This window comes from Mesocricetus auratus, unplaced genomic scaffold (assembly GCF_017639785.1).
Source record: "Mesocricetus auratus isolate SY011 unplaced genomic scaffold, BCM_Maur_2.0 Super-Scaffold_100008, whole genome shotgun sequence".
NCBI classification, from domain to species: Eukaryota; Metazoa; Chordata; class Mammalia; order Rodentia; family Cricetidae; genus Mesocricetus; species Mesocricetus auratus.
Genome location: NW_024429192.1, coordinates 28,390,581 through 28,462,669, shown reverse-complemented (window position 1 = coordinate 28,462,669; position 72,089 = coordinate 28,390,581). Strand labels below are relative to the sequence as shown.

General features: G+C 38.4%; 1 protein-coding gene across 3 annotated transcripts; it reads left to right on the top strand.

The window, feature by feature from the left end:
• Window positions 1-12,813: 12,813 nt before the first annotated feature.
• Vgll3 (vestigial like family member 3) lies at window positions 12,814-62,802 on the top strand. Of its 3 annotated transcripts, none has more exons than XM_021223818.2 (4): window positions 12,814-13,552; window positions 25,337-25,619; window positions 34,199-34,726; window positions 57,189-62,802. In XM_021223818.2, the coding sequence occupies exons 1-4, from the start codon at window positions 13,427-13,429 to the stop codon at window positions 57,230-57,232; spliced, it is 981 nt and encodes a 326-aa protein (XP_021079477.1). In that variant the 5' UTR covers window positions 12,814-13,426; the 3' UTR covers window positions 57,233-62,802. The 3 variants fall into 3 exon arrangements, with proteins under 3 accessions (XP_021079477.1, XP_012981785.1, XP_012981786.1); XM_013126331.3 differs by having other exon boundaries at window positions 25,334-25,619; XM_013126332.3 differs by having other exon boundaries at window positions 12,818-13,552; window positions 25,502-25,619.
• Window positions 62,803-72,089: the final 9,287 nt, after the last annotated feature.

Below are 72,089 nucleotides of genomic sequence, written 5' to 3'. Positions count from 1 at the left end.
CTCCCGTACATAGTAGAGCAACTAACTTATAACTTATACTCGATTAATATATATATCCATGCCTACATAGATTTGAACAAACATATTCAGAAGTTTTTGAATACATCTAGTGAATATGTTCTGTTGCTTGACATTTTCCATAGAAAGTTAAATCGTTTTACATGAGAAACCCAGTCATTGACTGAGCTCTGGTTTTAGGAAAGTTCTGTTTAATATGTAACTAAAGGTGAGAGAATGCTCTGAGAAAAATAAAACCCATAAAATGTCAGTGAACATTTGATATCTTATGAATCTCATCTCTCATATCTTCCTTTCCTTCAAGAGATGGCTCAGCAATCTGGGTACGTTTAAGTGTTGCACTCTAGAGAAGTCAAATGGAAACAGCAGTACCATGTTCACCCTACTGAAACCTAAGATTGGTTCCTTAATACTATTTCTTTCATCCCCACCCTTCCACTGGGACAAAGGACAACACCAACACTAGCATTTCTACATGTTTGATAAGTGTTTAGAATAGAAAAATGTCTTATTAGTTCTTTGAGGATTATGTAGTGTATCTTAATAATAATTACCCATCCTCCCCAACACTATCTAGATCACTCCTGCTTCCTTACCTACCCAACTTTGTTTCTTCTTTTTGTTTTGTAAACCCATTAAGTCCAATATGTGCTATCTATATGCTCTAGATGAATGGATTTCCATTGGAGCAGGGTTGACCGACCAGGGGCCATATCCATGAAGAAAACTGACACTCCCTTTCTGAATGCTTATGTATTTACCTCCTGTATTTTCTTTCTTTTTTTTTTTTTTTTGGTTTTACGAGACAGGGTTTCTCTGTATTGTTTCGGAGGCTGTAGGTCCAGCCTGGCCTTGAACTCACAGAGATCCGCCTGCCTCTGCCTCCCGAGTGCTGGGATTAAAGGCGTGCACCACCACCGCCCGACTACCTCCTGTATTTTCTAAGCTGAATAACCACACATCAATCCTGAAGACCCGATTAAACCATCACAGTGGCCATGTCACTTTGCTTCTCTTCTTCTGAGCACTCTGCTAGTTTCTAAGGGCATGGAAAAGACAGGAATTTGCGTGAAAGTTGGTACCACACATTAGGTCAGATGAAGAAACTAATGTGGCCTTAATTTCTCATGATCGAAACTCTAGAGAATCCAATTCCCCTGGGCTTTGTTATCTAATGAGAACTGTAAGTCACCAGGAAGGAACGTTGCTGTAGTCACCTACACTAACCTCCCATCAGTCCATCTCACCCTGTTACTTCTCCTCCACTTAAGCCTTCCAGGATTCAAACAGGCCTCCCCCCCCAGGGCAAAGTGGCAGCTGGAAGCTGGAGAATCAAAACACCACATTCCTGGTTTCTACACTTTTAAAAAAAATGTAAAAGGTTACTGGAAGATCAGATTTGCTTTGCCTTAAAGAGATAAGAATTCTCTGGGGCCTGAAGATCCGTATCTCCTATGAGAGAGTTGGAGGGGAAGCAGAGCCTTGGTGCTAAACAGGGATTCTCCTTGGAGGAGTCAGCTCCTCGGAGGTGAATAGGCCTGTAAGAAGCTCTTTCTAGAAGAGAACAGATAGGATACAATATCTATACTTTGTACCCTGGCTCCTGAGTGGTAGTCGCCTAAGAAGACCCAGGAGCAAGTAAAACCTATAACGTCTAAGTTAACGTTAAATCCTTTTAGTTTATTCAAATAAGTTGAGAAAACTTTGAGTTGACCGAGTTAAATAGCACTTTGCTAAAATTGCCTTTCGTGCTTTCAGGAAGTACAGATTTTATAATAGAGAATACTTAAATAAATGTCAATTTCTTTTTCTTTTGAGGACACAGATTAACAATATTCTACTTGTCATTTTCCCATGGGTATAAAAGACATTGATTTAAGTATCTCCATTTAAACTACCATACTATTTAACCCTAGGGTAGTTTATCAAATGGCATGGCCAAAAACTTTAGACTAAATGATTTGATACTGAATTATGAATCCAGATGAAAATAACAGACACTGGAGTCCACTGATTCTCAATTTTTAATGTGCATAAGGAACACCTAGAAAACTTTCTCAAATGCAGACGCATATTTGTCGTTTGGTCTGAGATTATCTTCTTTTTTTAAAGATTAATTTATTTTTATTTTATGTGAGTTAGTATTTTTCCTGAATGTATGTCTGTGTGAGGATGTTAGATCTCCTGGAGCTTGAGTTACACACAGCTGTGAGCTGTCATTTGGGAGCTGGGAATTATGTCCTCTGGAGTAACAGCCAGTGCTCTTAACCACTGAGCCATCAGCCCTAAGATGATCTGCTTCTAATGTCCAGGATAACTGTCCTGTAGAACCACAGACCATGCTTTGAGCAGAAATGCTTTGGTTAACGATTAGGTTTTGCATATTTATGGAGCTTGAAGTAACAATTAATATTTAATATAACATCTCACATTGCCCAAGAATAGCTCCCCAGTTTTTGTCTCCCATCTGTTCCCATCAAGTTTCTCATATTTTCAGTCTATCTTCAGTGCTATGACCTGACTATCAAATATCTGAAATTAGTTTTAGATTTTAAAACATACGTTGGTTACTATCCATACAGAACATGCTGTGCTTCTAGGAAAAAAATATAAACAAACAGTTCAGTCTGTAAGACTTTATCAGACCTTATTTCTGTAGAGTTGGCAGCAATGTGCCATTATTTCAGGTATCCATTTTTAAAAAAGAGTGAAATTTATATTTGATAGTATCAGTGAAAGAACTAGCAAATGTTGAAGCAGGAGAAGTTCTGTGCTTTCGTGCTTTATGAGTAGTTACTGTGCGTCTCTTTGGGACTTCAAGATGCGATATTGCAGGGTGCTGCCTTGCCCTCTGGTAAATTTCGTTGTCGTCTAGAGTGTGGAACACCCCTGCAGACTTTAGAGGTGACTTTGCCTGTTGAGAGGGAAAAGCAATGTTGTAGAGAAGAACTTTCAAGTTCTTGTTGTACAATAGGCAAAATGAGAGGCATCAGCCTCGGTCATACGTCAGCTTTCCTTTCTTCCTTAGGGGTAGAATGCACAGAGGACTGGAGTTGTGCTGTGGAAACAGGTTTCCTGAGTGGATAATGGTGAACAAATCACTTTCTGAGTGGATAATGATAAAAAATTATATAGTGCCTCTATTTTCTAATCTGTATAATGGCATAATTATTGCTTTCATTTAATGAGATGCTGCGAAGAGGAAATGAAATCATCTGTACAAAGCATATAAGACCTGGATTATTGTAGGCACTTTAAGGGGGTTAATTATGATTCATTTTAAGCATCATTATTAATGCTTTCACTTTGTTCCCTCGTCGTATTCAAGTTAAGATGTCAGTTGGATTAATCTCAATGAGTTTGTCCTTCATTGCACCATCAGCATTAACCTGAGTTTGCAATCAAGATGTTCCCCTTTGAATGATGAACTTTCTATCATTCATGTATTCTCTGTATAACTTTAGTAAGTGTTCTGTCTTTATGTTTTCCTCTGAAGTGTAGTAAAGAAATTACTGTCACAGCTGCTGAGGGGAATAACAAAATTCAGAATAATTACCCAAAATCCCTACTGTTGGCATTATTCTAGAGAAAAGAAATGCATCTATTTAATGTTCTCTAAAATTTCCTTACCAGAGACTGAAACTAGTCTCAACCTAATATTACATAAAGTTGACATATAAAGTGCCTGGGATCCATGCTCTTATTTGGCTCAAAGAGACTGAGGCAAGAACATTATATAACCATTTATGGACTAACAATTCCACAGATTAGACATCATAGCAAACTCAAATTAAACTTGGCAGGTTTACACTCTTTACCTACCTTTAGTGCTGTGTGAGTCACTAACAAAGTATCTAACTCTGCATTTCCCCTCATAGAATTTATCTTTTCATAAGAGAGCAATTATCATAATTGAAATGATCAAAGCAACATAAAGAACAGTAACACTAATTTTACACAATTAAATGTCTAAAAATAGGTACAGGCAATACATCATATGATGATATAGAGGAAATCTATTTTCCAACCATAAAATTCACTGCCACAGAAGGTGAAACTTTAAATGGGCCACTGGAGGTAGGCAGTGTTCTGAACATCTACCAAGGACCTAAAGGCAATGGGAGTTAAAACCTCTCTATTCCTGTGTCCTATTTGCATAGTGAGAATGAATTGAGTAACTGGGATGAAATAAGTTTTAGGATTTGAAGTGCACACACACTTCATTTTATAAAACAAACATAAAACAAGAAAATCTGGAAATAGCCAGAAAAGTTATTCTAGTTCCAGAAAAGTCACTGGATTTAGAGTAGACTTAAGAAGTATTCTCTAAATACAAAGCTCTTTTGTGCTTTTTAATGATTATGTTTTTTCTCTCTGTTCTTTGCTGACATCTTTTGCAGTTAGAGCACAAGGAGTATCTGCCAGTAACCCCTTGCCCATTGGCCTGGTGAGAATCCGCGTGGGTAGTTTTTCTCTCTGCTTTCTCTCCTCTGAGTGACAGCAGCATAGACCTTTGGCTTCATTTACTCTAAAATATTTAAATCAAATTATAAAACTAATGTAGTAAAAATGAGAAATAAATCCAAACCAGATCCTTCTGGCTGCTGCGATTTATTAGTTCAATTGGTCTTTGTCTGTGGATAGTTATCCTGGTGGGTTAGAACACAGTGTTAATGATGCCAAGATCAAGGACCTAATCCTCCTTGGCCTACTTAGCCTTGTTACATTCCACAGGCAGGATAAGGCTCATACCCAGTCCAGGCTTCATGTGAATACATCCACTTGTCAGAGGGAGACATTAAGAATGTCACTGAATTAGCCCAGATTTGTCATTACTACCAAAGTGACAAGCAACAATCTTAAGGTGGGCTTGGAACTAAAGATTTGTTGCAGAGCTAAGGAGTACTTGTTTTCACTAATTTTCATTCACATGTAAGTGAAAACTTACATGTGAATGAAAATATGGAAAAATGAGGACACTAAATATTCGTTAGTTGGATTTGGAATTTTAACCGTGTTTTAATTGTGGAATCATTTAACCAGGTTAATCAATATATTCATTCTCTTACTCTTTGCTTGTCTTTTCATATACAGGCTTAGTAGTATCTTGATAGTCATTCATCTCAGATAATATTTTCCATCTTGGAATCTTCTGTTTTAAATATCTGTAAAGCATGTCAGACCAAAAGGGCTATGGAATCATTCAACTCTCTAATCATATACATACATATATATACATATATGTAATTTGTGTTTTATTAGATGCTTCAGAAATAAATAGAGTTACAAAGGAAGGATGGGCACAAGCCTTGGCCACCCACCCAATGGGTCAGTGATAGGGTGGAGTGTTTTTAATTGCTCTGAGCTTCTGCTGGGCAACCAGAAATATTTAAACTTTTTAGTAAACAAATTAAACAATAAGGATTAAAAGCATCTTTATTAATTAATGAGGATGAAATTCAACCTTATCATGGGACTTCAAGTAGGAACTGTTACCACTGCTGTACTGATATTATATCATTTCATAAAGAGTGAATAAGAAAAAGGAATTTCAATGTGTTAAAGTCATCAGGGAAAACATAGCAGCCCAACTCAGAATACAAATAGAATCTTTTCAAGAAACACGTTCTCAGAAACACTAACATGAATGACCTAAAATATTACAGGCTGAAATATTAAGTTTTACTGGAAGGGAGAGGCCAGAATAATGCAGACCATAGCAGGTGTGGGCCAGAGTGTCTCTTACATATTCTACACTTTGGAATGTCCTTGAGATCACTGGTCTGTAGGGTTGGATAACGGATTTTCAACTCAGAACTTTTTGAAAGCCTTGAAAATTGTCTTTAAAAATAGGTTTTAAGAGTCTTAGGGTAGATTCTAATTTAGGCTTTGTGTATTACAAAATTTTCTAAGAAAGACTTGTGTCAGGGAAATACCTTAATATTTTGATGTTCAATCTGGGTTGGATTCCACTCTATGAGTTTTGTTAACATTGAGTGTTAATCAACATGGATGCTCTTGTAATATTACTGTGACCACTGCGGTATGAGAGGGTATTGGAAATGACAAGAAATGCTATACTTAATAGCATTAAAATCTATAGTTTGGTAACTATCAAAGAATTAGATAAAGGACTTGGATTCCCCTTTGACTCTTTTGCACTGTGCCTTGATCTTGCAAATCTGGTGTGATTCTGTAATTTGCATATTTAATAAACATATGCTTCCTTAACATGAATATATACCTCATCTGGTAATCAACCCAGCAAGTCATTCTTTTCAGTATTAGATGTTGAACAATGTGGTGTACTTGTGGAAATATGGTAAATGTGTAGCAGTTCATTTTCATAAAGTGAGGAAGGTTTCTATGTGAATTTCAAAGCAAATACAGAATAACCATCCAAAATAAAATAGCAATCTGCAAAGAAATTGAAATAGTAATTTAGAATACACATGCTTCACTTGCTTAGTTATTAATTCATGAAAGCATGTAAAAATGTATCCTTACAAGTTATCAGCTATGAGAAACATTGTGGACTTGAGCATTTTTTAAGTTATTTGAATGGAATAGTGGTTTTATAAGACTAAATTTTTTAAAGAATATAAAATAAAATGGGAATGGATGAAACACTGAGAAACTCAATGTTTAAAACTTAAATACTTAAAAAGTTAACAGGAAACTGAGGAAGACTAGCTAACATGTAAAAACATAGTAAGACATGACAATGTCATGGAAGCCCCTGGGGGGAGCAAGCTTAAGGTTAGATTACTTTTTGATATCAGTATTTATGAAGCATCAACTTAGATGGGGTTCACACAGTGCTTGCCAATGTGTCCAGTACTGATAACATTACAGGTTTGATAGTGAGATGTTATAGAAGAGTAAATGGAAATAGGCAAAGGAAAGAAACCGAACTTGAAGGATAAGAGAATGGTGAAGAAGACTGAGGCAATCCTTGAAAAAGGGCAGGAAGCAGTGGAGAATTGTCTTGGTTTCTGGATGATAAAGAGATCAGTTAAGTCATGTGGTATGGAGGAAGATGGAATAAGTAGTCTTATTACTTTACATGTGAGTTTTTATCTCTTGGCCATTGTTGTGATTTCTGCAATCTTAGACTGGGCAAAGGCAGTGCTGCCCTGTCCTCTAAACGTTAGAGTTCCCCTTAGCAGTCCTTTCGTTATTGTGCCCATCCATGGCCATCCATTCAAGCATCTCCTGCCTCCTGAAATTGTTGTATTATTTTCCTCTTGCTGATACAACCAATCACTCTGAACACAGTAACCTCAAACACTGCATGTGCATTATTTCCTATTTCAGAGGTTAGAGGTCCAGAGTTTCTGCTTGCCATTGATATCAGCATGGCTTCATTCCTTTTAGAGATTTTTTTTGGTTTTTCTAGACAGAGTGTCTCCGTATTGCTTTGGAGCCTGTCTTGGAACTTGCATGGTAGACCAGGTTGGCCTGCCTCTGCCTCCAGAGTGCTGAGATTAAAGACATGCACCACCAATGACCGGTTTCGTCTAGAGCTTTTAGAGTCGTCCATTTCTTTGCCTTTGCTTCTGCAGGACTCCTATAATCTTTGGTTCTTGAGTCCCTTCTATCTTCAAATTAGTGAGTAGATGTAGAGTGTTTTTTTTTCTTACTTTTAGTGGCTGTGACATAACTCCTATCTCCTGCCTCCCTCTTTTGAGGCCCTTGGTAATTATATTAGTTCTACCCAGATATTCAGGGTTATCATCTGATTTTAGGATCTGCTCATCAGCAGACTAATATCCCTACAATCTTAACTTCTCTTTACTATGTAAAATAACATACTCTAGTTAGGCATGGCATTGACAATCCTGGATACCAAGGCAGCAGTAGGCCACATTCCAAACCTATGTGATCTATCAAGCAGGGCAGGCCCAGTTGTCATTACTCAGACAAAATGTTCCCCTACTCTTTATGCTAATTTAACCCAAGAGATATTGGGAAAATTCACTATCATTTACCTCTCCTCCTCAAATTTGTTTGGGGATTTGCCTCACTGAGATCCAGCTAAAAATATTCATAGAAATTCGATAAAGCTTAAAAGTACATGGACCCTAAAGCAGAAAAATTAGAAACATTTACAGTCATCTATCTTTCTGAGAACTGCAGTGGCTGGGACATAGAAAGGCTGGGAAGATTTACATAGCCAGGATGGGATTCTACATCAGTACTCAAGGAGAATAGTCATGCTCATAGAAGGTGAAAAAGCAGAAATGGAAACTATGGAGAACATGATTAGCTGGCAGTCTATATGGTCTCATTCTGTCCAGTGATTTTGTTTAATCTGATTATGACACCTTTATAGGATAGTGATGAAAATCTGTGTCCCAGCGACCACACTAAATTCTCTTTTCGAATGACTCATGAATACTATTTATGGTAGATGACCTGCATATATCATAAGCCTGATTTATGTGTTTGCATAGATTATCACATCTGGATATGTGGGGCATCTTTAAAGTACACAGGCATGTAAATTGCACACATTTTATTTATTTTGGTACCTCATTGCATGATGCTGGGAAGCAGTTGAATCAAGAATTCAAAGTTCTAGGCCTCTTCCAACCCAGCAGGAGTCCTTCATCAGACCACAGACTTGTCTACCTATGAAACAAACTCTTATAAACTGATGGCTCTTAGTACTCTTTAACAGGAATCACCCTATTTTTCATTCTATTAACAAGCCAGTGCAAACTATAGTTTTGCCTAAGTTATTTGTCTTTCTCCCTTCTTGGTCCATTCTTTGGCTACATCTTAATTCCAGATGTAATTTACTTTTATACTAATTTTCTCTGCTATCACTAGAAAACAGAAAAAAATCACTGAAAAGTCAATTCCTTGTAAGATTATTTGGCAAATATATCCAGCACATGGCCTTTTTAAATAGCAAAACATATCCTTTTCTATGGTGAATATTTATAGCTCACTGTCTTGAGTCAGTGTTCTATTGTTGTGAAGGGACACCACAACCATGATAATTCTTAAAAACGGAAGTGTTTAACTGGGAGCTCACTTACAGTTTCTGAGGTGTAGTCCTTTATCATCGTGATGGGGAACATGGGAGCATGCTGCTAGGCATGATGTTGGAGCAGTAGCTGAGAGATACATCCTGATCCATAGGCCAATAGAGAAACTGGATCTGGCATGGACTTTGAAATTTCAAAGTCCAATCCCAGTGACATATTTTGCCCTGAAAGTTCAGTTTTCGTAATCCTTCTAATTCTTTAAAAGAGTTCTACTCTCTGGTGACTAAACATTCAAACATGGTGGCCATTTTTATTCTAACCACCACACATTAAAGCACATGGAAGACATAGCAGTTTGTAATGTGTGCTGGTTTCATATTATTAGGGAGCATACACACTGACCACCTTTAAATCTTAATTTTGCGGTAAAGGAGTCGATCAGTTTGTTCAGTTGCCCTGTGGAAGAGACAGATATTTAACATATAATTTTGCAAAAACTAATCAGCTAAGATACACCATGGTATTAGAGTAAAATTTGGAGCTGTTAAGATTGTTGGACAGGATGTCTGACCTTGAAGTAAAGATATCCTTCAATGAAGCTTTTTGCTATATTTCAGTTACTTTGTCCTCTGGCTCTTAAAATTTCTTAGAATATAGGGAATTTCTCATTTTCCACATAATAGAAAATCCAATCAATATGAAACCATGCTCCACACTATAGTCTTCACTGATCCCATATGCCTTCTGATCTCTCACTAATTTAGAAATTATTCTGAGTTTTTTTCTTTTTTACATACCTCAGACAATAGATACTTACTAAGCCAACCATTATATGTTGGATAGTCAGAGGTAAAAGCCACATGTTCCTGCACTGAAACAGCCGTGGTTGGGATGCGGAGATGTTAAAACTTGTCAGCATTGACTATTCTAAGACAAGAACCCGGGAAGAGTTAGTCAGTGTGGAAGATGGAGGTCAGATGGCTGTTGACTTCCAAAGAAAAATGGTAGTAGGAGACACCAAGCTCTTTCTTCACCCCACCCCCTTTTAAAGATTAAAATATAACTACATTTTCCCTTCCCTTCCCCCCTAGATATCTCCCATATGCCCTTCCCAGTTCTCTTTCAAATCCATGACCTCTTTCTTCCATTAACTATTATTTTATGCATGTATGCATATGCATATATATTCATAAATATAACCTGTTTGGTCCACTGAATGTGTATGTATGTTTTCAGGGCTGACCATTTGGTACTGGACAGCCAATCTGTATGCCCTTCCCTGGAGAAGACCACCTCTCAGCTCCCCATTCTCTTCAGTTACCTATGGTTCTCTGTGTAAGGCTGAAGCCTCATGGACTTTTCCCTGCCCACATTGGTGTCACCCATGTTCAGCTCCCACTTAGACAGTCATGTTGGTGAGACTTTATTGTTGAAAGCTGTCTTGTCTTCACACTCTAATAATTTTTCTAGTTGTGGGGACTGTTTTGTAGATGTATCTGTTATTATTGGAGTAGTGTGATGATACATTAGTTATGCTTTATTAAAGCTTGCCTGAGGATTCAGAAAGCAAAGGCAGCCACAAGCTTATAGAGGTCAGGCTGTGGTAATACACACACATTTAATCCCAGCAGTCGTACTAGCTAACTAGACAGTGATGCCACACACCTTTAATCCCAGGACCCAGGAGACAAAGGCAGATGGATCTCTGTTAGTTCAAGACCACCCAGGGCTACACAAGAGTGAATCAGTTGAAAAGATAATTACAGCTCATGCCTTTAATCACAACCCTAGAGAGGCATGTATAAGACAAGAGTCCAGTGTCTCAGGCTGCATTCTGAGAATCAGTCTCTAGCCACACTGATGAGAGCATAGCAGTCTGAGTGAATCTGAGGAGCAGTGACGTTGGAGCAGTCTAAGAATCGCCCCTTTGGTCTGAGCTGAGGTAGAGGTAAGAGCTAGTGGCTGACTGCTTTACTTTTCTGATTTTTCAGCCTGAAGCTTGAACCCCAATATCTGTCTCTAGGTTTTTGTTATTCGTGCTACAGAGAAGAATCTACAAAACCAGAATAATCCCTAATAACAATCTACAAATTTTTTCCTTATTCACACAGTGCAGTCTTTATCCTTCACAAGGAAATTTCTTTTTGTGACACATGGAGACCACTACAGAAACTCACAACCAATCTACATCCCAAGTAGTAGGGACATGTTCTTTCTTAAAGAGTTCCATCCATTCAGAGATCTGTATGAATGCAGGAGAGGGCAGCATAAGTAGGAGTCAGAGTTGGAGGGATATAGAATTGGGATTACGGATGTGAGAAACTTCTTTTAAAATGTGAGAAAAAGCATCAAGACTCCATTGGCTTTACTGTGAGTAGATCGTTCTGGAAGTATGGGTCCTGAGAATGAGTTAGAAGATGTTTGACCATGAGTCTGGGAAAATGGTAATGAGCCTCACCCAAGAGCCAGAATGAGAGGGAGGGAGTGAACTAGGGATTATGGTAACAGATACACAAGCAGAAGAGAAAAGGCATTAGGAGAAATGGAAAACTTAGGATGTACTAAAGGGTAAGATCTTGTAATGCGGCACTGTGAGAGTAGGGAATGTTGTGAGATTCCCAGGTATTCCACTCCAACTGGGAGGCAGGAGTTTCATTATGTATGGTAGACATGAGAAACATAAGGTCACATTATGGGTAGATGGGTGCTCTTATGGCCCTGTACCAGGTGGAGCTGCCTGGAAAGATGCTGAACCAATGATGGTGTCTCACAGGAAGAATGTCTAACCAGAGTAAATCAACTTGGACAAAGTAGTTATAAGTATATAAAGCAAGTTCTTCTATATCTCCTAGATAGGAATAGTCTCCCACCAGAAAGATCACAGTTTAAAGTCCGAACTGCATAAACTCTTAATAGTTGTACTTGAAGATTCACTCAATAATGTTTGGATGAAGAAAACCCGTTATGGCATAGTAAAAGCACCCAAGACAATCGTTATAGTATGTATGAATGTATGTGTGGTACAGCTACGACTTAAAGAGCTGTTTCCAGATACAGAGGTAGTAGTTGGAGGATGCAATGGCTTCAGAGTGTAAGCTTGGTGTGTGTGTGTGTGTGTGTGTGTGTGTGTGATTTACTCTATGGCAACATTAATACATTTGACATCCAAAGTGACATTTCCTTTGAAAAAGAATATGCCGTTTGGTCTCTGTTACAAAATTTTCCTTTAGTCAAAAGAAGGAAAGGTTGAGTTTTAGATTTTATGATTATACTGGAGTATAAAATATTCTTAAAAATAGAGTTTTATTTCATTCTGTATGTTTTTATCCATTTACACACAAGCAACACCTTTAAATCACAGCCAATTATTTTCTCTTGCTGCATTCGAACAAGTCGGTAAATGCTAGTAAAGGACATGCATCCTTCCAGGATGACAAGTCACCAAGATGTGTCTTTCCAGTGAAGATGCTGCAAGGGAACTGTGGGCACTCAAGGCAACTTTCACTTTGGTTTCTTTTTAATGTTGGAAGTAATTCTGTATTTTAACCATGACCTGTTTCATAACTCTCTTGGACTTCCTTTGATCTTGTTCAACCTTTGTCGGAGTTGATGCTCTGAGAAAAAACTCCTAGGACTTGGGCAACCCTGGCCCAGAGGCCAGGTGACCGAGACTGGGTGGGGACCCGCGGGGTTCTGTGGGCGCGGAGCCTCTCGCATTCCAATCTCCTCCCACCATCATCCCTAGCCCGGAGGCGGAGAGGGCTGCAAACTTCGCTCCAATCCGCAGCCGCCCTCCCCAGGGTCCCCCTGCTGGGCGACGCGCCCGCTGAGTCCTGGAGTTGGTGGAACTTTGCAGATAAACTGCTCGGGAGAGCTAGGGAGGGAAGCTCCCCGCCTCCCCACATTCCGGGCTCCCCTGCCCCCGCCTCTCGGTCCTCGCCCAGTCGCCGGCGCTGGTGATAGGACGAGCCCCGGGCGTGCATTGTGTGTATGCAAAGCATCGCCCCGCTGCTGGGGCAGCTGGATCGGGGACTCCGCTGCTGCCGCGGCTGCAACTGGCGCTGCGGTATATGCTGCTGCCACGGGTGCCGCCGCCCCAGACTGAGCCCAACGCTGTCATGCTCCTGCGGCAGGGCGGGGGGCAGCGTCGTCCCGTCGCTATATAAGCGCGAGCGGAGGGGGCACCCGGAGGGGCTGAAAATGAAGGTGCCCGCGCATGGGCCGCCGCTGATTGCCAACCCCTCCCGAGCTCGCTCCCGGCGTGGAGCCCGAGGCCGCCGAGGACCCGCCTTCGCCGCAGTAGCAGCAGGAGCAGCGACGCGGACAGCAGCTGCGGCGGCGGTGGCGGTGGCGCCCCTCGCGCCAGCGCGTAGAACGGCGGCGACTCCGGGGCCGCCGCTGGCCCCGCTGCCATGAGTTGTGCGGAGGTGATGTATCACCCCCAGCCGTATGGAGCGCCCCAGTATCTGCCCAACCCCGTGGCTGCTGCAACCTGCCCCACAGCCTGCTATCATCCGGCGCCCCAACCTGGCCAGCAGGTGAGTCACCGGCCGGGCAGCCTTCCGGGGGCGGGGACGAGGGGCACCCGGTATCGGTTGTGGGGCTCCAGCCCTGTCCCGCCGGGACCCGAGTCACGGAGGATGCTCTGGGAACTGCGGGGAGCCAAGAAAGAAAAAGATAGAGGGACAGAACGGCGGGTGGCAGGGCTGCGATCCCCGGAGAGGCTTTACCTGGCCGGGGGCTTCTTTGAGCTGTGTCACCTGGTCTCAGAGGCTGCTGCTCCTAGCTGCGCCGGTCCTTAGGACTCAGTTCTCTGAAGCTCACCAAAGGCATCTGTCTTAGGACTGTGTGAGTAAACTTTTTACCCGAATACTTTGTTTCCTTGGGCAAGTGGAGTATTCCGGCGTTTTCTGGATTTAGACCAGAAGGTGTGCCTCTCACTGAGGTAGCAGAGGTTACCTGAACAGCGAGTTCACGAAATTATCGTTCTGGGACTTTTAGGGTGAGAACTCTGGTCTGATAGAAGACGCAGTCAGTGTTTCTAGAACTTCTCCGTTGTCTTTCTCCCCGGGGCTGTGATACAGATGACGGGTAGCCCAAGAGGCTCTTCATTCATTTTCTGTTTCTAAGGAAGCCCAGAGCTTGTCGGTGGTGTCCATCAGCAGGTCTGTGTTTCTCAGCCCAGAGGTAGCCTTGAGTATCGGCATGTCCGGGCCCCACCCAGCCAAGACATTGAAAATGTCAGTAATAAGGACCTGGCATCTAGAGGATGACAAGGAGGAGTAGACACTGGAAAACTTGACACTAGGGATCCTTGAGTATTACTCTGTAGCCACATAGCAAGTGCACCAAAATTTAGTTAGCACTACATTAAAAACCGTAAAACGCACATGTGGCAAGGGACTGTCCTGGAACAGAGTCTTTGGACTATGGCGAATAGAGTAGGCTGACTTCATTGAAACTTAAAAAGACAGCTAGATACAGTTAGAAAATAACGATTTATGCAATTTATTGCCTTGTTTTCATTTCTTAGGAACTGTACGTTTTATTCTGACCTTCATGGTTTGGCCCTTGGAAGAATCTGACCCTTGAATTCCTATTTTTCCTTTGCCTCTGTCTCTTTTCTAGAAGTACAGGGCTACTCACTGGGAAAGAGAGGATTGCTCTCTGTTTGGAATGTAGTGGCTGTCAAATTCAGCTAACTCTGAAAGGGTACAAATCCAGGATTCACTGTTAAACAGCCCATCTTAATGAAGACCAACGGGACATATGACAGAAGAACCCAATTTCTTGCTAGTATTAATTTATTTACTTTAATATTTGACAACTTTACCATTTCAAAGCAAAGTGACTTTTGATGAGAGAGATGGGCAAACATTCTTTTCTATTTTGTAGTCAAGGGTGACAATTGAAAAAAATTTGGCCACTCCTATTTTCTTTGTCATATCCAAAATAGTAGTATTGTAGGTTCAAGCAGTGCAAAGAGATCTTGGTTATTTCTAACACCCAGTTCTTCATGAAGCATCCTTTGCTCCATCTCTGATACTGTAGAGGCCTTTAGTTATCAGTTGGAATGTGGATGAGCAACAGACTGAGATGTTTCTAAATATTCAGAGAGATAACTTTCTCTTCTGAAAAAGCAAGGAATAGTAGAAGTTGTGATTAATGTCTCTTATATAATTATAGAATTAATTCCATTAAAATAGGAGTCGATAGTAGAGGTCAGCATTATACTCTTTCAGCTTAAAAAATCAAACTCTTTATTAGACAGCTTAAACATCACTAAAGTACTTTATCTTATTTTGTGATATCCCTAAATTTCAACCCCAAATTCCATTCTTTTGTTAAAACTATCAACAAAATGAATTAAAAATGAGACACAAAGTTAGTACAAACTGTCTGTGTTGAGAAGTTACACAATGCCCAGCTTCTGTTATAATCTGAACTTGTATAGATATCCTTTAAGTAGATGGTTGGCTGAGTTTGGAAGAATTTAGTTTGAAGGGTGTACCTGGAAACTTTCATACTTCTCTGGCTAAGTAGCTTATTTGATATTCATATTTTTTCTCTGGTAAATAAACTATTTGACTATTATTGGCTGATAGACTAAAGGAAGTCAGCGGTGTCACCCCTGTTCTTTTACTGTCACAGTTTATTTTGGTGACCTATCTTTTCTATTGGAAGAAAGAGTAAGTCAGGACATTCTTATCAGCCTGACAACATTTTTAGGCTATGCAGTGCGTGGGTGAAGTGGGACTAATATTGGCTTGGCCCTAATGCAGTCATCTGAGAATACATATTTTGGTTGTTTTTTTGCATTCCATAAGGTTTTATCACTATTCTCCATGAAGGTTGTTTTCGCCGTACATGGGGTTTGACCCCTAATAGCATCTTGCTTGAGAGACAATAATGAGGGCTACAACTATTCCCAAATTAAAACAAAACAAATACAAAATCAAACCAAACATTTGATTTGTTGAGGAGGAAAAAAATGAAAGGAAACATAAAATACGACAGTATAATCTAAAAGTCTTAATATTTATCTATGCAGTAAGTGCTGGATGGCAGGCTATAGAAATGTTCTGTTTCTGCATGCAGTTGTAGTAATGTATCCCTTAGATGTTATCTCTCCTCAAAACTGGAGATCTAAAGTTCTTGTGTCTTCACTTTTTGCTTTTTTTTGGAAGAAAAGGGTATCAAATGTGGATTCTCACATGTTCTAGGCAAGCAGTATACCATTAACACACACACACACACACACACACTTTCTTCTGAAGTTCTTATAAATCAGTATATCAAAATAGTTCATTATGATTGATCTTAAGCATGGGTGCACTTTCCCTCACTGAAAATTACAAATGAAAGAACTTTGTTTTCCAACTGTATGTACCACCAGCTTTCCCTCTACACCGGAAAGTTTTAAGTTTAGGTTTTGATTGAACGTTTGGTAGGTGTAGGTAGGTAGCAGATGAGAGTTTTAAAAGCCTAGTAATCTGTGCACAGTGACTACACCACAGTGTATTCCTCCAGTTAAACTAATCAAATTAATCTGCAAATGTCTACAGAGTAAATTTATGATCCATGGAGTTAACTCCTAGAGACTGTGTGCTGGGCTCCAGTCTTCCAGTGAACTTCGTAGAGACGGAATTTGGGTGAGAGATTCAGGGCAGCCTAGTCCCCAGCCTCATCATCTCCCATAGCCTCCAGACAGCCCTCCTCCATCTCTCCCTGGGAGAAGCCTTGACTCAGTCTCTGCACATGGTCTGAGGCTGATGACACTGCAGAACGTGAACAGAAAGGAATGTGCTTGTATTCTACCAGTGACAGTAGGAAACAGCACAAAGTTTCGAAAGACGTGTCAGGAAAAATTGAAGGCAACAATATGAAATCATAGATTCCCTACATACCCAGTGGACTTCTCATCTTAAAGGCAGGCAGTCTGTTGTCTAACTCCCCTCCCATATTAAGAATGGCAAATTAGGAATACACTAAAGGTCAGGCTTTCACATGAAATGACAGAGAGCAGTAGGTGAATCTCTACATCTATATAGATTTTTAGTGGCCATTTTCAGCTTCCTGTAAATTAGAACATGTTCACTCTCTCTTCTTCAAGGATAACAGCTGGGTTATAATACACACAGGCCATCTCTTTTAAAAAAAGAGAAGAAAAAAGGTTTGTTTGGGGGGTGTGGAAGAGGCAAAACTCCAGTAACGTTTATAAGGAGCTTTTCACACTCATTGTCTGTCTTCTGCTACCTTGATTAAGTAACAAAATGACTCTGAGATTCTGTTTCTCACATGGGAAAACCCTAAAGGGTGGGGAACATATTATAGATGGGAAAACTCAGGCCCATGGGGCTGGAATTCCTGGCTAAAATGTCTGTCCTCATTGGTAGCAGAATCAGGACAGCAGACCTCTTTTCCTGGAGTAACAACCATCTACCACATCATGTGCTTTGCCAAGCATTTCCCCCTTGTTACACAGCAGGTTAATTTTTGTCTTTAGTACCCCATCAACTGGTTTTTTCGGGGAGTGGGGTAAAGAAGATTAATATGTAGTAGATTCTTTGGCCTTGGAGCTTGATATTTTTTCCAAGTCCTTGGTAGTGTACTTTTTAAAGTTTAGAAATGCCAAATCTCTTTTGCAAACCATTGTATTGTGCTAATGACTCTTGCTCTCTGTGTTACACACTTTTTTGGAAGTTGTGTACTTACCTAGCAAATGAACATTTGTTAATTTGAAATAAAATGCACCCAGTGCCATTAAGTACCATGTGTAGGTGCCTCAGTTTTATTGGTAATCAAAAATAGAGTTAGATTCATTCACAGGGAAGAACTCAGTTTTAACATAAATAGCTTCACTGCAAAGTCAAATTATTTAAGGCTGAGGATTTAGTTTTCTTGTAACTGCAAGCAAGGACTTAAGTATATTTGTAAAGATTAATATAGGGCTCCTTTGAAAAAGAGCAGCCTCTGTAATTCCATGATACACAGGTTAACTGGACAGCAAAGCCTTAGGAGCTTAAGTTGTCCAGAGTTTCATGTTCCTGGTAGCTTCCCAGCAAAAAGAAGTCAGAGACAGAAACAGTTAAGCGTTAAAGTAACCAAAGTGTGGACAGACCAGTGATTCAGAATGGAGATGATGACAGTGATACCAGAGAGGGTGGGACTGAGATCTAGAGTCTCACAGAGTGAGGATTCAGCTAGAAATCAACCACTAGGAAATGGTACCACTAGAAATATAATAGAAAATCATGTATCCAATGTGCAAGAAGCACCGCTTCCCCCAGCGTTTGGTAAACTCTCCAAAAAGCTTGGTGTGGTTCAGGAAGGACTCCCATCAAGGGGGATGGTGTTCAGAGAGGAAGCCCTGCCCCTTTGCTGCAGGTCTCTTTCCAGCATGGCAGGTGAGACACTTAACTAACCCCTTTGGACCATCTGTGCAGAGAGAATTTCCCAAGAGACAAAAGCAATTATGCACGTGATGCCTAGGGCAGGTCCTGAAGTCAAATTGTCAGGTAGAAGGCTGTTCATTCCAAAACATGTTGCTGAGCTGGATCTCAGCCCCATCCCCACAGACCCTGTTTCAGTGGATTTCTTTGTTTTTAAACTTCAGAATGTATGAATGTATGCAACCAGCAACAGAGGGTTTTTTTTTGTATTGTCTCTGGAAGGAGGTTCTAAAGATTTTCATTTGAAAAACTAGCACTCTGTAGTAGATGAGACCAAGCAAAGAGTCATTTTGGGCAAGGCTCCGAGTATTTCAAAATGAACCTCTTTAAACAGCTGGTTTTGTGCTCTAACGACTCATTTAGGCAGACCCAGAAAGTGCCTTGAACTGCTAGACCCACACAGCTGTTGTTATATCAACTCATAAATGCCATATTTGTAGATAGTTCAGTAGATTCTAAATTTATGTCGGTAATTTACAAGTGTAGTCTGAACTGAGGAAAGTCGACTGTTTTCCACTCGTTCCACAAAATTAGCAGAAAGAGAAGTTAACCCAAACTCAACAGGTGTCTTTTCTTCTTCAATCTACATCATTGTTTATGCCAAATCACTTTTCCTTGAGAGTTGGAGAAGGGCTGCAAAGATGAATTCATCCTTTCTTGTTTATGTCGCTACAGATAAAAGAAGCACCATAGCTAATTCCTAGATGTTGAGCTAGGTGACCCTCAGCTGGAAATAAATAAGGCTTCCAATTTTGAAGATTTTGTGTTTTGGCTAGCATCCAGTAAAATCAGAAGAGGTGGCCAAAACAAGGGTGAATGTGTCTAGAGTTCCAACATGTTGCTGATTAGAATATATATTCTAATTATATATATATATGTGTGTGTGTGTAATATATATTATGAGACCTGTGGACTAATCAAGTCTAATTCTCCATCTTCAGAAGTGGCAGCCAAGGGCTACCAGGTTCAGTTACTTGTTCAGACTTGTGGAATTACTTTTGGTCAAGTCATCTTTGTCATTTTTGGTTTCTAGTGTTGTTTTTCCAAATGAACCTCCATAGAAAGTTGAAAACAATTCCTAGTTAGCCTAATGTTATTGCCTTGCTTGTATTACTTTCAAAGTTTACAATACTACAGATTACCACAGGAATAAACTACAGAGACAGTCTCTACTTAGCAAGGCTTTTTCAACTATGAGAGCAGATTCAGTCCTGGCCCTGCCTGAACCTTTCATTCTGCATATCCAAGTATTTGTAAAGTTACTGAAACAACGTAGGAAGGAAAGAATGAATGAATGAATGCTAGGTAATTGTAATAGAGATTGTATCCTAAACCTAGTTAAAAGTTTATACAAATATAGCAGAAATTTCACATTGGAAACTGGTTTCATTCAAAGTAGTTGCCTTCAGAAAGAATACATTCCCTAATGATGTGATCATAGTTTAAAACATTTTGGGAATGCAAATTTTGAAATTGCTTCTAAGCCTGTGGCACGTTTTTTTAACATCATAAAAACCAGAAAATTTTCATTCTTAGAGGGGGTAGGTTAGATTTTTGATAATGACTAGATTTATTTGAGGGTTATGCATTCCAGCTCTTATCTGGTTGAGTAATGATGCTTTTGGATTGCACTTTTCTGCTATCAAGAAAATAATTGAAAAAGGAAATAAGCAAATACAACATAGAATCCTGAAGTATGACTGAGTGTTCCTTACAGGCTGATTCTGTTCACATTTCCAAAATAGGACTTCCAGAAAACTTGGAAACAAGTATAGTATAAATATGTCTAAAAAGACGGTCTGTATAGACACTAACATTAATTGTCATTGTATTACTTACTAGTTATATCTCTGATATGTTTTCATTTTTAAGCTAAAACTATTTCTCTTTTGTGGTATCAGGGATCAAACCTAGGGCTTCATGCCTTCTAGGCAAGTGCCCAAGCTTGTTGATGTTTCTAATTTTAGTTTCTAAATGTTGTAGACTATGCTAGTCAACATGTGATACCATGTTGTTAGCTTCTATTTCATCAGTCAAAATAAATATCTTATTTAGACTCATGCACTTTGCCATGTTTTCTCAGCACAAGCTTTATAGACACATAGAAAGTGGTTCTAATCCCATGACCGTTACTAGTCAGGTGATCCTAGCTATGGAAAGAAGTTTTGCATTTGTAAATGATGAGTAATCACTGTGGGAAATATTTGCATATGTAAGAAGCAAAAGATAGATGGAACATGAGATGGCTTGGCATCTAAAGGCACTTACCTCCAAGCCTCATGACCTAAATTCCATTCATGTTGTACATCCACCAACTCCTACAAGACGTCCTCTGATCTCCACATACAAACTATAGCACACATTCATGAGAATACACACACACACACACACACACACACACACACACACACACACACACACTTAGATGAACACAAATGAATAAACATTGGTTGAAAATTTTGATAAACATAGAGAAGTTCTGTGTTATATTTTCCTTAAGCACATATTTCCTGATATACCCACAAATCTCTGAGATATTTTTAAATTTGTTTTACAAGTAAACTAAAAAAGGATAAAAGATCAATGGGTTGACTCTCTGGACTTAATTCTTTCAAAGTAGACCAGTAATTTTTTCTACAGATTCTCACCTTTATCTTTCTTTCTCTTTTCCTTCCTTCCTTCCTTCCTTTCCTACCTACACAGTCACTTCATTTAAAGAATATAGTCAGTAGAGTTTTTGTTTTCTTTACAGAACCTTTTTCTAAATATCCAGTGATTTTGGTGATTCATTAAAATAGTTTTGTTTCCTTAGGAAGAAACTTTCCACACATGCACAATAAGCATTTGGCATTTTGTGGCTTAAGCCTTGGGGAGTTAGTGGTATTTGGCTCCTGACCTGGAAGTCTTTCTCCTGTCAGACAAAATCCTTCCCCGGCACATTCCCGTTGAAGTTTGTTTCTGTTGTGCCTGATGGCAGGCTCTGAGGTGATCACTAGGGTTTGCACTGACTAAGTCAACTTTCATTCCCCTTTCTATCTTCCTCTTTTGTGAGCTGGCCTCTATTCTGGCTATTAACCCCTTCATTGTTTCACCAAACTGGAATCTTATTATCTGGAGGTAACAGCCTCTACTGTGCAGTGACACTGAAACATGTACTCGTGTATTATCTAAACCAACCTGGTGTTTGTGTGTGTGTGTGTGTGTGTGTGTGTGATAAAAATGTGTATGTGTGTTCAAATGATTGATGATATGCATGTGTGTAAGTGGGGACTTGTATGTATGCACAAGTGTGTGTGGAGGTTAGAGGCTGAATTTGAGTGTCTTCCTCCATTATTTCTCACCTTAAATATTGAGACAGAGTCTATTGCATGAACCAGGGCTCACGTGTTTGATGTCTGGCTGTTCTAGTCCAATCAACTTGCTCCAAAGATCTATAACTGCTTCCCTGGTGCTGGGATTATAGGCTCTGTTACTAAGCCTGTCCAGCTTTTACATGGGTACTGGGTACTGGGGATCCAAACTCAGTTCTTCGTGCTTGTTTGGCAAGTGTTTACTTACCAAGCCAACTCTCCAGCCATAATTCATCTCAACTATTCTTCACAATCTTGTAGAAGAAGAGTGCAGCTACTTATCAGATATTTGGATATATTATAGAAAGTTGTATTTTTAAAAATATACAAATTAGATGACATTTTGATCTTGATTCTGTAAATCTTTGTTCTGATACTTTAAGATTTCATGGCAACCTTAAGATTTATATTTTCCCAACAAAATCATGTATCACTAGGAGAAATAGCATGCAAAAATAAAGGCTGTGAGTGCAAGTAGAATAGAGATGGAGTGAATGCGAGGAATGTATTCTAAGAAAAAGTACAGACCGTGGGTGTTGGAAAGTGGTTGGTGCTCAAGCATGAGAAATTAGATGGCACGAGGCTAGCATACAAGCTATATAATGTTTAAATGATATGCTTCTGTTTCCTTCCTGCTGTTAGTTCAGTTACAACAGTTATGCAAATTCAAACTTAACAGTTTTCCCAGTTATCAGACCATATATACATTTTGAAATTCTTACTTTAGTCAGGAATATCTGGAGGCTAAATATATGTTGGAAATGTAAATATTCAAATAGTTTCACTGCAAAGTATGAAAGTGTGAGCAAAATATGGGGGGAAAAGTACCAGTAGAATCATAAACATTTGTATGTCCTGCTGTTGGTAGATCGTAGACTCACTTTTGATTGAACTACAAGTATCCGCGATGTCAAAAAGGGATATTTTGTCATGCATAGTTATACAAGCAGAGATATGTTGTTTATGTATGAAATATAAAAATGCAGAGAATTGATTAATGAGCACAGTGACAAAAGAATGAACTTTACAAATTAGACCTAATGATGGTGATTATGCCATATAAGATTTAGCTTACTTCTGATCTCATTGCCCATGGATAAGTATGGGATTTTAAATATTAATTTATTTGTAGGTAACCATTCCATAGTTGGTAGGAAAAAACTGGAATTACTCAGCATTTACAAGGCTGTGCAACATTAGATTGAAAATCTATAGTTTAAATCCAGCTGCCAGCCGCTGATCTCGAGATACTTTATGATTGCTATCACAGGCTGGAGAGATGGCTCAGCCGTTAAAGGCTGGGCTCACAACCAAAAATATGATTGCTGTCTCTTATTACAAAGGATTTTTTTCATTTATGTTTCTCGTTTTTTAAAATATTTTGCTTGTATTGAATTTATTTCATGGAAGAGCTAATTCCGTGTAGCAATTCCTTTCTTTTGTTTGGCTAATTGACATCATTTTAAGAATAAAGAAATGAGAGAGGTATGTGCAGGGCACACACTCACAAACTAAGCCTGTGAAGGTCAGTAACAGGAAAGGTAAATCAGCTTCACGTGGCAGTGAGCACTCTGAACAGAGAAACTGCTCTGTGGATCAGTTTGAATTTCCTTTCAGTAGAAAGGTGGTATTTCACACAAACCAGAATAGCCAGGACAGAGTTACGCACAGCTATAACCATGCTGGCTAGTAAGTAAATATGCATGCACCCAGAAAAAATAACATTGTGATTTGACCAGAAACTTATAGCTTTTGTTTACTTTTACAATTAAATTTAAAATGAGAAGTCATTGAATTAAATTCCTGCATTCTGCATAACCTATCATAACATAGTTTTACTTTTGAAGTCAAATTTGAACACAACCAGATCATAAGTAATATAAGCAGATGGAATTATAACTATCTATTCATCAATAAGACACATGTATTCACATGGAATAAATTATGTATTCATAAGAAAATACTAACCACACTGATGTAGATTTTACATTAAAATGCCACATATATTTGTAATTAATACTTCCCAGATAATGATCAACCCCTCATCTTATGCCCATTTCAGAAAACACCTGGAAAATGATCAATATATTTGTTGCTAGAAGAAAATGATTAATTGAAGATGCAATTGGTGGTTATTAGCTTCCAAACCAGTAATTAATTAGAAGCATAAAATCTGAGTTATATGTTGCTAACACATGCAAAACTACTGAGGATTCTGGAATTATCTGTTCTTGCTATTCATGCTCATTTTGCCAGCATGCATAATTTCTTCTGAAATAAGAAAAATGATTTGAAAAGAAATTGAATTTTGCTGTTATGGTATTCATATGGAATGTTTATGTGGCCGCCAGGAATGTACTCTTGCGTGTCATCCACAGTGAAGTTGTTGGTAATCCTTAAGTCATACACGTTCACTGAAAATGTTTAGAAAGGTTGAAAAGCAGGTCAGAGAAAAACAACACTTAGCTACCAAATTTCCATTCGGTCAAACAACATTGATCATAATTACTTGGTGACTTTTTTCCCTAGAGTAGACATTGCTTCTTACCTCCCAATATAGCTGTACATGTACGTCTACACTTGCCTGTTTCCTGTGCACTGCTTCGCTGGTCTTATACTTTGTGACAGTGGCAGCTCACTTAACTTCTCTGTTCCTCATTTTAAGATACACCCAGCAACACTACTCTTGTTATAGGGGTGTAAAAATCAACTCAGGTCAGATAGGTGAGGCTTTAGGGAAGATTCTTGGAGAACACATATTATTGATTACTGTAGGTATGACCGTATGTTGAAATATTTTAAGATAGCAAGCTCTGCTCATTTTTATGTGAAGAGCTAACCTTTGCTAGTATTTTGTTTTATTTGTAGTAAGCCACGGTATACTCCTTCTCCCCCTCCATGATAATAGTGGTGAGTGGAACATAAGAAAAACATGGTCCGTGTAAAATGGATCTTCACACAGACTTACTTTGTCATTTCAGTTTGATTTTTGAGAAATGAGCTCAGCACATCTGCCAAATCCTTTTATAAGATGGTGCATTCCTGTTTTGATTTTAGTTTATTTCATTTATGAAAAGCGTTTTTTCTTCTCCACCCTCCCCTGGACAGTTAGTTCTCACATCTCCACTGTCTTAAAGTAGAATGTCACTGTACATTAGATTTTTAAATGTAAATAAAAATTGAGCATTAAAAAATCCGGATTTAAAAAATCATTCATTTAGTATAGCTGGGTTTAAAACAAAAGCAAAAGCAAAAAAAAAATCTGTCTGACATGCTGAAAATTGTACAATTTGATAATGGTCCCCTTTGCCAAATTTGGAATAACAGACTTTTTCCTTAGTGTGGGAGGAGGCAACTGGTCTGGGGAGGGAAAAGATGGAGTACAGCAGATGATGGACACTCAGTTTGCAAACATATGTTAATATTTACATTCTTTTCTTTTTAAAGTGAAAAGTTAACTAGTTAACGCTTTTCCACAAACTGTCTTTGATACTATGTTTTGTTTATTCTATCCCAGAAGAAGTTAGCGGTATACAGCAAGATGCAGGACTCTCTGGAAGTCACGCTTCCCAGCAAACAAGAGGAGGAGGAGGAGGAGGAGGATGAGGAGGAGGAGGAGGAGAAAGACCAGCCTGCCGAGATGGAGTACCTTAACTCTCGCTGTGTCCTTTTCACTTATTTCCAGGGAGACATTGGGTCAGTAGTGGATGAACACTTCTCAAGAGCTTTGGGCCAAGCCAGCACCTTGCATCCAGAATCTGCCATTTCAAAAAGCAAGATGGGGCTAACCCCCCTATGGCGAGGTAAGAATTCAAGAGCAGATGCCCTTCGGAGCACGCCGTTTCGCAACTGCCTCTGCCAGGCTCCAGCTGGAGGCTTGCCCCTGGAGAACGGATATTCACTTGCTTTTTAATTTTTAAGGACAGCAAGGAATTTCTTTCAGACAAACAGCTGGATCAGTTTTGTCACATGTGGAATGCAGGGTTGGAAAGGATGCACTCACACCCCTTAAATTCCTCATGGAAAAAGCCGTGATACAAGTGGCCCCAGTTTAGAGTGGCCAGACTGAGCTTGGATCTCCATTCGTAAAGGCCCTGTGGCCCAGTGTGGGTCTCTAAACAATAGGCGTGCCCGAATCGGCTTCTAAAAAATGTATTCTTGCTCACTCCACTAGGTATGACGTGGTGACACAGCTGAGTTCTAATTCTTACCCTGGAACACGGACTTGGAAAGCTGCCTGTGTTCTCTGTGTCTTTCTTCCAACTGACTTGCTGTGAAGCATTTATAGGGTACTGTCCTCACTCAGGTAGTATCTGGATGTATTACCTCAGTAAACAAAAAGCTTCGGATTGAAAGAGCTCTCCTTTATTTCCTTCTTTGTGGCTAGCATAGGGATTTGCTTGCATCTGTGTTCTAGTTTTAAAAAGGCAGTTGGTGAGTGACGGATTAGAAATGGTGGTCGATGAGAGAAAAAGTAGTGCTCGCTCTAAAGACAGCTTCAGAGAAATGTGTCATGCGCGGATATTTTGTTTCAAAGTCACCCCCAAGAAGTGTCTAATAAAATTGTAAACTGTAGGCCTCAGGAGAGATCCTTTTAGAAAACAATGTTGATCCTTCATCCAAGCCCCTAGACGAGAAACTGTTGTGGGTTAATTAGGTTTGGGAATCAGTGACCTGGTGTCCCTGTTTGTGAGGACTCCATAGAGTGAAAAGTTCTGCAGGAAGGTGGAGACAATCATCAGTAGCAACTGTCCTGAGCAGTACCTGTGACAAGCAATGATATCTACCTGAGGTAGGGTCTTGTTATCATGATCCTGACTAATGGCTCATACCATTGTCACAGCCATGGCTCTGTTGTTCGAGAGGACCTGTGTTGTCACCACTGGCCTTTATCTACAGATGCGCTGTTCGTCCTACCCGTGTTTTATTTTGTCACTCTCTCTTGCTTTCCTTCCCACTACCTGTCCTTTCTTCTATTTTTCTCTTCCTCTTCCTTTCCTTCCTTTTTTCTTCCTTATTTCTTTTCCGTTCTAGCAAATGTATTCAGTATAAATCAGGCACTGAAAGGGGGCAACAGAATATAAACTCAAAGAATAGAGGCTTGATAGAGGTCACCCACATGACTACTGCTGAACTGGCAATTATGTGCTGTGAGCTTTGTGGAGGAACAGAGAGATCTTGAGAGTTTTCTGTGCTTGCAGAAGGAGCAAGTATCCTATTTGATCGCTCATGAGAAATTGTGTGAATAATTTGAAGATATCTTCGGTGATTCAGTTGGTTTCATGTAAACAATTTGATACATCAATAATTTATCACATCAACATAATTCGTTCTAGGAGAGTAATGATGCAATGGTCCTTATTTCAGCATACTGGAATATGTAATCCTGTGATGATTTTGTCTGGAAAGGAGAAAGTAGACTACCAAATTACCTGGCGCATAAGGCCATGTATAGTACCAAAGTCAGAAGACTTTTAGTGTGTGTGCAATGACTCTTAAACAATTCGTCTGTTCTGTGTAGAAATTAGGACCAGAGGAAAGCTTTGGTTAGCTAGCTGATTTTTGTACAGAATGGGAGAATGCAGCCATGTTTTAATAGTTATTGCTAGCCTTGTCTTGACATCATCTTAAATTTGGCCTTTCCACATGTATGCTAACTTACTTGTTGACATTACCATAAATGTTTATTAAGTTTCTACTATGTGCTATGTAATTTTCAAGTTACTGGGCTTCATATTCATGGAGTTGCTATTTTAATAATAGAGATAAGTAATAAACAAGAATATAATGAGTGACATGCAAGGCGTTACTTTACTGAAAGTGATGATAGAAGCCTATGCAAAGATAGTTACATCTGAACATAGACCTGAAGGAAATGAGGGCATTCCTCCCATGAAGATTTCTGTAAAAGATGATCTACACAGAAGGAATATACAGTGCAAGGTCCCTGAAGATGAGTGGAGCTTAGAATGCTCAATAAGAAGCAAGCATGCTTATGTATGTAGGGTAGTGTCCCTACCCAGTGTCTCATCTCTTTTTGTCTCTTCTCCCACCAAGTCTACAAATACTGTATTTAGTTATCTTACATCAATTCCCTCAATACTCAAGGTAACACTTTTCTACATGAATACATTAAGCTAAATATAATCCAGTGATCAAGGGATGAAATTATGTGAGCAAAGTTCATGCCATGTATCCAATATTAAAAAAAAAAAGTCTTCACAGAGCAGTTTTTAAATCAAATATGTGAAACCTTTAGGTATAGTTTCCTTGTTTCCTTCATTCCCTTTTTCATCCATCCTTCTCTCCCTCCTTCCCAATCCCCCCCCCCCCCAGTCCCTTTCTCAATCTGTATGTGTCTGCTGGTTCAAAACCCTATGCACCTACAAGTGGAGGTCAGAGGTAGACCTTGGGTCCCCTGATTTATCAAGTTTTGTCTTATTCCATAATGGTACAGCTACTGTCTAAATCTGGATCTGGGCTGGCAGCCAGCAGGTCCCAGCAATCTTTCTGTCTGCACTACAATGCTCGGGTTATAGGTATGCATATTGATTGCTGTTTTAAAATTAAGGCACAGGATCCAGTAATTATTGATTGGGCAAAAATGCATTGTTTACTTTCCATTTGTGAACTAAGTAGTGCCATTGTTGCTTCTAGTTGCAAAATTCTTTCAAATCAACACACAAAACTTGAGTAGGATTCATGGGAAAGCCACAACATGTTACTAAAGATAGAGAAACCTTCTTAAAGATGAGGTATAATGAATGAGAGTCACATATGCTAGGAAGAGACATGGTCATCACTAATCTTAATTAACATAATACTAATTAATTCAATCATTGGATCCTATTCATTACGGATTCTGGTTGTCCCCTTATTCCTTGATGTTTGCAAAGTGGTGTTGGTGCAACAACTTAAAATCTACTGTGAGCTCAGCTTCTCTAACAATGTCATGTGCTTGCAACTACCCATATTTAAGGGTTATTACAAAAATATGTCACACAATATACGAATGATTTTCTTGTGGAGCTTGAGGTGACCTAGCCCCTGAACTATTGCCACTTACTTGTGGATGAAAAAACAATATTGAGTCGTTATCTAGGAACGTTGTTTTCTGGATGCTCATATTTTTAGCATGAAGCAATGTCTTCAATATAATAGGGATTCAAGATTAATGATAATGTCAATGGAATCATTAGGGATAGTTTTGAAAGAAACTGCTGGTCAACCCACCTATATCAAACACTCTGCCTTGTAGCATGGAGTTATTATAATCCTAATGGTGTGCTACATATGAACTTCCAACTGAATTATGTTTGAGCAATGAATTTCCATAGTAAATTTTTAGACAAAGAGAATAGTGATTATAGTTGAATTCATGTGTTCTTGATAGGATTAGGAAAAGTGTTTTGACATGTAGAAAACAGTTAAGGGGAAGAAAGTTTTTGTACCTTGTTTTGGTGCACATCACTATGCACTTCAGTTAAGAAAACAAAATAAATCTGATTACCCCCTTTATTCCCATCTATCATCTAGACTGAAACATCACTTTCAGATGCAATTAATGCTTTTTTTTTCCACAGAAAGTGTGAGTCAGTGTGTGTGTGACTGTCAGTGTGTGTGTATGTCTTTCTTCCCCCCTTCTCTCTGTCTCTCTCGTGTGTGTGTGTGTGTGTGTGTGTGTGTGTGTGTGTGTGTGTATGTGTGCATAGTGTGAAGAAGGGCAGTGGTAAAATAATATGTAGCAGAGTAGGTCTCTGAATTAAAAATGGTGCTCTACCACAGTTACTGCCATTGGTTTTTCTTGCACCCTTAAAATAAATGTATCTGTCACTTAGCTTATGCAGCTTGGGTCTGCTTGGAAATTCAGCTATGTGGGAACAACCACTCAGAATGAGCAGTGTAGGTTAAGCAGAGCCAAGAAAGAAGGGCTATGTCCTAAGGGAATGAAGATTCTGTGCAGACTCTCAAGGAGGCCCTGGAGGCTGTGGCTTCCAGGAAGTTAGAAAAGCAAGAGGGAGGAAAGTGAGGCCTGACTCACCTCATGGTAGTGCCTTCAAGGCTTAGCTCTCATTGCAGTCATGAGGCCAACAAAGTAGCTGGAGGACAAACTTTGGATCCTATGTCAGTGCATAATTTCTGAATGACCAAAAAGATCTAATAGTGGGTTTTCATAGTAATCAGAAGAACCAGGAAGTGGACCTTCAAAGGTATCAAGAACCCTTTAGGTTAAGCATTGAGCTGAAATAGTATTCTTGCTTTGTTTTCTTGTTCTTCTCTTTCTTCCTCTTCCTCTCTGAGGCAGGGTCTTGCTCCTAGGTCTGTCATACCTTGTAGACACTCTCAACCCAGGTTGTTGGCAAATTTTCAGACTCCTCTGGCCTCTTTAGTCCCATTGACCACTGAGATTGCAGGCATGAGCCCCAGATGCTCTAAATATTTTTTCTTTATTGTGAATTTTATAAGAAAATGCTATGTTGGATGCTAATATTTACTCTAAGAATGTGTCAGCATGATATTATTAAAGATGATATATGATAATATTTCTCTGTCTTATTTTACATTTAATATTGTTTTTATTATCTGGAAAAAATTAAAATTTTAATCCTACCTAAACTGTTCGACGGTTTTTATTCTTACTTTTTTTCTTTCCTCTCCTTTATTTCTGTTTTTTCTTTCTCTTTCTTTCTTTCCTTTTTTCTCTTTCTTTCCTTCTTTTTCTTTCTTTCCTTTCTTCTTTCTTTCATTCATTTTATTTTTGATGTGTAGAGTTGCTATAAAAAGCACCACAGTATTATGAAATTCTAAAAAGAGTACTTGGCCTCTGTGATATGCTCAACTCCTCTGCTTCTCTATGAAACAAGTTTTTTCCTTGAAAGTCAGATGGTGAGATTACTGTCATGCTTTGGAATGATGATATTGGACAACACATCAATTTTGCCTTGTCTTTCGTTTTTTAGAAATAAAAATGTGTATGTCTTCCTAAAAGTGAACTCAACAAAAATCATATTTAGGTTTATTTTTTTACTATTTTTATGTAGGAGACTATCAGTGCTAGCACCATGTGAATGTTAATATTGCATGAATGTTGAATAATGGTGACCCCAGAAGCCCAGTTGAGTCTTAATGTTATACAGTTCGGAATTGTTTCCACTAACCTTAAAGGTAACATTTCATGGAAACAGCTCCTGCAGATTTTCATCTGCTGTCTTATCCAACCAATGTGGCTGTGATTAAGCACTTGTAAGCAAAAAGTCACATAATGAAAAAAATTTACACACATATGAAGTAAGCATGCTGGTCCCCCAGCACAAAGCACAGTGTAGCATCTGTTTCTTTGTGTCACTTTTTTTTAAACAAGAAGTTACCAGATAGTGATCGTGAAGCATAGATTTCATTTTGAACATATTTTCCGTTCAATATTGTTTCACTTGCTTGTAAAATGCAGCAGTGTTTGTTGAAAAGGACTGCATAGATCCCTACAAACTTTATATTAATCTCAGGAGACACTATACAGATTGGGAAAATATGAAATGATTTTAATTTTATTTTTCCATGGGGATTACTAAAGAGTGATTCAATTTTTATGGAGTGCCTTAAAAAATTAGATTTCTTCTTTCAGTGATAGTATGTTCACTCAGCACAATATAGTGCTTCATAAGTAGGACATACAATACTTTGGTAAGGAGTGTGTCCACTATGAGAATAAGTGTGTGCATATATGCAATATTTATACAGCTATAAAAAATAGGAGTGATTCTATTTTGATAGGAATCAAGAGGAAGGTAGATATCCAGATAAGTAGAGTATTATCTCTGTACTTTGGACATTTTCCTCAGGAGGTTCAATAAGAGGAACTTTTGTCCTTGGAACATCTTTGTGGATCAGAGATTGTCAGTTTTCAGATCTAGGTTCTGGTTGTACCAGGAGATACAGATTATGAGCAGAATGGTTCCATAGATGGGAAATGTGTCAATAAAGTGGAAGATTGATGGTTGGCAAGCTGCCCTACAATGCCTGTAAGGCTGGTTTGTAAGTGCTGAGTGCTGTCTTTTAATCAGTGGTGATTGTCACGAAACCTTCATTCATAGAAGAGCTTACTGGGAGTGAATGAAAGCTTCCCTAACAGTTTCTATCCTTTCCCCCTTGAAGAGCATCATTTCAAAGGTTTCTTCATGGGGTGAGATCCACAGTAATGAGAGAGAAAGTTGACTATGAAAGTGTAGGTGCCTGTTCCAGGGTGAGAGGTTGAATCACGGTAACACTGGTGCAGATCTGAAGGGGAGAGAATGGATTTTCATGCTCTGATAATATCAAACTCATTAGGGAACTTAGAGAATATATCGGAGTTTAACAGAAATGGACTGATTTTATGAACCTCATGTGACATGTGGTAGTTTACTCAAATCATTTATATTGAGGCAAGAAAAATATGTTCATGTCCTGGAAGTGTAAGAATTAACAAATGTTTCATTAAATATTTCTAACAATAAGCACCTCTTAGGCTATCCTTTGCTCAGTGTGAAAAATCTAGATTTTTTTTATGTTGAACCTGGCGTAAAAACATCAAAAATGCATATGAATAAGTAATGCTAGTTTCAACCTAATGTCCAACTTTAACAGAAATAATCAATAGACTTTTTGGCAGAATGAAAATGTATTGAGCAAGATAATTTCAAATGTATGAATTAAAATGCTTTGTTATTTTTAATGGAAGAAAGTAACAAAGAGATCAAGAAGTCCACTTATGGTTATGAGAAGAGACATATCTCTAATGAAAGTGACGGAAGATTCCCAGGGTGGGACTTCTATAGACACACATTATTGCTACAAGATGCCGACTATAGGGTGAACAGAGACCTTTCTAAATACACATTTGACCTTGTCACTGCCTGTCTTAAAACCTTTCCATGGTCCATGGGAGGTTTCTTCTGATGAAGTTCATTTCAGTTCTTTGACCAGAAAGACCACACTTCTGAGTTCTTCATATCTCCCTCCATTCTCTCTCTCTCTCTCTCTCTCTCTCTCTCTCTCTCTCTCTCTCTCTCTCTCTCTCTCTCTCTCTCTCTCTCTCTGTGTGTGTGTGTGTGTGTTTCACCAAATGTTGCCTATTGAATTTTATTCCTTAAATGCTACTGATGCTGGTGGCATTGTGTTTGATGCACCTGTGTAGACTGTGTACATATGCTAATATTCCGTCTGCAATTCTATCAGTCTAGAACTCCATCTCACCCCTTCATAGGCCTAGCTCCTCCTAAGTCATTCAAATTTGACATGGTTATCACTTTTCAGGCTCATTTTGTGAAACATTTGCGTGGCTTCCTCCCTTGTGCACCCCCTGGGTGTGATTAACAGTGACAGGTGTCTATATGTCTTTGACTTTCTCTGGTCTGAACCAAGTAGGTCACCTGCAAACATTGAGATGACAGAGACAGTGACTTGAAGGAACTTATGGAGGAGGATGTGCCTTCCTTCCTTCCTTGCATATGTGCATTGTAGTTTTCCAGTTTCCTACCACGGCCTGAAAAGTTTAGCTCAACCTGAACCGATGTTGATTATCAATTCTAGAGTGTCTCTAAATCCAGCAGATCAGGTTTCAGTCACAATTGGCCCCTCTCCTGGTCATTATGAGGTTCACCGCCCTTTGTAGGGTATCTGGTTTCGAAGGTAGGTTTGTGCTTGCTGACCTCTTAGACTTCTGCCCTGCCTCCATTTTCTAATGGGACTGGAGTGAGAATTCTCCCAGCTCATGTGCAGCCTTTGGGCTGGTGTTGGACATTTGACTACTCTCATTAAGCGTTAACCATTGTTATTTCCAAGATCACAAGACTTCTAGGTTTCCACAGAAAGTAAAAAGATAAAATATATTCTTTATAATGATCAATGGTTTTGTGGGGACAATTACATGTGATCTTACTGCCGCTTCTTACTTTGGACCCTGAAATGTTATGTTTAAATAAAAATTATGTTGATATTTAAAAGAAGTTAATGAAAATATTTCCATTCTACACACACTTCATCCGTGGCACAAATGTTCTTTGCCAGAGAAGTATATAACAATGATGTCTGTTTAGAACTAAGAGTCACAGGCTCCCAATAGGAAATAAGCCTTTTCAGTCCTTAAACTGAAGCAAAAACCTTAGCCCAGACTGGGACAGAGGAAGCCCAGCAAGCAAATGCAGGGGCTCACTCAGCGTCTTCAAACGTGTCCCATTGCCCTGACATGGGCTCCCAGAGCCTAACCATGTACCAGCTTATTCCTCTTTGCAGAGAGAAAAAGTGCGCCGTAATCCACTTGTTTGTAAAACATAACTGGACAAGCAAAGGCAAATCTATCCCAGAACTGTATCTTATGTAAATAATGTATTTTCTGTCTTCTCAGACAGCTCAGCTCTCTCAAGCCAGCGGAGTAATTTCCCAGCTTCCTTTTGGACCAGCTCTTACCAGCCCCCTCCAGCGCCCTGTTTGGGGGGTGTTCATCCCGACTTCCAAGTTACTGCACCCCATGGAACCTTTACAACAGCAGACCCCAATTCTTGGCCAGGACATGGTCTGCATCAGACTGGCCCTGCCCCACCCCCTTCTGCGTCTGAGTCCTGGCATTATCCTCTGGCATCTCAGGTGAGCCCATCCTACAGCCACATGCATGACATGTACATGCGGCATCACCACCCTCACGCCCACATGCACCACCGCCACCATCACCACCACCACCACCCAGCTGCTGGTTCTGCTCTGGATCCCGCGTACGGGCCCCTGCTAATGCCATCAGTGCGTACTGCCAGGATTCCTGCTCCCCAGTGTGACATCACAAAGACAGATCCGACTACAGTCACCACTGCTACCTCAGCATGGGCCGGCGCCTTTCATGGGACAGTGGACATCGTGCCAAGCGTGGGCTTTGATACAGGTGAGTGGACAGATTTCCTCCTTTCTAGAAAAAGAAAAAGTTAAGACATAGGTTTGGAAAATAACTTCCTGCAAAGTTTTCTCTTGAAGCTAATGTGCTTGTAGAAGGGAGGCATTTTGCAACAATTCCCGTATTCCTGTGTAAAGTAGAAAGACTACGAGCTCATGAAAGCTCTGCCTAAGAAAGGTCCTAGCGCTTTTCTCCCATCGCCTGTGTGGGGAATCTGTTCCTTTGAACTGGATTTCTTGTACCTTATGTTTACAAATAACTCAACCCTTTTTTAAATCTCCCATGACTGTGCGCTCTGCCCCATGTGTTCTGCCCAGTGGGTTTCAAAAGTAGTGGTATGCTTCAGTTATGCATTGTAAAACAGATTGTCTTTTGGAATGTGGTCTACAGTCCAGACTTAAAGTAAATCGGGACCACATTTTAAGAGTTGACTTTTTTCCTATTCTTTTCTCTTTCCTTCCTTGCCCTGCCGTTGTTTTCTTTCCCCTTCCTTCCTGTCCCTATTCCCTCTGTAAATTTATATCCAAAATACTGAGACATCGGAATGAGAACACTTGTCTCTGGAGTTAGCTGGTTCTGAAGGTCACGGTTTTAGCATTCTCGTTGTTATTGTCCTCCTCAACCCATTTTACTTTCCTGTTGAGTCTATGGTGAGGACTTCACTCCTTGTGAAGAGTGTTCTGTAGTGCTAACAATTAACACCTCCTTAGCCCATTATCATGTGCTAACAGAAGAAAGAACTTAAGTTTTTCAGTGTCTGGGGATGTCTATTGTTGGAGTCTCAGTAGAGTTGCTGCTACCTTGTGCTGCTTGTCTGCTGGAAGCTTGCTCTGCTTCACATCTGTAGCCTCTGTGGGGTCACACTAACAGTTCTCCTAACAGCCTGGGATTGTATACTTCTGTATGCTCTGCCATGAAGAGGAAATGGGTATGATTCCTTGTTGTTTTCTGATTCTAATTCTCTGGTAACTTTTGCTTCTTTTTGTACTTGTGAAGCTGGGAATGAGTCTAGAGAATGCATTTTTTTATTTCAAAATTCCAGACTGAAAAACTCTCATCAAGATAAAAAAGTAGTTGTTGGAAGCAGACAAGAGAGAGCTTATGTTCACTAGCATATCTTGAGAGGCTCTCTTTTGATTTATTAATTTGTGATTTAGTTATTTAATTTATTAATGTTTACTGTATGCTATTAGCAATTTTCTTTTCCCTTTTCTTTATATATGTATATCAACACACTAGTACATGTATATATTATAGATAGTATTTATATCAATTTGTAATATTTATGATAACTTTCCCAAGCCCCTAATATAGTGTTTCAAATTTCCCAAACTGATCTTTGTATTTGCTCCAAGAGAGTTAGGAGCTAGAAGCTCTGTGGCTTCTCATATTGTCAGAGTAACAGTGCTGTAAGCAAGCAAAGTGATAAAAAATGTTGCAATGATTAGTAGTATGGAACGGAGGTTTCTTTATTGGATGTACAAAAGCCTCTGATCTAAAGGGATAACACCACTTGGCAAGCTAAGCAATAGTGGAGAGACCACCTCGAATGCTCATTCCTGATAATGAACTTGATGTCTATAACCATCTGGGAGCCTTCATCCAGTGACTGATGGAAGCAGAGGCAAACACACAATTAAGCACTGAACTGAACCCAAGGAACCCAGTGGCAGAGAGGAGTGATGAGCAAATTGGCAAAGAATGGGCTGGCAAAACCAGCAGAGACTGCTGATCTGAGCAGGGGAGAGCTCTTGGACCCCAGACTGACAGTGGGGAGGCTAACATGGGACTGATCTGGACCCCCCCTCAAATGTAAGTGTCAGTGAGAAGGCCTGGGCAACCTATGGGGCCTTGAGCAGTGGATCAGTGTCTATCCCTGGAATACAAACAGTCATCGTGTGCCCATAGCACAAAGAGGGATGCTCTCTCAGCCTGTACTCTTAGGGGAATGCCTGGACCCTACCTGGAGTGAAATGACAGACTCTAGATATCCCCTATATGGAAGGAATTGGTAATAGGTTGGGAGGCTAGGGGGGAAGGGGAGTGCGGGAGGAGGGGAGGGAGAGGGAACTGGGATTGACATGTAAAACAAGCTATTTAAAATTAAAATAAAAAATGATTAAAAAAGAGTGCCCATAGTCAGTGTATGTTTAGTAATTACATAGTAATTAAGATTCTTCCCTAGCCAATGTTTTCACCCAACTGAAAAAACAAAGTCACCCAACAGATTAAGATAATCATTGGAGGTCACTGATTAGACAACTTTCCACAATGAATGTTTTATTATTTCAAACTAAATTTACATCCTATACCAGGGGGAAATCTGGACTTCAGAGTATCTTCCCGTAGTCATCTCTGTCATATTTTAGAGTCCCAAGACTATGAAAAGAGCTGACTTTCGCTTATGGTTGCTTCTGAAAAGAATGACTTAATGCGCAATGTGATGTGTTTACCCTGCAAAGGAGAGGAGAAGAAGGATCCAGCATCTCTGGAATGAACCAATGATGAGTAGAATATGCTGAGTCATATATGGTCATTTTCTACTCTAAAATTCTACTTCCAATTTTCAGACATAATATCAAATGCCACATTAAAATTCCAAGTGGAAAAGCATGGCAGGGATGAATTTTTACAAGAAACAGCCTTTGAGCCATTTTATGGGATAATGTTCTAAGGGATCATATCTTTGGTGTGAGAAAAATCCTTGAGCCCAAGGGGTTGGCTTTTATTTTTCTGTAGTTACAGTTCTTGGTTGTGGCTTGCCTCTGGGAAAAGGGACATGACACTGGATAAGGTGTCTTTGTTTAGTTGAAGATAATTCCCAAAGATGACTGTTCCTGAGAGTCTTGTGTTAACAATAAGAAAATGGATGGTACAATCATGAAGAGAAAGCCACTGAGTGGTACAGCTTCCACTATATGGAACCAACAAGAGGGAACTAGCCTTTTCCTGTCCAGATTGATTGTGATAACAGATGTTTTCATGTAAAGTTCTAAATCAAGGAATGAGTTGTGTAGCTGGATTAGGGAAGACTAGTGACTACCTTTCTGAAATCCATGCCACAGTGATCTGACTGTTCAGGCAGACCCCTACAGTGGCTCTACTTGGATTAGTCTTGAGAGACCAATGAACAGCCAAGCTAAGAGTGAGATGACACAGGGGAGGCAGTCAGAGTTTTTTCCAAATCCGTATATCTGAGTCAACAAAATATAGGTAATTTTCATGTTTTATTAGATGTCAAATAAACTAATTCAACTATTTTGAGAATATTTTGGTAAAGGACATAGTAGCTTCACCCATAAGGAAAGTGACTTGGGGTTGCAGTCACAGAAGACCATAGACAGGATGGCTTCTGAACAGCCAAGAACTGATTCCAATATTTCTGAGATTGCTGAGACCAAGGTCAAGGTACTGGCCATATCCAAGTCACAGGAAACCTGCTCTCTTGTTCACAGATGGTCATCCTTTGGTATAACGTCACATGGCGGTAGGACCAAATTAGTCTTGTAGCTTTTGTAGGGCATTAATCTTTACCCTTCACAAGGAAGCTGCTCTCTTGGTGCAATGGACCCATTTCCTAATACCATTACTTTGGGGATTTGGATTTCAGTACATTAATCTGAAGAGAACATAAGCATTCCATTTATTACCAGTGAATTGATAATCACAGCTGCAATTTTATTTTGCAGAAAGTAGAGAAATTAAGGGGCTCTAAGGAAGAGGATTGAAATTTATAATGTTAGTTTCATAGCATTGTATATGTTATAATTGAAGGATTGATACTTTTTATGTTTAGGGACTGATAGAAACATTTTATGCTTTTTTGGGTCTTCTATACTTTTCACTACTACTTGGCTCTCCTTTGGTGATATTCAATCAAACACAGAGAATGTCATCATTCTCTAAGGGAGGATATCAGCACTCAGGACTTTTAGGAAATTTGCGTAGCTCCAACTTCTTAAAGGGTGTTATATCTGTAAGTTAGTGGAAAGCCTGCATTTGGAGTCAGACTGCCTATTTTTCTAACTCAACTTGGTCCACAAAATAAAACAAGGTGGACATTGAGCAAGGTACTTCAGCTTTATCATCTATAAAATATTTGGCATCATTGTGAGGGTGAAACAAGTCAATTTAAGTAAAGCAATTACAAAGACGCTAACAGAGGGAAGGTATTCTATAATTTCCATTTATGTAAGACCAAACTTGCCTTTTTACTTTAAAAATTACTTAGTTATAATTTAGAATATCATATACACTATTTTAATGTATGTGATTTAGTGGTTTTCAGTTATTCACCTTCATGGGTAATAATCCTTAATAGACATCTAATTCCAGAACATTTGATCATCTCAGTGAGGAACTGTTTGCTTGTTAGAATTGACTCTCTATGTCCTCCTATTCCCCATTCTTAGAAACTGTCCATTTTCTTGATGCCTCTACAGAGTTACCCTATCTGTTCATGGAAGAGAAATAGAATCCTACAATAAGTTGATCTCACTTAACTTGATCATTTCCAGTGTCATCCACGTTATGTGTGCATAGAATTCCATTCTTTTCAGGAGTTCATCTTATTTCATTGCATGGCAATATCTTTTTATTTGCCCATTCATTAATTGGTGAATATTTAATATATTACCACATTTGGTTTAATATGATCCTCACTGCTGTGAGCTATCATGTATGAATGTTTGTATGAATATATTCTTAAATATCTTGAGTATATCTTGTGATACTGAAAGAACCCTACTTAAAGTTTTATGTGCTTCTAGATTTGAGGGGCTTAAAAATAGCTTACTATATTTGAAACAATTTTTGCTTCAAATGATAATTCAGTCTTTAACTACAGCGTATAATAATACAGTTCTGAGGTCGGTAGGTGAAATTATTCCATAAGAATGAAATGAGACCCTCTTCCTCCCAAGTGCTGGGATTAAAGGCAGCGCTATAATGCTCAGCCATCTCAACCCTGTGTTTCTAACACAGCCCTAGAATAAACATTTCCAGGCAGTGTACAATGATGTTCAGATGGCAGTGTTTCACATGGTGGTCTATTTTTTTTTTTTTTTTTGGTTTTACGAGACAGGGTTTCTCTGTATTGTTTTGGAGGCTGTCAGTGGTGGTCTGTTTTTAAAACTTGCTTTATTCTAATAGGATAGTTGTATTATGCTGATGCTGCACTGTTCATTGAGAATGACTGTAAAAAGACAGTCTTTTAAAATACAATGAATCAGTACTCGTGTTTAATTGCCATGCTTAATAAATCGTGAGAGTCTATAAGGGAAAGAAGTCCCTGGTATTTGCTTTAAATCCAGGAAATCTTGTGACTTAATGCCAATAGTCAATCATTGCATCTCAGTTTTCATCAAGTATTTTAAAAAATCCAAAAATTTTAAAAATGTACTGTAGACTATGTGAGTGCCTTATTGCTAAACTGAATTAAATAAATATTTGACTCCTGGTCATTTGGGCCCTTACTCCTCATGGACTATGAAATGTAAACAGATCCTTTTCTTTTTAGGTACCCTTGAATTACACCAAAAACCAGAAACTTAATTTTGGTTATTTATTTCATGCACTCATTTTTTTTATTTCTCTTGTTAAAAATTTAGATGCAGGTCCCTAGGAGCCTCTAAAAAATCCTTCACTGTCAGCAATCAGAGGCACCAGAAGCCAGGGCACTCCTCCTGCTGGCTCCTTCCTGGTGCATTAGTGCTGGACAAACCGAGAGCCAGCCCAGGTTCCCTTATAGTAGAAACCCAGTTCAGAGTGTCACTAAAGCAGGCACTGATGAAGTTTAAAAAACAATGAATTAGTTAACTAAAACCATTAAGACACTATTTATTTTAGAATCATGCTTTTAGAGAATACCAGTTACTACTTAGGATATAGGATTTGAGATCAGTCATCTTCAAAAAAGGAAAAAAACTTGACTTAGGGCAGTGCAAGTAAACAAAATGCTTTGTCCTGAGTTAAGAACTGTGGTTTAAGAAATATAATGACCTAGTTGGTTTCAAAATGTAAGTTCCTATGAAGAGTTTTGTTTGTATTGAGTTGGGGGACCTATAGGTTTAAATGTCAGCCACCTGATTTAAAAGACCTTGGTTTTACTAAATCTGCCTTCTCCTCTGAACTGGGGTGAGAGTGAGGGATGCTTGTGTAAAATCCCCAAACTGCTCATTTCCCGGCCTGATTAAGATGTAGTTTACTCTGTTTTCTGTACTGTATCATTATCTGAAGTTTAAGTGGTAACTGGTTCTATACCATGTAAGTATCATATGTTAGTCATCAAAGATTTTTAATCCAAATTAAGAAAAAGAGTTTGAAAACAAAGAATGAAACGAGATGGTCACATGTTTTCTATGCCTATCATGCATCCTGAAAATTTGTGCTGTGTCACGCTTGGCTTCCTCTTGGCCCACTGCTCTCTCTGTTGAACAGGTTCTACATATATACATGCTGATACTATCACAAGTCAACTGTATTTGCCCTCCCTAGAAAAATCTCCACCTTTATCCAGGGTGCTATCATGAGTCTTACATAGCCTTTTCCCTTATTATTGGTACTTTAAACACTGGGTTCTACAAATCCTGTGGGACAGGACTTCCAAAATGAGGGTTTTGCTTAAAAATAAGATCTCTGGTCAAATGAATATTTTGCCATAGAATATTTTGTAACTCTTTTAGCAATCATTAATTTCAGCATTTTGAAAGCTTTTATTTATTCTTCAGTAAGTACACATTAAGATTTTTTGCATTAGGAGATTTTCACATGTTGGTTGTTTTCAGGACCACACTATATTTGAAGTATACTTTTCTCCAAATGTACTTTGAAAATTTCACTTACGTTAACTTTTTCCTCACAAGAAATGTTAAAATATGCAATTTCCATGAATAAATATCAGCTTACATTAAGCCAATGTGAAGGCCTATAGGCTAAGAATAGCAGGTAAGCTGAAGGTAATAGGGAGAATGATAAGATCAAGAGAGGACAGGAAGATGAACTTCAAGCAAACTCAGAGTATTGAACTAGGTTTCTGTATGTAAGGAGGAGTTAAATGTGGGAATGTTTACAACTGTGTGCATTGTGTTTATTATCAGACATAACACATGATGACACTGAGCAATCTTAAACTGCTCACCTTTCACTGGTCACAATAATTCTCACATCTGAGTGGAAAACTGACATTTAAATGTACAGTGTTTGTCCATACTTTACCTAATGTATGATGTAATCTCTACTCAGCCTGTACTAACTTTGCAAGTAAAGCCTAGTTGATAAGGCATCTTTACTGAAATACAAAGATAACTGCATTTGTAGCTTTCACATCCTTCAAGACACTTGAACTTACCACAATGGAAAGGAGTTTTGCTTTGTGAAGCAGCCTCTCTATAAACACAAGCTGTTCCTGGCTTCAGCTTGTGTTCATCTGTAGATCCACAGATTTATTTTTCTTACAAGACCTCATGTTATTTCTGCTAAAAGTTTGTTATTATTTTGTTTTTTACTGTGACTAATGTCATAATGCCTTATATAAGTGTGTGTAGGTGATCTAAATTTAAAATTCAAAAGATTATAAAACAACTTTCTGTACTACATCAGATGGTGATAAAATCTGATGAGTATGAAAAGTAATGAAAACATAGTGATATTATTATGACTTCTTAAAATACATCTAAAGACCATTAGATATAAATTTTTAATTTACTACTAAATATTTGGATTCAGTGAGAGACTCTTTAGATGAGCATCCCCAAAAACTGTAATGATAGCTAAAATTTGGTTAATCTCTCAGTAACAAAGATATCTTCAGATTTCAAATCAAGATTGTGTGTAATAAGGCAGGTTTTTTCCAAGTATAGAAACAAAATTGTTCTAGATATTAGAGCCACAGATTACTTGTGAAATGAAGGCTGTGAAATTTCCACAAACACAGACATCTAAATTTCTATGACTTCAGGATTATTTCCAAAGGAAGCTTTCTTGAGGTCAGCATTATGGGTTATTAGGGTAAAGGCAGCCTGTTTGAGTCTGATGATATAAGTTTGATTTGATCCCCATGACAAACACGATGGAAGGACTTTACCAAGTCCTTAAAGTCTGTTTACCTCTGAATGTGGCATGCATATTGGTCTCCATAGGCAATGCAACCACATGTACAAATGTACATGTAATCATACATTTATAGACATAAAAAGTACATCTACTAGGTGCTTGTCCTTTTTTAATATTTTTTATTTAAATTAAAACAAGCTTGCTTCACATATCAATCCCAGCTCCTTCTCCTTGCCTGCTCTCTTGACCCCCCCACCAAACCCCAAGCCTTCCACCCAAACCCCAGGCCATTACCCAGGGAGTGTGAGGCCCTCCATGGGGGATATCCAGAGTCTGTCATTTTGTTCAGGGCAGGGCCTAGGCCCTCTCCCAAGAGTCCAGCCTGAGAGAGAATCCCTCATTGTGGGATGGGCACCCAAAGCCCATTTGTATGCCAGGGATAAATACTGATCTACTATCCAAGGCCCAATAGATTACCTAGGCCTCCTCACTGACAGCCACATTCAGGGAGTGTGGATCAGTCCCATGCTGGCCTGCCAGCCATCAGTCTGGGGTCCAAGAGCTCCCCTTTGTTCAGGTCAGCTGTTTCTGTGGGTTAAACCAGCCCAGTCTTGATCCCTTTGCTCATCAGTCCTCTCTCTCTATCACTGGGTTCCAGAAATTCAGTTCAGTGTTTAGTTGTGGTGTCTGCCTCTGCTTCTATCAGTCATTGATTGAAGGTTCTGTTTCCCAGACTCTGGCAGTGGGATTGTAGGCTGGCACTCCTCTGATCCATGCCTAAAATCCATATATGAGTGAGTACATACCATGGTTGTCCTTTTGTGACTGGGTTATCTCACTCAAATTTCAAGATTCCATTTTTTTCCACTGAATAGTACTCATTGGGTACATATACCACATTTTCTCTATCTACTCTTCAGTTGAGGGGTATCTAGGTTGCTTCCAGGCTCTGGCTATTACAAATAATGCTTCCATGAATACAGTGGAACAGACATCCTTGTATGAATGTGCATCTTTTGAGTATATGCCTAAGAGTGGAATTGCTGGGTCTTGTGGTAGAACGATTCCCATTTTCCTGAGGAATCTCCAAACTGATTTCCAAAGTGGCTGAACAAGTTGACACTCCCACCAGCAGTGGAGGAGTGTTCCCCTTTCTCTACATCCCCTCCAGCATAAATTTTCTTAAAAGTCTCTAAATCTTTGGGGTTAATTAGATGGCCCAGTTAGTGAGTCAAGGTGTTTGCACCCATTAATGGCCTTCTAGAGCCTCCTTTAGGGGTGAATCCTTGAGAGAATTTTTATGAAGCAAATATTAATAGGTTTGTAAGCCACGTGGTGGTGGTGTGCACCTGTAATCTCAACACATAGGAGGCAAAAGCAGGTTGATCTCTGAGATCAAGGACAGTCTATTCAACAAAGGAAGCTCCAGGACAGCCAGGGCTACCCAGAGAAACCCTGTCTCAAACCTCCCCTGCCCCACAGCCACAAAAAAGAAAGAAATAGACATTTAGTATGAACGTTATGAGTTTGTCTTTTTCTGAAGAAATTAGGCATAATGTTTGTTTCTGTATAGAAATTTCATTTACCCCCACAGTAACATTTCTTTGGAAATACTTTTAAGGAACATCTGCTTTGGCCAAAAATTCAACATCTGAACTTCTCTTTATGCCTTAGGGCAGCTCATTACAAGATGAAACACTGTTGTAGTCTATTGCATTTACCTAACAAATACCTTTTAGAACTCTCCACAAGTGAAAACTAGCAACTATACCCTTATCACAAAATGCCATTCTAAAAGTTGAACAGAATAGAATTTGTATTAGAAATTAAAATTTAAATAAACAATGGGATTAAATAAGTAAATGAAATTAAAGTAGTAAGTCTGAAACTTAAGTATATTTTGAGAAAGGAAAAAGGAAGAATCAAGCGAATGACAGACTGAGCAGCCGAGCTACAGTTGTAAGTGTGTTCTTTCTTACTTGCTGCTATGCCTACCTGGGCTGACCTGCCTGCTCCAGAGAGAAGGCTCAGGCTCAAACTGGCACCTGTCTCCTTTCCTCGTAAAAACAATACAGTTGGCTCATTTCAGGTCATTTCCCCAGTTTTCAGGATTGTGTTTAAAAGTGCATCTGTGCTAGGTGCTTGTCTTTAATTCTAGCACTCAGGAGGCAAAGCTGGTGGATAGCTGGGAGTTTGAAACTAGCTCCATCTGCATAGTGCATTCCAGATCATCCAGGGTTACAAAATGAGCCCCCTCTCAAAAACAAATTAGTCTTTAAAAAATCTGAAAATAATGTCTTTGAGAACACAAATTTTTGTATGGATAGGTACTGGGTACCACTAGAAAATAGATAAATGTCCTTGTCTATTTCTCCTTATAAGCACTAAAGCTGATAAAATATACAAGCATAATCACATTAGTTTTTCTGAAATTTTCATGAAATTTGATGACAAAATTCTGATTTAAGATGAATTTTATAATCTAAATATTTTGTGGTTGTGTTGTCCACAAGTGACAAAAATGTCTTTTAATGTAATTCAGATTGGAATTATTGTTGCTCAAAATTGTAATATTCTGGAACTAGGGGAAGAACTCAGTAACAGGTTTGTGTGTTGAATGTGTGTAAAATCCTAGGTTCAATATGTATCACCCTCCTAGTCCTCCAAGCCTACTCAGAATTGCTACTTAGTGTAATATGTTCCTTTTCAATAGGCAAAACTATGTCCGTGATTAAGATCATGACAGTCAGTACTATAAGGTTGCTTTACAACAAAATGAACTGGTAAAACATATTTTTGTTTCTATAAAAGACAGAGAGGAGAGAACTAGGATGAAATACAGTTTATAAGAACAAATGAGAAAACTTGTGTCTGTGGAGGAAAATTCAGAATCAAGTTTATTTTTTCTTTTTCCAATCCATTCTGTAAATTTTGTATCTGTAGATTACATACTGAAACCTATACTTGTTTTTTGGCAATTGGTACTCATGTCTAGCAGACCTAGGCTACAGGGATTGGATAAATGTTTCCCAAGTGACTTACTAATCCCTCCTAGCCATATTAAAATATTATTAACTGCAATTTAGTTGTAAATGAACTAATTTGTATCTAGTAACTTAAAAATTCACAGTTTTACAAAGGATGAAAGAAAACCAATCATTACTCACTCAAAGACCCTTGAATATTTGTTGATCTTGCAGTGCTTCAAGTTAAGGTTTTACAGTAAAGGAGAGGGACATTGCAAGTTTGGAGAGGAATTGTCAAAGAGCCGCATGAGTAACAGGAGCTATAACTCAGTTAAAACACAGAGGCACTGTAATATTTTCACTCTGGAATGTAGAAAGCACCAATGAGACAAATATTGCAGATGTTTCATTCAAAACATTCACTCTGAAAAATACATATTATCCATCTGAATTCCACATGATTAGGAATTGATTGGTACCTTTATTGACAGTTATGGTAATTCTTATAAATATTAGTAAGAAATTATGGAATTCTCTTCAGTAATTTTAATAAAGATAGACACTATTTTTTTAAATTTATTTTTCAGTTTAAATTTAGATAAGACACAAGGTTGCTTTGCAAGTCAGTTCCAGGTCCCTCTCCCTTTCCCTCCCCTCCTCCTGTGCACTCCCCCCAACCCCCCCCATTATCACCTCATTTCCCCAGGGAGGGTGAGGCCCTCCATGGGGGTGTCCATAGTCTGTCACTTCATATAGGGCAGGGCCTAGACATTTCCCCAAGAGTTCAGGGTGAGAGTGCACCTCACATGATAGACACTATTTTTAAAAGTTTGATCTCAGCATAAAAAATGAGTAAATCAAATTTTGATGTGGAAGCCAATCCTACTGTTTGGTTTTTCAATGGTTGTAATACTCATCACGTAGGAGTTTTGGGTAGTTACATTTTGCGCCTTCCTTTTCCGACCTGACCCAATTATGAAAGTCAGTGACTCAGGGAACATAGTTGTGTTTCCAGATTTTGACTGTGGTATGAAATTAACCATTTCATGTAATAAGAACTTGTAATAAAGATGAAGTACTTCAAACTGAAAACTTTACACTGAATGTGTGAATGAATCATCTTGAGAAATTGATGCAAGCTTGGAATGTGTTTATTACTATCTAACTAAATCTGTTTATATTCTAGAAAATTTGTTGTGATGTTTGTTAGCCAAATTCCTCAAAAGTGGAATTTAGTGATTTTTTTTGTATTGATTAAGTAGAAAATGAAAATGATGGGACAAAGAAAAGGGAAACTTGAGAGGTTATAAACATATACATCTTAAGAGATGTTTATGACATAGCTTTCTCCTTCTATGATACTCTACATATAGAATGTGAAGGAATCTTGTCGATATGCATTTATGTACAATGAAGATATTTATCCTATTCCATTGTAGACTACAAAAATTGCATGTGTGGTAAGAAAGGTTATGAATTAGACTCAAAACAATTATACTGTTAGCATTCATTGAAAGTGTTAGCTTGGTGTTCATATATCCATTTTCTATCTTAACATTACTTTTGTAATTGAGATTCAATACTCATTCACCTTAAGGATTGCTGTATAAATTGCTTAGAATTTCTTGCTTCTGAAACATAGTTTCTTATAACTACAAGCAAAATTAATCACTGACATCTTTTGATCTTTTTATTATTAAAAAAAACCCTGATTCCTTAAATAATTATATGTAGCTCTAGAGTACAATGTGATACTTTGACAGGCAAGCAACATGTACTACTCAACCAGGAAATTAGCATATCTAACCTGTATGTTTAGAAACTCTTCAAATATTTTTGTAATGTGTTATTTCCCACTAGTTGCAGCCAGGACTTTGGAAGTTTTCAAATCATACTATGGTTTCTTTGGGGAAACCATTCCTTCTCGAAAAAGAAGCTGTGAAGGAAAAAAAAATCCAAAACAACAAAAAGCAAAAAACAAAAACCAAACCAACTAACCAACCAACCCCATTCCCTAAAAAAAAAAAAATCAAAACAAAACAAAACAAAAAAATCCCAGATAATTATTGCCCGACCCCCAGTGGAAAACATGCCTGCACTGAAATGTGTTTCATGGGTCAGGGTTTCAAGCAATCAGCAAATAATCTTTTCACTATTGCCCTGCTGTTCAAATAGCTCACTTTGGAAAACATCTAAGGACACAGTTCAGATGAAGAAATCTGTTTCAGCATTCGTTCTCAGCCAGTTTTGCCTCAGCTTTCAAGCAGACTACAAAGATTTTGGAAAAGAATTCTCCGTGGTCTGAGGAATTTACAGCTATCTTTATTCCCTTTCAGGATGCTGTGCTTTCTCTCTTCTTATTGTTCTATTTATCAACAATATAAGGTTTCACAAACAGTCGTCTGTGGCCAATATGTTCAGAATTCCTTGGTGAAAAGATGACATGCCAAAGAAAGTCTTGCAAAGGACTGATGAGAGGCAAAATGTGCCATTTTTTTCTTGTGGATACAACCCGATATGTGGGAGATTCAAATCCATTTTTTGAAACCACAGGCATGTGTTCTAAAATTATTTCATGCAGGCTTTGCTTGTGCTGTATCAAGTTGTACCTAGTATCTTCAGCATCACTGAAGCCCCATTTAAATATACTATGAAGGAATGGACTCTTCTGGAACATGTCAGAGAATAAGTTTGCATCTAGGTCATAAGGAGGCAGAAAATCCCATTGATGGCACAACAGAAACTGATACAGGCTTGGTACAGCCCATGACTGAGTCTCTTCTAATGCATTTTTCTTCAATGGAGAAATTAATGACTTAAACCAAATTTATACTAAAATATACTTGTATTTCAGCAGTTTTAAAGTCATTTTTTAAAAAAAAATATTGGAACCTTTTAATGATTCATATTCCCAGATACACGTGTTCTCTTTTGAGGGAGTGCGGGCATCGAGCAATGGTCTCAGATTAGCTCTTTCTCTGGTTGGGTGATCTATTTTCTGAATCGTAAAGCTGTCATGGCATAACCTAGAAATCTCTTTAAAGATGCATATTTGGCTGCATGTGCATGTGTTATCCAACAGATGTCTGGATAGTTAGAATCTCTTGAGAGCATTATAATGTGTGGTTTTAGTTACAAAGTTATCCAAACTTTTTTCCCCTTTTGGTCTTGTTTTTCTGAGTTCTGGGAGAAAGTCTGTAGTTTGTAGAGAATTTACAAAAGAATACATTTCATTTCCTTCTTTCTTCTTTTGTTAACTTTTATCCCCATGATTAAGATATCTTCTTATCTGCTTTTGAGATGAATTTCCTGAATTGGTAGGCAGTGTCTGCATTCAATATCACACCCTGTGATCCCAAGAACTTATCACCCCAGAAGTGCTCTGCCATATTGATGATCAAGTTCAGAACCCAGTATATGCCCATTACAATAAAAAAGAAACTCCAGATCACTGTGTGCAATTTAGGTCCATCACAAGTTCAGTTTTGGAGAGATTTTCTCACATTTGTTAATGCTTTAAGCACCTTCCAGATTTCCATCCAGGTGGACACTGGAATAGATGCCAAAGGCAAAGGCTAGAGGCCCCTGTGCAGCTGAGTTTGTGGTCTTGGAGGAAGGAAGGCTCTAAGAGGGTAGACTGACTACTGTGGCTTGTTGTCTGGGCCTGGGAAAACAAGAGCAATGGGAAACACCTGGCAGTAAATGGCTTGTCACCCGCAGTGTTTGCCTCGGGTGTGCAGGTGTTGCCCTTCCTACCATAACATAGTAAATTATTGTCTAAAAGCAACTTCACATTTGGTGGGTTTTACATTTCTACTCTTCTTTTGCATCTGAACTTAAAGACATTTTGACAAGTCCAGGCAGTTTTCACCTCATTGTTCCTGACAGTACTGTTTCTGTGGAGATTTGAAGCAGATTGTAAATGTGCTTCCAGAAAATGTCTCTATAAGCAGAAAAGTCTCCTTTTGCTAGTAACTCCTTTGTATCCATAGTGAGGTATTGTTCACTGTTCATGTGCAAGAGTTCTAATCATGAGTTGATAAATGTTATTGAAATGTCGTAAAGAATACGTTTAACGTTTTATGTTGTTCAAGAATGTATCGTATTTTTAACAGTTTTAAAACATTGTCAATCATTTATATATTATGAAGTTAATCATCAAATATACAAAAGTACTTATAACACATGAGAAAAAGTACTCATGTCTAATGCACAAAAGGCACATAGAAATTAAGGAGAATTTAATCTCTGAAAAGCACAAAATTTAGTTAAAGTTAAAATGGTGAGAAAGTCATAATCACCCAGCATCCATATTCATTCATAGTATTCATTCATAGTGAAATAATGCATACAACTAGGCTTGTTGAATCTATAACAATCCCAATAATAGATATTTTAAAAGTGAGTGTTATAGTCATTTTGAGCACATTTAGACACCACAATTAAATGTGCAAGTATAAGTATCTATATATGTAACTTCAGCAATAATACAAACATGTTTCCAAGAATTTTGTAGCCCCTAAAAGATTCACGCAGATAGCAAACATATTCATGCTTATACATATGTTTATGCATGTGCATATGTATGTGTGTGTCCACATTGTAGTCAGATGATGTATATCTGCAGAGGAGTGTCACACTGAAGAATAATTACTATGAGGCCTCCCAAAGGAACAAAGATATATACGCAGTTTCTCAAGATAATGCTGCTACTGCAGTAATCTGTAAAGAGTGGCAACTGCTCACAGACATTAAATACACCTTAAATATATTGAGCCCACTGGCATAATTACCTATTACTTAGACCTTTCACTCTCTAAATACCATTGATCACGATTTTAAAATAGGGATTCTGAGATCTTTTGAGATTAAAATGATTTGTTTTAGAAGTAAGAGAAGTATGATGATTATACTTTATCTGTTTTGATATCCACCTGAAATCACATTACAGTTTCCCAGACGGGTAGCCTTTGCTTGTATTCTTCATCCCTCCTCAAAGTTAACAGTAAGGTGCTATGTTCACATGGATCTCATTTAGAAAGCCTTAACTTTAATTTAACCTGATTACCCCAGCCTCAGGCAAACAGATGCAGTTGGGTTATCATTTGCAGTGTTAATTTTATAAAGCCATAGAAATGCATATGACTGTCTCTTGAACATCTCTGTGGTCATTTGTCAATCTGTCAAGTGGGTGAAAGTTGGGTGTTTGGCCCATCATCCAACACAATGTTGTATGTATGTAAGTTTGTAGTAAGTGCTATTTACTTTTCACATAACAGAACTGGGAGTTTATTTTATTTTTAAATGCAAATTACATGTAAATGACTTGCATGTAAACTGTTGACATCCGTGAAATGAACAGTTTATACTTACTAAGTCCTTTCTTTCTAAGGTTATAATATTCTTGAGTTTTGTATCTAAATTCTCTCCTCTTTTAGTGTATTTTCCATTGTATAGTTACTTCCTTTATCTCTAGAAACAGTAACAAAAAAATTGGAAACATTGTTGATGGCATTTTCAAATGATGCTTTCTTAGAAGTCGGACATGGTCATCTAGTGGCATATGACTGGCAACCAGAGAGTTCCCCAAATTCAGCTCTGTAGCCATGTAAAAATTCCTCTTTAGTTTATTGTTGATGACTTTTTCTTAATAGTAGAAAATGACACCTTATTTAGTCTAGATGTCCCTTTGAATACTTGGTGAACTCTTTGATGCTTTCCTACACTGCATTTTGACCCTATTCATTTACCTCCTCCATCTCCTTCAAGATCCACGCTGCATTTAGTGCCCTCCCAAGTTCGTGTTCTCATTTGAAAATCTTGTCCCATCCTATTATTTCTACCTTTACACTCTGAGGTGTATGGTCATCTCCTAGAGTGTGGTAGACCCACCAGGGGACACACCATTAAACAAACCTAACTCTCTTCAGGCAGCTATCAGTTGCCAGTGGCTCATCAGCTAGGGGTGGAACTTTATGCCCACATCAGCCCTCCATGCTGGATAGTCTAACTAGTTTTTTTTTTTGTTTTTTGTTTTTTTTGGTTTTACGAGACAGGGTTTCTCTGTATTGTTTTGGAGGCTGTCGGTCCAGCCCGGCCTCGAACTCACAGAGATCCGCCTGCCTCTGCCTCCCGAGTGCTGGGATTAAAGGCGTGTGCCACCACCGCCCGGCTCTAAGTAGTTTTTAATTAATCTAGTGATATTGCCATTACTCCTGCTTTAAAAGGAAGTCCCAGTTACAGGTGAAACTTTTCAAGTTATCCCTTCATCCTCTCCATGGGATTAGCTCTTAGTTCTAGAAAGTTACACAAGCATCTAATTAGCAGTTTGCAGTCTGCCTTCAGGTGTTGCCATATCATTCCAGTTCTGCCCCTGATTTCAAATCTTTCCCTCCTCCATCTTTTCCTTTAAGCATTCTCTATTGCTTATTAAACTTAACATCAAGCTCATCTTTGCATTTGTGATTCGTCTAAGGTATTCATCTGGAGTTACCCATGCCATATCTTCCTCTGGAGGGTGCAGAAGTTCCAGGACATTTAATAGAATCGCCTTTAAGCCAACCCATGTATTCTTCATGGTAGCTTTTGGGAACTTCAGTATATTTTCACAAAATTCCTTGGAGTTGGTAGAAGTTGTGGAGGGTGAAGACTTTAGGCTTCTCATTCTTACATACCTGTAGCTGCTGTTCTGATTCCTATATCCATAACCTTTTTCCAAATACCAACCTGTGAAACTATTACCTCCTGGAATTTAGAGCATGATTTTTTCCACATGGTGGGGAAGTTGGTCACAGTAACATCCTTGTAAGATTCAGTCAGTGCTGTGATCTGGGTGTTGGTGTCTGCTCCAAAGTGTGTGTTGAAATGCTAATCTCATGTTGGTATTAGGTGGGGCCTTTGGAGGATGGAGTAAGTGACAGGTGGAAGAGTCCTCAGGAATGGGATCCTTTCTCTTATGAAAGGTTTGAGAAAACACCCCCCCCCACACACACACGCACGCATACACACATGCACACGCACACATGCGCACACACATGCATATACACGCGTGTGCGTGTGCACGCACACACACACACACACACACACACACACTTCTGCTTTAGGATACAGTGAGCAGGAAACTTATGAACCAGAAAGTCAACTTTCATCCACAGAATCTCCTGTTGTCTTGATCTTAGATCAAAACCTCTAGAATGCTGTTGGAGTAACTTCTGCTGTCAATAAGCTTCCCAGTTTGCAGCATTTGTTTTAGGGTCCTGCACAGACGGACTGCTAGACTCACTGATGAGTGAGCAAGAGCAAACTGTGAACCTCTACTGTGACCATTGCTCCTTTCCTGTTCCTAATGACTCCAAGTTTGTTTGCTTGGATATGGATATTTTCTTCTCTTCTATGGTGATCAGGTGTTGTTGTTGGAATTGAAGTGAGGAAATGCATTTCTGAACTTTTAGTTTCTTTCAGTCTCTTTTCCCAAGCGCATCTCATTTCAACTCCAAAGTCAATAAAGTGATATCGTTGTTTCCCGGTTTACTTCTGATTTACAATAAACAAGCAAAAGCCATGAGTCAAATGTTCTTTATTTTTAAAAAGTCACATTAGGGAAATGAATGGCTGTGGATGGGTCTGGAGCAAACACATTACAAATATACACGTAAGAGTCCATTAGTTGATGTGACATAGCCTATTATACAAATGTAATGGTCTAAAGCATAACAGACTATAATGTAATTCTTTATTATGTTTTAGAAACAAGCATCAAGTTAATGTAGTTGTTAAAAAGAGATTTATCTTAGTCTTGATAATCAGTTCAGAAAAATTAGGGTATATGTATATTTAAAGAGTTGAAAAGGGAATATAAAAATTGTTTGGAATTTTTGTTTTCTGGTTTTGTGAGATGCTATTTACTTTTACTTAGGCGTTAGGTCGAGTGTAGCTAGTGTCCTACTGCCATTACTTACAACCAACACCGTTCACATAAACTATGCATATATCCTGTCATTAAGACTATAGTCTCATTAGGTGGTAGTGGCATATGTCTTTAATCCTAGCACTCAGGAGACAGAGGCAGGTTGATCTATATGAGTTTGAGGTTAGCCTGGTGTACAGATTTAGTAGACATCTAGGGATGTTATATAGAGAAACCTTGTCTCAAAAAACAAGCAACAACAACAAAAAGACTACGGTTTCTGATATCAGAATGCCTGTTTACAGACCTGCCTCTGCCATCACTTCCCCTAGTTTCTGCATTCTTGTTGAGAAATATACATATTATTAAAGCATGACAGAGGAGATTGAGTGATTTCATGTAAAACACCTAGCACAAAATGGAATATCTAAATCCTAAGAAAAATAGCTAGACTTATCCTTGTTTCTTGCTTTCTTTTCTACTAAAATAGCTTATGAACTGAAGAATAAAACTAAAATGGAATTGCTAACATGAAGAAAAGTAAAGCTGGTGATTTCTGTCAGGACTGAAAGCCTAAGAATGTGTTAGGACCTAATTTCATATAGATTTGGTTGGCATTGGAGGAGCAAAGAAGTCCACATAGGAGCAAAGTTTGTAGCAGAGGATAGTCTTTTCTCGCAAAGAATTTTTGGAAAATCATGGTATGTGTGTTTGTCTCCCTCATTTTGTTGGGTGAAATCCAAGTGGCTGATTCTTAAGTATCTTGATTCACCACCTACAATTTTTCTTTATTAGAAAAATGGCAGTCCCGCATTTATGATGCAACATATTAGTAGGGTCTTTTTTCACCGTTCTTTCAAAAATTATACTTATATTGAAATTTATGGAAAATGATACCTGTAAATTAATGCAAAAGTTTGGTTTATGTCTTTTCACTAAGAAGATGCTAAACCATCAGGATCCAATAGTTGTTTAATACCGAGGGGTTGTAGAAGAATTGGAAGATTAATTGGTTTTTTTAAAAACTATACTCTGGAGTGACACAGAGACATGGGATCAAACATGGAAGACATGCATTTATAATGAGAGAATGATTTCTGCTATTCTGGTTGAAATTTGGGGTCCATCTTAAGTAATTCCATACTTGGCTATGACAAAATGGTTACATGATCTGAAGGAGTCATATATCTTTGTACATCAAACTAGGGATTGCCTTTATTTTAAAAGGGGAAAAAAGTTAAACCACTTGATGATTACAACAGTATTCATGACTTGCAGTGCTGACATCCTGTAGATTGATGCAGTCTTAAGCTCTGGAAATACTGTGTCATCTAGAAGATGAGAAGTATTAATAATGAAAAAAATATTCATGTAGTCAGCAAATTGTCAGTAAAGGTGGCTTAGATTATTCAAGTCACCCCACAGAGACTATGTCAGGTTGCAAATTATTCTACCCACAATGTTTGAAAATGAGTAAAACGAGTGTTATGATACATCCCTCATCCTTTTATGTTTTTTCTTCCTTCTCTTTCTCCTTCTCTTTTATTCTCCTTTTCCTCTTCTTTGAAATTGTGCACCTAAGTAAAATGCCAGCAATCCTTGAAAAATAACAGACCATTCTTTTGAAATCCAGATTGCCTTTAGTCAATACTGTAGTGCTTTTTACTGTGTAGACTGTGCCTTGAAAGTCTCATGTGCTTTTTGTGTTCCTTTTATTTATTCTCTGTCATTTTATGATTGTTGTCTTAAGATCTGAATCTAATGACTGTAATGATATCATTCATTATTTGATAAAACTTTTTGATAGTTGGAGGGACAAGAAATGTTGTTACAGTAGCAATCACAATGTAAAACTTACCTGGGTCACTTTTTTTCAATTCCTAATATTCATTCAAGACTCACCTTTAAACAAAAGATCAGGAAACAGCTTTGGATCCTGGCACAACTGTCATGTCTTTCTACCTACATTTTGGAGGCCTCACTTCACATTTGGATACCTGGTTCTGAATGACTTAAGACTTTATTCAGAGTGTTCATGAATACTTTATTACATGCCTCAGATATAAAAATAAAGAAAACTGAAAGAGGTGATACACATGATAGCTAACTATAATAACTATTTCAATATATTTGTACACTGAAGCATTTTAATATGTACATTCAATGTAAGTATGTGTGTTTATTAGTTATATCTCAAAAAAAAGCAAGGAAAAATACATACAACATGAAACTTGACCTCAGGTGGGTTTGAGAGGCAAGTCCCCTGCTAATTAATTGCCTGTATCCGAAATTAGTTAGATGACTGTAGTACACCCAAGCCAGAATCATATTTTCTACATATCCTCTTTAATAAATTTCCTATTTTACATCTCAGTTGAAATTCAGATGTGTTCACGTATCTATTTTATACTTAAGTTTATCTCATTTGCTTAAAACACCCCTCAGACTCTTCTGAACCACTTTGATTTCATGATGGGAAAGATGTTTTAAAAAGTAAGCTAATAAATAGAGTATAGGTCTGTACTGTTCACACTATGGTCTACTAGCTTACCAATAGCACTAAACTCCAAATTTTATCATATCTAACCACTGTCTATGATTTTAGTGATGTGACTATGAATGAAATGCATTTTTAAAACAACTTAGCATATTAGTTCACAAGTCTAATTGAACTGGTTGCTGTGAAAGTTATTTAACTTTATTTATTTATTTTTTATATTTTATTTTCCAGTTTAAATTTAGATAAGAAACGAGGTTGCTTCACAAGTCAGTTCCAGGTCCCTCTCCCATTCCCTCCCCCCTCCCGTGCCCTCCCCCCAACCCTCCCCGTTATCCCCTCATTCCCCCAGGGAGGGTGAGGCCCTCCATGGGGGTGTCCATAGACTGTCATTTCATATAGGGCAGGGCCTAGACCCTTCCCCAAGAGTTCAGGGTGAGAGTGCACCTCACATTGTTCTATGGGAGTCCAAAGTCCGTGTGTATACTTGGGATGGGTACTGATCTGCTGCCCAAGGCTCAATAGATTCCCTAGGCCTCCTCACTGACACCCAGATTCAGGGGGTCTTGATCAGTCCCATGCTGGATTCCCAGGCTGATGCCTGGGATTCAAGAGTTAACCTTTGTCTGGTCAGCTGTTTCTGGGGGTTAAACTGTACTGTAGTGGTTATTTAACTTTATTTAAATGTTCCTCAAGTCGTTTATGTCTGTTTTCTCTTCTGCTATCATCTCCTGTTAAAGTTAAGGTACAGTTTCCAATTATAATGCACTCCTGACCCAGGAAAATAAAACATAAAATTGAGCAATGAATTTCTGTTGTAGTAGTAGCATTGTAGTACAGAGGTTTTTTTTTTTTCTTCTTTCACACAGTGCATACCTAGAGAAGAGGTTTAGAGAATAGGTTGTCCTTAGGTCATTTCTTGTGATACAAGGGTTTCACTTCTCACACTCAGTATACTGTAGGTCATGAATATTTATGAATTCTACGTGTGTATGCTAGTTTTTCATTATTTTCCATTCTCATCATTTTCAGGTCTTCAGCATCAGGACAAGAGCAAAGAATCAGCTTGGTACTGAAGCATGGTATTGGCAGGTCACATTGCAGCCTGAATCCAAGGGCCCACCAGGAAGATGCCATTGTGATTTCCTATCCAGCAATGGGAGACAGGAAGCATGGGTGGAGAAGAGGACATGTAAGGTCATTGTCTTTGGATTGACCCTTTTTTTCTGGAGGAAACAGTGGGTCCTAGTCATTGAAGAAAAGCATTTTGTCTGTTTTCCCTCCTCTGAGCCTTTTTCAGCTGTGCAACGCCTCGTTTTCATCGCCTTTTACCAAGACCTTGGTTAGTTTTCATTTGTTTCTTCTTTTTTTCTTCTTGAACCAGCCGCCTTGTCAGGAGAAGACGAGCCAGCAACTGAAAATGCTCATTTCTTCAGGAAAACCATTTTGCAGCTCTCGTCATCTATTTTTGTAGAAACACAGAAACTTTGGTTTAGCATGAAGGGGATATTTTTGAGGGATGTAATTTTTTTTAATATTGTAACAATTGTTGAGTTCTGTTTAAAGAACTTGCTCTCAGAAAAGCACTAGCCACAATGCGTTGAAGCGCAGATCTTCAAACTGTCGGTGATGTGCCCTGTCTGTGCTTCTGAGGGTACCTCAAGGGGTTTGGACTTTTCTGTACCAGTGGCCCTACCCTAGGCAAATCAGCATTTACATCCAATCTCAGTGAAGACTTAATTCCATGGTAGCTCCCTTAGTTTGCTTGTGTGGCTTGAAAAGGCACTTTGTTTTAAGGGCTGCAAATCATAGGGTATTTTATTACTTTGACTTTTCCCAAAGAGTTCTTGGAGGTTGACTAATGAGAAAGTTTAGGTTAATGAACAAAGCATCATTCTTTTTATGGTCCATCCAATCTTAACAATTGGGAATAGAGCTTATGCACAGCTTCAATACAGGAAAAACAATGCATTCAGCTATGATACCTGTAGATACATGTCAGTGACTAATTTTCTTAATTTCTAACCAATTGTTAATGGAAGTCTCGAAAGCCATACTTTGAATAAATTTATTCCTTGGTGTGAATTCAAATGAATAGTATCAGGAGAAGAAGCAGGAACATGACAAAGAGCTGACTGTCCCTCACCATTGTAAACTGACAAGTGATGTATTTTTTATGTAGTGTTTTAATTGGAGCATTTTGCAAGATTTTAAATTTCTTTAAAGTGTCATTAGTTTCTCAAAAATGACAGAGAATTAGTAGTGGCGATGGATTTAAGTTTATACTTCAGTTGCAGAAACTGAATTAAAAACTGAAAGCTTGAGAAGCAAAGCTCACATGGGCCACAGAGGAAAGGAAAGTGAAGTTGGAATTAACCTTAAGAGAAGATTAGGCGAAGGTTGGGATTACGAATGCAGCGGTGACTGGCAAATCAAAGACACAGTCTATTGTTCCTTTCAGTTTCTCCCAGTCACGGGAAGTGTGAGTGTGATGCAGATGCTTTTATTTGATAACTTCTCTCAGATTTTCTCATCTCTTTTAGCCGCACACAACAGGAAGATGTGAAATGTGCTACTTTCTGTTTTTAATTGTGTGTGTCGTGGGTGTGAATGCTTTACACATTAACAACACAACAAGCGGTTCAGCAGAATTCTCTCAACTCTCTCTTAACATTTTGCTTGGACAGATCATATGCATTAGTGTCTCCTCCTTCTGCACTTGTGTTATAAGCCCATGTCATTGTGTGTGTCCACAGAATCCATCATTTCTTCTTCTTGATTGTCTTTAACACTGTCTTTGCTCTTTTCCCATTATAGTCTAGACTTATTGTAACTTCCACTCACTTGTATATAAAGTTAAATGTCCAGAGAGAGGCCTCATTAAGTTCTCTGCATTTTTATGTGGACCTTGATGACAAAACTTGTTTTATTTGTTATCTGCACCAATATGTGCGACACAGAGCTGAATGGATCTGTCAAGTTTGTTTTAGCTCGAGTCCTCCTGGGTTCTGAAAAACAAGCTCTCAGCAGCTGCCGTGAGGGAGACTCACTGACTGTTATCTCATCTTGCCTTGGAACAAACTGTCTTACTTTGCAACCTCTTAGAATAGTGCCACTTGAACTCAATGAGCTCGTTCCATTGTATTTTCCCAGCCAACGTGAGGCAAAGGGAGCTAACTCTTTGCCTCATTCTTTCTTTATCATCTAATTGGATTGAAAGAGAAAACAGATTAGTGATTTCTTATCTCCTCATATCTATGGGCAAAACATAATTTGTCACAAGGCCTAAGGAACGTGAAAAATCTGAATTCTATTGCATGCAACAAAGACATGGGTTCTCCTTTAGAGAACAGGCTTGGGTATCAATGGTACAGTGACACCAAAGGAATACATCAAAATCTAGTAAAAAGAGAGGGAACATGGCTAATTGTCCAACAAAGTTTTAACAATACTTTAACAACCAGAGATAATAAAGGGGCTTAAACACAGCACAATAAATAATCCGAGTTTATTTGCATGTAAAGTGCTATTATACTCTGAACCTGAATTTCTCAAAGTTTGACTGCATGATTGAAGGCTGGGTACCTCTCTGACTTCATTAGATCCACTCTACCTTGAACTGTTTTCCAACTTCAGTTTCTTCCAGTCTATCTGAAAACGTGTAAACTTGACACTGGAGAACTTTATTATTCTATATGTAATCTATTATTCCACCAATGGACTAACTAAACTAAGAAACAGCATAATGTTGGTTTCCAGGGTCCACACAGGATATTTGATCTTTCCTTGTAAATTTGTAAAGAGCCTTTAAAGTTTAGAGTCTAAACATTTCTACAAACCAAGAAAGTTAGCTATTATTTTAACTTTTCTCTTTTCCATTTCTTTTTAAGAAATACTAATATTGCCCAAAAATATATACAATAAGAATTAGTGGATTGCAAAAATATTGAAGAATACATTCATCAATTTTGTAGGATTAAAAACTGTTCTAGAGGATGCCTATATGAGCTCCTCATTTATTTTACAAATTGTATTTATTCATTTCTAAACTTGCAGAATATGGGAAAGGAAATAGCTTTAAGCTTCCTGTGTGACTGAAGGCAGTAGCCATAATTTCAAGTGACAGAGATTGTATTTCCTATAAATTGCATTCTGTTCCTTAGGAAAAGCATCCTGTGTGAAATAGTATTTGCTGAGTTAGCCAATGGGAGTGGCAGTAAGTGATGGACAATGCAAAGACACATGTTATCATTTTGATTGAGAAGAGAGTAGTGGAGCAGGATGAGTTAGGGTAAACTTAGTTCTTCAGACTTAGTCATGGCTTACTGTGTGATTTGGAATTTCATTTACTTACCTCATGATAAAAAACTGAATAATACTACCTAATAACGAAGGCTGTGAAAATTTGAAAATATATACAGATGAACCCCACTTGTAGTGTAGACTTTCAAATAACTGACAGCCTCCACAAATGACCATGAGTTCAACAAGTTCGTTATTAAGTTGAACTCTTAGATACCCCGTTTTCTTCACATTGCATATTCATTTTTTTAGCAACCAAATAAGCCAGCAACTGCTTTTGTATAAGTAGTGATGGCAAAGAGAATCTTTCTCTTCTTAATTACGGGAGGAGAAAGTGTTCACTTTTTAATTAAGTCTGAGTTTTTAATATGGTGTTGCTGAAGGAAAGTTAATTAAACATTTAGTGGTATGTAGAGTGAGTCATATTCATTCACAACTCTGTACATTACTGTCCCCGAAATTAGTAGGGCAGTGTCATACAGCCACTTAACTTTGTGTTTGTTAGATATACATTGTGTTTCTGTGGTGCGAGGACTAAGAATGTTCCCTTTCAATTACCCACCCTCCTCCCTTTGTTTTTACTTGTCTCCGAGGAAAAGTTGCATAATATGGTGGAAAAAATCATTTGCATGGAAAGGGAGGGGGAAGCACCCCCTTTCCGATTGCAGTCAGCGGATTTACTTTGTTATAGAAAAAAACTGAAACAGCTTTATTGGAAGCAGATGTTGACACTGTGTCGGTTATTGAAGATGGAAAGAGTTCACTCAGTCGCTGCAGTTACAAAGGGGTATGGATGGCAGTCAGGGTTCCTGTGATGGATCACCTTCCTAGCTTGTGGGAGGACAGCAGACGTTGCACGGAACCAAAAAGGAAGTCAGCCTGTGTGCCACGTTAAGGTGCTTGGGACACCAGGGACTAAGCTTGGTTGCTTCCTTTTCTTTTTTAACCTTTCCCTACAGAATGCATAATGGACATCTTTCAGGTAATATTAAGGCTACACAGACAAGTTAAAACCAAATCTCTCTTAAATCTACAGTTTGAGGAATCCTTTAGCTCCACCACTATAATGTGAAAACTTTGAAATGCTTTCAGAAAGAATCAAGCAACATTTGTGTCACAAACTAGCAGAATACACACACAGATAAACTATGAAAGGAAGATGGTCTTGGTGTTTGGGAATAAATGGAGCCAGCAAGGGAACCTGAGTTTCAATAGCTTCACAATACTAATCGACCTGGTCACATGGTGGTCATGGAACTAGGTTGAATATCAGACTTGTAGAATATTGCATTTTTACTCTTAGTGCTTTCTGGGAATTTTTAAACTATAAAATTAGTTGTAGTTAAATGTCTTAACTTTAAATTTTTTGTTATGAGCTTTTATTTGCTTGAAGCATTTTGTGATGTGAAATGATTAATCAAGGAAATATTCTTGAAGTTTTGAGCAGTTTATATTGATCCAATGACATTTTCTAAATCTGCCTTTTAAACCACAGGGAATTCTAATAGATTTAAATGTAATTTGCCAATTCTGTTATGTTGTGTAAGTCAAAAGGGACTCTTGCTCTTCTAGAAAGGGGCACGCCATCACCAAAAAGTTTCTTTTTGAATGGTTTCTGACTACTAAATTTTAGCCTAAAATTAGTTTCTTTTGAATATAAAATTCTTAAAGAAGTTTCCTTCCTTTCTGCCTAAGATGTGAACTTTTCTTTTTATATAAATAGAAGTAGACCTTTTTGTTTTGTTTTGTTTTGTGCTGTGGCTAGAGCCAAAGTTAGTGGTTTTTACACTCTTGGTTTAATGTGTAGGAGATGTATACTTGTGGACATCCTATCTGATTTATGAACACTATTCCATATAAGTATTTTTCAAGATATACAATGTAGGGAAAACTTCATGTGAGTTCTTTGTATCATTTTAAAATGCATATATTTAAAAGGAAACATTGATTCCTTTTGTTTTCATTGTGTACACCTGCGTAAGGTGAAATGGTTTTGTAAAGAGAAAGATACACAATATGGCAAACTTTATATTTATCACTCTATAAGGTAAACTGAAAACTAATAATAGAACTCATATCTTCTAGCATTGATATACAGTGAGATTCCAGGTTTATTAGTTTTGAAAGAAATCATGCCACCTTGATCTCACATTTCTAGAAAGGAAAGTCAAGCAATCTCAGCTATGATGTCATTGTTAACTAATGAATAATGTATAATTCTTAAATCGTTTGACTTTATTATTGTAAAATCTTTGTCACTGATATAAAATCATGGAATCCTTTGTAAGAAAAACAGATGTCATTTTCTTTAATTTGCTCAATAAATAATTTAATGTGACTTTAATGACTGCGTCTGCACTTCTAGTAACTAAACTTGTTTCCTCTGTGTTTAAACAGCTTGTAGATAATATTCAAAAGTAACAACTTAGATTTTATAAACTATGAGGTTAACTTCCAGAGCCATGACATTTATTTGTTACAGTTTGGAGTGGATTATGAAACACATGTTTACAAAGGAAGAGTAATTGAAATGAATTAATGACATAACAGCAGGAGTCTTGAGAGGTTTTTTTTTTTTCAGTATGATGCTTCTAAGGTATTCGTTTGACCCTTTGTTTGCTCCTTATGATTTTCTTTCCATGTTTGTCAGCATAGAACTTTGTCTAAACAATGTGAAAAGACAAATCAACAGCAACAGCAACTACAAAACTTTTCTACAATTGACTGACAGGAACGAAGTGGCCCTGGAGACGCTTTTCTAAGAGTTTGTGTCGTGAAAGAAGTTACACATGCTCACTACGTAGACCCTCTTTGTTCTTATTAAGTGTTCTTTAATATGGAAATGTGCATTTGGAAGGCAGTCTTAAATGAGAATATCCTCCAGCAATGCAGGTGAAATAACTTGGCCCCGATTTCATTACAGTCTGACATAGACTAGGATAGTGTAAGAGGGATTTATGGCTACTCTAAAAATTTACCACAAATGCAATGACTTAAGACAACACAAGCAGATTATCTTACAGTCCTGCACCTGCTGGGCATTTAGCACAGGTTTTGTCTTGGTAGACTGCAAAGCACAGACTGCAGCTTTCTCACACTGTCCTAGAGAAGATCCAGATCCTGGCTGACTTTCTGTTTCTGCAGCCCTTCAACACTGGGCCCTTCATCCTTATTCAAAACCAGTTCCCCTAACCTGGTGGTAGTCTCACATTCTCTTCTGCCTACTCCTTGTATAGGTAAGGCCCCTTTGTGGTTGCAAATTAGTTCTACTTGTAGAATTCAGGATAATGTCGGATATTTCACAGCCCCATCTGCAAGGCCCCCATTTCTGTGTGAGATATGTGTTCTGAAATTTGGGGGAAAGAATGTAAACACATATTATTCTGCCACAATTTATTGCCTTTAGTGGATTTCTTAAAATCAGTTTATGACCAGGGAGGACTTACTACTTCAGATATTAATCAGATATTAATAGAGCATAATCATTGCTTTGTGTTTGTGTGGGATATTGTATTCCCTTTAGATAACTGGTGTTTTTGGTGTTTCTTTAAAAATGCTTCCTGAAATGTTTAGGACTGTTTATGGAGCTGGAGAATACAAGAGGTTACTACCAGAACTTAAAGTTGTGGAAAACAGTCCTTGAGGGAGTGTAGATTCTTACTCACTGAAGTGTGTTCTCTGAGGACAACCAACAGCCATTTAGTTTTTTTGCTTTGGGGTGGGGCTTATGCCCATGCTGTGAGTTGCCACTTCTCCAAACTTCTCATTTGACTAAATAGTCGCAGATAACCTCATTGACATGGTGAAGTCTTAACACTTCTGTCCAGATCAAGTCATTCCATCTGCTATCAGTTAAACAGTGGAAAACTATTACAGAAAAGCAAGTGTGTTTTGATAGATTTAACAAGGAAAGGAGGAATCCATTCCATGGCATGCTGCTGATCAATAATTGAGCTGCCAGCCTGATGGAAACAACAGCCATACACAAGTGCTCTACTTTCCATACCAAGTTTGGCTGTGGCTGAATGAACACCAGCATTGATCCCTGCCTTGCACTTGTACAAGCCACTATTTACAGAGAGCCAAATATAGCAGCAGAGGATTTAATATGTTGCCAAAAACTACAAAATCTGTTCCCCCTTAAGCATGATACTCTATCCTTTTCTTGTGGATCTTGCTAAAAGGAAAATATAGCTTCAAACTACCCAGGCTCTTCTGTTGAAAGTTCCCTAGCCCTTTTCAAATGAGTTATGTGTTTATGTGTGGTTTTGTGGTGTTATAAGTTTCCAAAAGAAATCAGTTACATGAGAAATCTATGTAGTGTTGGGTTTTCTTACAAAAACAAAACACTTTTAATGATGGATGTGTTAGTGAATTTGACTATAACAATTACCTTTCAATGTGTGTGTGTGTGTGTATCAAACTATCCCGTATACATTGATATACATTGAATGTATATAATTTTATGTTGTCAATTAGATCTTAATAAAGTTAAGTATAAAGTACTTTTAAGTCAAATATTTAAGATAAGATCAATTCAGAAAATTAAATTTTGACAGTTTAGGATTAAACAAGGATTCCTTAATTTATATTTTTTTGGAGAATTTTTATTTGAAAAAGAATTTAGTTTCAACTAATGTATTTTCTCCATTTCTTTGGTCTTAAGTTCTATGTCATTTTATTTCTAAGAATGAGGTGATAAGTCGAATAATCCAAATCTCTTTACAGTGTGGCTAATGACAATGACTATCTTGCTTACATGCACACAGGTGCCTACACACACACACACACACACACACGTGCACACACACATACACGTACACATGTGTGTGCATGTGCCTCTATGTGTGTGTGTGTGTGTGTGTGTGTGTGTGTGTGTGTGTGTGATTTTGAACAGCTTTGCAAACTTCACTAAGCAAATAGCTTTCTACAATGACAGATTTACCAGACATCTCAGTAGGGGAATTTTAAACAAACACAAGCCTGTTTGGAAATACTTGGTGTATGTAAATATGCAAAATATGTTGAGCAGTGCAGCCGTGTTCAACAGCTGCAGGGTGCACTCTCTCATCCTTGAGAAGAGTATTTTGGTGACAATGACACTCATTTTTCCGACTTGGCTTTGCCCTTCCCCCATGAATCTTCTGACAGCACAAATCTAACACCCTCTCCCACTTACATGCTAATTCCAAGAGGTTCATTTCCCTGAATTCCCACTGGAAAAGGTGGGTGGTGCCTTGAAAGAATGTTCTTGAGTTTATCGATGCTGTAAAGGCTGCACTTGGGAGAACTTGCTTGGACTTGCTTTGACACCAGACTCACAGACAACCCAGACACTCTGCAGGCCAGATTCCATTTAGGCTTGTCACGGCAAGGGGTGGGTGAGAAAGTCCTGTTGTGAGTGGCCTTCCAGCAGTCATGGTCCAGTCTGTCGATCACAACCATTTTAAGCATGTCACCACATTCTGTAACATCAGACACTAAACTGTTTATGAAACTAAACGTGCCTGTCTCCTGAGAACCCGAAGAGGAAGTGGGGACCTCAGAGGAACTGTAAAACATGAGTCTGTTATTAAAGCATTTTGTTGAAATACTGTGTAGAAAAAGAGTTAAGAATATGAAGGACAGCCTAGACCCTAGAAATAGAGTTCATGGTAACTTGTTGCTATCACACCACTGTATTTTCCCAGTTTATATATTTTATTGGAAATTGATGGAGATAAATCTAAAATTGTTTCGGGAAAACAAAAATTACTGACAAATACAAAAAAGAGAACTAAAAAAAAATAAAGTAACCACAAATTTCTCTGTAAACAGTGACTACCACCTGAACTTAAGAAATCTTTACAAATAACACTATGAAGATTGACATTGACTTTTTTAGCAAAATAAAATGGGGATTTGAATTTAGACAATGTTATCTATTTAGTAGTTGTATATTCTTGGCTTATTTCCTTGGCTATTAGTGTGGTCATCTGTAAAATGAATGTATTAAGGGTCACTATGTGGAGAATTACAAAACTCAAAAAAAAAAAAGCCTGTGATCCAGTTATCTCCAGGTACACGTTGTTTTCTCTCTTTCTTGAACTTGAGCTTACTAATTGTGGAAATCTTCAGGTAAATCATTGCCAAAGGCACCCAAGTGCAAGCAACAAAGTCAGGGCTCAACCTAGGTGTGATCAAACAAAAACCTCAAGAGCACCATGCTGCTTCCCATCCCCCCACGCAGCCGCGGCCCCCTCCCCATTTTCTTCTACTATCACATCTGAATTTCTTTGCTGTCAGAGACATTTAAAAATCTCATGGCAAGTTAGGATACAGTAATAGGAGGCTCTAAATACAGTCAGGAATAGGACACTTAGGGACATCGACGAAGGGCAATCCGGCTTTTGTGAGGCACTTAGATTTCTAACAGACTATGCGACCGCAGAACATTATTTCCAGTATGGGGATGAGGAACCAATTCACTCAACATTCTGTTTTGAAAGATTAGGGATGTTTATCCTCCAGGACCGACCTCAAATATTAAATAACAATGGATTATAATAAATACAACATATTTTCGCTGAAATTTTATTTTTTATCTAAAATTGTCAATCCCTGGTCTCTCTAATTGATGAGTAAGATCTTGTCGATTAAAAATAACAAAATGAAGGCAGGAGAGATGGCTATGCAGTTAGAATCACTTGCTGCTCTGCAGAGAAGTGGTTTCCTCAGTGACACGGTATGGTGGCTCAGAACAGTGACTTCAGTCCCAGGGAATCCAATACCTACTTCCAGCTACCCTTGGCACCAGATAGCACATGGTGTACCTACATATAGCAGACAAATCACTCACACATGAAGTCAACTCTTTAAAAAATGCATTTTAATTGTGAGTTTTTACACTAAAGAAAATACTTTTGAAGAACTCTTTCCTCACACTGTGAATGTGCACTAGAGTAAGATGATATACTAAAATAAATACATAAATAAATAAATAAATAAGAAGACAAACATGGTTTGCACTCACTCATATATGGATTTTTTTTTAGACATAGAACAAAGGATTACCAGCCTGCAATTCACACCACCGGAGAAGCTAGGAAACAAGGAGAACCCTATGAGAGTCATACATAGTCCCCTGAAGAAGGGGAAATGGACAAGATCTCCTGAGCTAATTGCAAGCATGGGGAGAGGGGAGAGGGTTAGGAGAAAGAGAAGGGGAGAAGAGGCAAGGAGAGGAAGACATGAGAGAGTAGGAAGATTGAGTGGGGGGAAGAATAGAGGAGAGCAAGAAAAAGAGACATCATGATAGAGAGAGTCATTATAGGTTTAAAGAGAAATCTGGCACTAGGAAAAAGTCCTGAGATCTACAAGGATGACCCCAACTAACTAAGAAATAGTGGAGAAACTCCCTTAAATGCCCTTCCCTGATAATGAGATTAATGACTACCTTATATGCCATCCTAGAGCCTTCATCCAGTAGCTGATGGACACAGAAGCAGACACCCACAGCTAAACACTGAGCAGGACTCCTGGAATCCAGTTGCAGAGTGGGAGGAGTGATAAGCCAAGGGGCCAAGACGAGACTGGAGAAACCCACAGAAACAGCTGACCTGAACATGGGGGAACTCGTGGAACCCAGACTGAGAGCTGGGAAACCAGCATAGGGCTGATCCAGAACCTATGAATGTAGGTGTCAGTTAGGAGGACTGGGCAATCTATGTAGCCTCTGGTAATGGATTAGTATTTATCCCTTGTATACGAATGAACTTTGGGACCCCATTCCCCATAGAAGGATACTATGTCAGCCTACACACATGGGAGAGGGCCTAGGCCCTGCTACAAATGATGTGACAGATTTTGAAGATTCCCCCTGGAAGATATCAGCCTCCCTGGACAGTAGAAAGGGGATGGGATAGGAGGTTGGAGGGGGGTAGGGGAGGAGGGATGGAAAAGGGAACTGGGATTGACATGTAAAACAAGCTTGTTTCTAATTAAAAGGAAAGAAAAAGAAAAAAAAGAAGTATACCATCTTCTGATTCCATAGTTTGTCAAAAGCATAGAAGGCATGGAATAACTGGGTATCAAAACTGTCTTTAGTTGCCAGTTGTTTGTCATGGGAAAAAGTGCCCTTTCCCATCATCCAAAACGAAAAGGCAACACCTACACTACAGACTAACAGGAGAATACATAACATTTGCTCAATAGTGGACTTATTATGGAGCATAGGTTTTATTAGGCATACACAGATGGGGGTTTTGCAAAGCGTCATTGAATCCTCAGCAGCACTTCCCAAGGACAGTTCCCTCTTTCCATTTTAAGCACTAAAATTCAAGTGTGGAGACTTAAGCAACTTGTATAATCCAGAATTAGCATTAAATAATTCCTCAGGCTAAATCATTTCTATGCTCATCTCTTCTCCACTATATCAAGTTGTCTTTCCCTTTGCCAAACTAAATCTGGATGCTTTCCCTTTGTCCTCAAGTATCCTCAGAAGCGGTTCATATATGAGGATGTAGATTACTGCGTTTTACATGGATGTGGTTGGAAAATGGCCAACTATTGCCTCAACTTTAATCCATACATAGCTATTAAAGTGACTTTTCCGTAGCACCACCCCTCTTACAACTATAAGAGTCCTCTGCTTTTTCAAAATATATGATAAAACATGTCTGAGTGAAAGAGAGTGAGAACATTCTTAAATGTAGATAGGATAAAATAAATACATGGTTCCTAAATGTAGATAGGCTAAATACGGATTAAATTAAAAAAGTGATGCATAACAGATATTCACTCATCCCAAGGCCTGGAAAGTTCCTGGTGATACAAAAAGTTCTGACTCCTTGCCGTTGATAACTCACAATGAATATGCACTTAACCAAGGTACTTAAACATATCCCGCCTATGAAAATGCAATTTGTGACCTTACTTTATAGTACACATGCGAAAATATGAATGCTACAATGGAGACTAGTGTGACCCCTGTGCAAGAATGACTCACCAGTACCTGAGGTGTTGCATGTTTGTAGGAATAAGGCAGAAAGTGATGGAGAAGGTCACCCAAAATCCACTCCCAGGCCTTGGTGAGCTTGGGCAGAGTTGCAGCACACACATGCACACATGTTCACACAGGAGAGACATTCCCATTTCGGTAGCATGATTTTGCATGCATCTTTAATTTGTGTGTACATTAAGCTGAAAATTTGCATGGGATAACATAATATTGTGAATAATTTTCAAAGGCTTCACTTGGAAGGAAGGAGACAGACGGGAAGGCTAAAATGTTTTGAAAGGAATTTACATAGAGAAAGAGAAAAACTTGTAAAGGTGACACTAAACGAAAAATTTGAGTCCAAATATTTTGAAGTCGAGCAGAGTGGAGCATGGGTTACCTTTTGGGTGGAATAATCCTGTTTTGTTTCTTCAAGCAAAACACACTATAAAGTGTTTGTGACTATGTGTGACCACGAGCAAGAACAATTATAACATTGTTGGTCATATCTTTTGATATTGAAGTAGTATGGAGAGAATGAGCTCTAGATTATCTGAAATAAAGTTTCTGACCTAATAGTGTTGTTAATGACCCATGCACTCCTGGAAAACATTGCTGAATGTCCTTGTTGTGTTTCTTCGTCTATTAAGTTGGGAAAGTAAAAACTAGACAATCTAGGCTTCTTCCCCTTTGAGAGTTCAATGATCACATGTCTATTTTCTTCTGAGATATAACCAAATCCTATTTAGACACCAAAATTAATTTTCCCTGGAGCTAGAATAGTTTGGAAAGAATAGTTTCATTGGAAAACAATATTTGACAACTTCTTTAGATGCTAATGGGAGTCCAGGCTAAAACAGTTCAATAATGACAATGTGCAGAATGGAACAAAGAAAAATTCCAAAGAATCTCTGCAACAAATGCCATTGGTATTTATGTAATCCGAAAAGGGAAAAAATGAGAAGTAAGAGAGACATGATTCCCTTAGGGACTTGACATCCTGGAATTTGTATTTTTAACACAGTTTATCCTGCAAGGAGCCAATATGCAAACCTGTGTGTAATTTAGAAGTTTTTCTCATCCCATGTGTCCCACATGCTGGTTTGAATTACTCAGGATGGAAAATAGAAGTGGGGGCTGGATAAAAACATTTACAGCATTCCTATTACTAATTATGTACAGCACAGTAGACAGTTACAGATATGTCACTAAAGACATATCAGGGTAGACAGCCTCATCTCCCACTCCCTTAACTATCCCTCATTCGAGAGAGTCAAATCCTTGTGATTTTTCTAGCTTAATTTTAATAATCTATATTGGCATTGGCTTTCATACTTTCTGCTGGTAAACTAAGTTGGGCAAATTTTAATTTCTCTGCATTTACTAGTTACTTCCTAAAATCTCACATTCTTGTCACCATCATGAAGATAAATGTATTGTAATAATCAAAAAGTATTTAACACCTTTTTAGGATACCATATGGTGTCCTGCATAAAAGTTAGTAGCTATACCACCTTGCCCTAAAGGAAGCTTTAATCAACTTGGTTGGCTGCTCCATACCATATATGGTAGATCTGGGACTGGGTCCTACAGCTCAAAGGCCTCTGCCTTAATCTTCTATCACACAGCCATACTCCCAAATTCTACCTGGTACCCAGGATATAGGCTCCCGGGAAACTATTTCTTGGTTTTGCTCCTCACTTAGTAGAATGTTCTCAGATCATTATTTTCTCATTGGCTTTACTCTCCTTAATTTTTTTTTTGATTCACATCACTGTTTTAGACATACGGAGGGCATCCAGGTGGGCTGTGGCAGTGCTTGCCTTTAAACTTACACTTGGGAAGCAGATGCAGGTGGATCTCTGTGTGTTCCAGACCACCCTGATCTACAGAGCGAGTTCCAGGACAGTCAGGGCCATACAGAGAAAAACCCTACCCTGGAAAACAAACAAAAAACCAAAACAACAACAAAAAAGAAACTCAAGGGTGTATTTGTTTATAAGGTTTTAGTGTTCAGACATAATTTTTGTCCATAAGGTATTTTTCCAGCAGAAAAAATGCCAAAAAATGATTTGTGACCTAGAGTTGTTTATGAGTTACCTCATAAGTATAAGAATGCCTGCTTACAGGAAGAAAGAGGGAATGCTAGCAAGTCATTGCATATAGTAGCAATGCAACCACCAGAAAGCTTGATACTTTGGTGCACTCTTGATGCAACAGTGACAGTGGTTATAAGTTTGCTAGACTTTGGAAAAGCTTTGGATATAGCACTGAAAGACTTCAAAGGTGAAAAAGAGTCCAATCAAGGCTTTTACCTCTCAGTTCAAACCACAGAGAAAATATCAATGAACTTCATGATAGTGTTAAGTGGTCCTTAAACTGAATTAAAGATGTGGGTGTGTGTAGCTCAAAGGTCAGCTCAAGCTTAAAGTCTTATGGCACAGTTTAGAGATTTGAAGAAAATTATTCTGTTATCTTTTCTAAGTGTACTCTGTTAACGTGAGAGGACTAGTGAGAGACCATTTAGGCATAGAAACACTTGAGAGCAGGCAATGATTCGTTGCAATGCACACTTTACAAGTAAAGATGCAAAAACTAAAGGGTATACTGTGTGACTCACTGTTTCACACTATAGCTTCCACAACAAGATTATA

What these genes read in the sequence shown, in the direction of transcription:
- Vgll3 (XM_013126331.3), top strand. Translation starts at nt 13,427, where the DNA reads ATGAGTTGTGCGGAGGTGATGTATCACCCCCAGCCGTATGGAGCGCCC. An exon ending in CGCCCCAACCTGGCCAGCAG is followed by an intron (nt 13,553 to 25,333) that starts GTGAGTCACCGG and finishes ATTCTATCCCAG; the next exon opens with AAGAAGTTAGCGGTATACAG. An exon ending in GCTAACCCCCCTATGGCGAG is followed by an intron (nt 25,620 to 34,198) that starts GTAAGAATTCAA and finishes CTGTCTTCTCAG; the next exon opens with ACAGCTCAGCTCTCTCAAGC.